This window comes from Triticum dicoccoides, chromosome 6B (assembly GCF_002162155.2).
Source record: "Triticum dicoccoides isolate Atlit2015 ecotype Zavitan chromosome 6B, WEW_v2.0, whole genome shotgun sequence".
In the NCBI taxonomy this organism is placed as follows: Eukaryota; Viridiplantae; Streptophyta; class Magnoliopsida; order Poales; family Poaceae; genus Triticum; species Triticum dicoccoides.
Window position 1 is genome coordinate 4,033,022 of NC_041391.1, and position 72,089 is coordinate 4,105,110.

A 72,089-nucleotide genomic window follows, 5' to 3' on the forward strand; every position below is an offset into this window, starting at 1 on the left:
TCGAGAAGCTATAGTTCAACTCCGGCACTTGTCGCCCCCAGTTAACTGTCGCTCCTTCTACTACTACCCCAGCCGTGACGGGTATGGTAGACCACCCCAGGTTGCCAACGGAGATCACGAGACAGACCCCGCATTGTTGCATCTGGTGCGCTATGTAACTGCACTGGAGGGACTGTTCGACCAGATCACTTAGGATCTGATCGCAGCTCGTGGAGAACTGGTTCGCCTAGCCTCGGCAAGGAGAGGAGATGAGCCCGATGCCGACAATCCAGTCGTGCTGTTCGGACAACCGATCGAGACCTTGAGGTCAGCCCCAACTATCAACCAAGGTGCTTTGATGACCCCAGAAGTGCTTCGTCACCTTTTGGGAACACACTCCAACGGGATTGTGGCCAACAATCCCCATGATGGTCACCATCGCTACCCCAACCCTGCAGTTCCTCAACCCCCTCCGGCTAACCCTGACGGTGAAGCCAATGGAGAAGCCTCGGCGTCCACAAGGCACGCCCGCTTAGATGTGAACGAGGTGGACTAAGTCACTCGAGTAGTACCGAGTCTCGGCTTGTCCACACCCTGTAATTATGTGACCTTGTATTACCACAACGTTGCTTGCCTGTGCGCCCCTATTTTTATGATAGCGGTGCATAAGTGTGTTGATGTATGGTTGCATTTTTAATTCCGGGCGTAGCTACCAAAAACCAACCCCGACGACACCCACAATAACACGTCACTTTGTGAGATGTGTGTATCTGTGGCCTTGACCCCGACCGCCCATGAGGGCCGAACCAGCAAACTAGTGCCCCTCACCGCGGTAGATAACCCAGCCTGGAGGCTATATAAAAGGCCACCCCTTGACCATGCCGAGTACCCCTCAACTTGTGCACAACCCTCACAACCATTTCTTGCCATGCCGAGCCCTAGCATTTATCTGAGAACCCCAGATGCAACCCCGGGTAGTTTTGTTAGAATATTGTGGGACTTTACCTGCAGTACCATGGGTTCTACCCAGCCACCCCAGTACGAGCTGCTCAAATCGAGGATCACCTCTTCCACCTCGAAATATTGGGCAGTAGTGCACATCCCTCTCGTAAACTCAAATCAGGACCCAACAGAAGTCTCCTTCCTGGGGAAATCTATGCCAACTCCGCAGATGGCCATAGAAGTGGCTGCACACGAAGCGATTGTTCGTCTTCGATTCGCGGTGCCCTATGCCAGCGAACGAGGGTATTACTAATTTCCGATCCATGCAACACTTGGGAAGTGACATCTTTTCCCGGTGGACGAATTGAGAGAGACCCAGTACTGGCCAACCTTATCCAGTATGTCATCGCTCAAGAGCGTTTGACCCAGCGAGTAATGGGTTATCTCCAGAGCCTCGCTGATTTAAATCCTCAGATCGCCATCGGCAGACCACTGAGGCCCGACCAGGAGAGACGCGTTCATCGACTGATCAATCCGCATCCCCCGATAGAAGAAGAGTGCGCCCCAGTACCAGAGACGTTTTCTCGGGACCCCGTCCAGTTGCCATTTTCATTCTAGACGTCACTGCTATGTTCTTGTATTCTCGCATTTAGTTAAGTGTTGTAACGCATGCGTGTTATTCTAAACCTTGTGCGATGAGATGAACTTTTGGTCTCAATTGTAATGATTAATTTTTGCTGCTGTAAATTTTGATTAACTAATTTTTTCCTCGTGAGAAATCCTGGAGTGAGATTTCTTTTCCCTGAGTTGCTACAGCATATGTCTCCTCACGACATGGAATTTTATTCACGCAGCACCACGACAGCAGACTCACAACCGCAACCACTCGAACACATACACTACTTGCAACACCACGTAACCGTGTTGCATCTGGCTAATCATCTCCCTAACGCACCACAGTCTCTGAAAGAGAGATTAGTGGATAATCATCCGGATGCGAGTTACCTCCCGCACACCAACAACAGTTAGCACCCGAGACCACACCTACTCCTCGTGATCACCGCCACCGCGGAGAGCCAACACTCGAGCGGCAGCATCACGATGATCATCGAGGATCATCGCACATAGGAGCATAGAGAGCCCCAGCAATGCCGCCAGCCCTCCGCACATCAGGATCACGTACCAATCCGGCATCGCCTCCGCCATTAAAACCTCGTCTCTAGCTTCTATAAACGGAAATGGAGGAGGAAGAAGGAGAAGCGAGGCCAGGTGTGAGGAAGAAGAGAGAAGCACCTCGGCCGTTTTATAGCTCGAGCTCGGTGTACGGTGGGCGAAGTCCACCAGCGTCGCTCGTCACCCGATCGCCAATGTTCGGAGGCGAATCCGCGAGCAGTGCCGATAGCACGCTGGCCCGCGAGGTGAGTGCGCGCTGCACCGGCAGCTAGCACGCCGCGCACTACCGCAGGTACGGCCTAGATGCCCTACGCGCTAGACGTCGCCGGTGGAGAGAGCGCGGGAAAGCGCGCGGGAGAGAGGAAGAAGAGAGAGCCAGAGGAAGAAGAAGAGGCTGACAGTGGGCCCCGTGTCCACCTGTCAGCCAGAGAGAGCACTGTGCTCTCGGGTATGACCAGCGTATTTGAAATTTAGGATTTATTCTAAATTTACTGTATCCAACATAGAAATCTCTCGTTTCCCCCCTAACCGTAGATTTTCCCACGCAACGCGAGTGTTCCACACTATGGTTTTACACCACTTATTGCCCTCTCACTGTAGCCACATTTTATTGCTTATATTTTCTTAAAGCGGCTTTTAGCAAATCTCGAGGACGAGATTTTTCTTAAGGGGGTTAGTGTTGTGACACCCCAAAATTTTATCCTTGTTTTATTAATTAAAAATTTTCCAGGAAATTTAAACTTTTAATTTTCTGGATTTTCTTTTGATTTCAGAGCCATCCTTTTCCTTATTATGGAGTTTTTACCTCATGTGAAAAACTTTCCAAAAAATATTATTGGACTTGTCTAACCTCTCTAGAAAACATTTCTATTATCAGTGGAATTGATTTGCACAATTATTTCTCTGTGAGCTTTATTCCCTAAAATGATTCTTCCTTTAGTTTTGGAGCTCTTTTGAACTACAACCACTTGATAAATTTATTTAAAATTTTCACCAAAAATTGGAGGTGACATGTGATGTTTTTAAATCACTTTTATGGAAAAATATATTTCATTCTTTTAATATTTTCAGCTCTACCCCAAGTTTAAAAATCTTGTCCAGAGAGCAATTTTGCACTACAACCTAATTAAATATTTCTTTAAAACTTCCACCAAAATTGTGGGATATTAGTAGTGGTATGTAATTCAACTTTATGCAAAAACCCAGTGGTGTTCTTTGAAAAATTTGAGTGAATCAACCTCTTTTGCTTTCTGGTTCAGTTTGGCTTTTTCTACTGCAACCCTAGTTAAATTTGCTCTAGTACTCTTGAGCTTTCTCCTGCTTATAGCCCATGCTACAAAACCCTTAAGTCCAGAAGAGTGGACCCTTTAGAGAATTTTTAGTGCATGCAACCATGCCTTTTTCTTTCTGTCCAAAACTGATGTTTTGCAAAACTTGCACTAACAAGTTTCTGATTTTGTCAAACTAACCTCACCACCATCTCTTTCAACTATAGAGACCCTGATCTGGAGAATTTGGCCACCCCAAGAATTGCCTCGATGCCTTTGGCATTTTGTCAAACACCCTATGTGCATGGCCAGATTTGGCATGATTTCAAGTTTACATTGTGAACTTGAGCCCCTGACCAAACCACCATGTCCTTTGATCCCCTTGCTAATCCTAAACTAGTCCAGTTATTTGCCAACCCCTCTCAAGCACTCTAGGATACCCTAGCATTTTGTCGAGCACGTAGCGAGCGTGCTCTGGGCGCGCCCAGAGCGCGCATTTTGCACGTGCTTGCGCTCGGGTCGCCGCGTCACGCCCCGGCCCTTGCTCGCCTGCAGAGCCGCACCCCCCGACCTCATCCGCTCGCAGGAACCAGCCAAGCCCCCCTGGCGCCCAACAGCTCCGCCGTCAGGTCGGCAACGGCGGCTAGCGGGCGGCCACAGTAGCCTCTGCCGTGGACGGTGCCGCCCGAGCCACCAGCGCTCACCAGCTGCCCCCTTGAACAGCTCAGGCTCATCCGCAGCCTTGTCTGCAAGCCCTCGTCGCCGCCACGTCGCCCTACAGCATAGTACGGCGGTCGCCGACGTTCTTATCCTCGGCCATTGTCGGAACCGCCCCCGATCGCTATATAAGGACCCCCCGAGCTCACCAAACCCTCAAGCAACCTCCCACACTCCCTCACCGATCCGCTCGTAGCAGTAGAAAGACCAGAGAGGTCGTCTTCCTCATCTCCGGCAACCACGGCCGCCGCCACTGTCTCGTTCACTCCGGCACCACCAGGGCCTCCCCCCCTCCACTCTCTTCACCAGGGGCCCTCCCTTCGTCTCGTGAGTCCACCCCAAGCTCGATTTTGATCGGGAGCCACCGGAGACAAAGCCCCCAATCATGCCCGAAGCTCCCTCTGCCGTGGAGCTCACCACCGGCGATTCCCTCCGTCCCTGCTGGCCAGTCGACCACCGGGAGGACCGCCTAGGAGTGCCGGATCCATCCCTGGCCCCGGATGCCCTCGAGGAGCCTCCATTCGCCGGCGACGATCGCCGGAATCCCGCCCCCGCTCGGGCAGAGGATAAAGGAGGGAGAGGCGACTGGTCAAACCTGACCAGTGGGCCCCGTGGACCCACTGTCAGTGACCCAGCCCCGCCTCCACGTGTTTTAAGTGAAGACGTAAACTTCATAAGTACGTCTCCTTTGCCCCGGAAGCGTATTTCTATCTGAAACGTTTTCTTTTTCTATTTTAATTTAAAAACAGAATTTGACCAAAACTTTGAATGGCTATAACTTTTTAAATATAAGTCCAAATGAATTGATTCTTTTTCCTACCTCTCTCAAATTTCACCTAGTTTATTTTAAGATTTATTCCAAAAATAATTAGGACAACTTTTTGTACTGTTTTTAAAGTATGTGTTGGTTGCATATTTTCGAAAATAGGATTTTGGAGAGGTGGAAGAGAGCTTTCAAAAAGTATAGGAGTGCACCTCACCTCTCCACACCTTGAAGGCAAGCATTCTGAACCCTGGCATAATGTTTTGTGGGTTGTTTGATACGGTTATAACACCACCTCGACATGAAGCGTTGGTTATTTTTATGTGACGATATGATCATACACCTTGAGTGCACAAATGAAAATTCTTGTTGTTGGAAATGGATAAGCTTGTGATAGCAATCACCCTCATATGCCTCTCATGCCTACCGGGAAGGACCCAGGAAAGTCTCTATCTTGTGTGGACACGAGCTTGTCCCTCGTCGAGGCGGTTATGACCGGTAGGGCAGGGAGAGGTATGATAATTGGTGGTTGTGTCTGATGGCTGTGAAATATAATTCTTGAGCTAACCATGCAGGAAATACTTAAGTCTCCTGAGTCGGCCGTAGATCGAGTCATGTTCCAGTAACCCCCATACTTGTTTCGTGCTGCCACTTGCCCTTGCCGTGGGTTGGGTACGGTTCAGTAAGTTGTCAACCCCTGTCCTAGCACACACCGTACAAAGAGGCCATGGTGGAAGATACCGGTTGTAGCTGGTAGGCATGCCACCTGGTCCGGGGGCATGGGTGTTTCCGGTTGGGACTAAGAGGGGAGGCCACCCCTTAGAGCGCGCGATAAAAATTTGATCCCATGCTACGCGAGGTTGTAGCCTCCCCACTTAGAGTTTTGCTTAACGGGTGTCTGGGTGATTCCAGACACAAGTAAAGTTAAGCTGGTGTGTGCAAGTCAGGCGTGTTTTCGACTAAAAGACTGTAGACGGAATTAGTTCCGATGGACTAAAGAAACCCGTTACTCGTGGGTAAAGAGTACACCCTCTGCAGAGATATTGAACCTATTAGAATAGCCGTGTCCATGGTTAAGGACTACAGTCTGGGATGGGTCAAGCGTCGGTCTTAGTGTCGGTCTTCGGAGGAGAAACTACTAAACTAGAATATTGATTATGACTTGTAATATATGATGGTTATGATTATTATCATTGTGGACTAACCATTTGCATTGTTTGAAATAATGAATATCCCTGGGACGGTACTACCTCCTGGATATTCACTGTGAATATGTTTATATATAAGCCCTTTTTGTGGCGTCGCTCAGACGCCCGACTGTGGCATGTTTGTTATTTCATTTACTTATAAGCCCTTTATGTGGTGTCGCACAGACGCCCGACTGTGGCATGTCCGTTATTTCATTTACTTATAAGCCCTTTATGTGGTGTCGCATAGACGCCCGACTGTGGCATGCCCGTTATTTCATTTACTTATAAGCGCTTTATGTGGTGTCGCACCGACGCCCGATTGTGGCATGCTTGTTATTCCTTTTATATATATAAGCCCTTTCTGTGGTGTCGCTCAGACGCCCGACTGAGGCATGCTTCCTATTGTTATCCTTTCGAGGCGTCGCTTCATACACCCGATCGGTGCATTATATTTTACACCCTGATTGTTTACTCATGATTTATTTAAATGATCTATTTGCGTGCATCATGAACCTTATTTCATAACTGGCGAAGTGATCACAGAATATTTTTAAGCATGATTATCAGTGGCTATATTATACCTGTGTTCTTAATGTTTGCGAGTACATTCAAAGTACTCACTGGCTTGTCCCTGGCTATTGTCTTGGCCAGATTTCTTGCGTGGAAAGGAGCGTTGCGAAGAAAGCCCCGGAACCTACGTAATGGTGATAGCAGCCTCGCGAAGATAGGAGTTATCCTGGTCAGCTGTTCCTGTGGGAAATGGAGTCCCATAGACGCTGATGATCCGCAAACCGCTTCCGCCATCAACCTCTAGAAACAAATTGTTGTACCTATAGGCCAGAATGGTCATGTACATAATATTTTGTATTTTGCTTGGATTTTCTGTAACAAGTTGGTGTCTCATCAGCTAACAGTAATCCTGGGGCTGGTGAGCACAAGGGACGCTTTTGGGAAATTAATATCCCGAAAATCCGGTCCTGACAACTAATCCAAATCTGAAAGGTTGGGATGTCGTTTATGAAGTGCCACCACGTGCTAGACTTTCTCCCCCAAAGGAAGAGGATTATGAACCTCACATTAACCCGTACACATATGAAGGAGAATTCTTCCAAGATATACGTCTTTCGAAAAAGCGTTTCAAGAACCGCTATACTTCACCCCAAAATATTGAAGTAGACAGCGACAATGAATCTGACATCACCCCAGAGGAGGAACAAGAAGAGCCTGAATAAGAAGAGGTTACTGCTGCGGATGACCTGTCAATGCTTGACCGATTACGTCAAGGTGGCCTTGCACATGTTGATGCCAATGAACCCTATGAGCCCATCATTGATTATAGTGATGATGATGATTATGCATTTATTGATGATACTAATCGAGATTATTAGTAGTGTCAGGTATTCAATTTTTTTATGTTGTACTTGATGATGATACACTTAAGTGATATACATATTATTATTCATGTCGGTACTTTTTTTTATGTTGTACTAATTTCGTTTATTATTTGTCATGGCAGGTGTTGAAAGATGGTGGGCGCTGGTCGGGAGCGCACCGAGGCCCCTTCTTCGTCGACGCGTGGTGCGAGGTCTTCCATTCCACACGCACCTCTCTGCCGAGCGTTGCTGGACAGTATGGCGAAACCGTCGGGCCCTTCTTCGTCGACCGCGGTGCCCAGGAGGGGACGAGGTAAGAAGAAGAGAGGAGGTGGAGCACGTGGTCGCGGGAGAGGAGGTAGGGTGACTCTTACGGCGCCTTCCTCACCGCCGCCCCCAGCTATTTCACCCGAGCACGTGACTGCTAGGGTGGACTCGTCTGAGGAGGAGGCTGCACGGACTCCGGTCCACGAGCCTCCGGTCCACGGGTCCTCGGCCCACGAACCTCGGGTCTACGGGCCTTCGGCCCACGAGAGTTGGGCCCACGAGACCCCGGAGGAGCACACGTTTGGATGGGGTACCTGGTCGGGTCAGCCTGAGGAGCCGAGTGGCCATGCTGATGATGGCGGGGAGCCGAGTGGCCATGCTGATGATGGCGGGGAGCCGACTGATTTTGAGGAGGAGGGGGAGGAGGGGGGAAACGTCTACCAGCGTGGTGCTACACGGCTCCCGTCCGTGCCGGCGATCCGCGAGCAGAGGTGGTTGATTTTCCCTGATGGGGAGAGGTAAGTGCATTTAATATTTTTGTACCTTCTGCATTCACGTTTCTTCAAATAACTGATGTGTTGGCCTTGTCATGCTGCATGGGTTGGGACCACCATGAAAGTGTCCGCCGGCCCAACTCCGTCCTTGGAGTTCTAATTCAGCAAAACTTCCCGGGGTTTGTCACGTTGCCTGGTGAGGGTCGGCTTCCAGAGGTTGGATTGAGTTGGGAGCACTACTTGGCTGCCCCGGCCCCGCCGGGTGAGATTATCGACGGTGTCTTGTGCAAGACGAGGGCAGGCGTGGTGATCAGAAAGTTCTGGGTAATTTCTCCTTTACACAATTAAAAATCTTCAACTAGCTAGTTATTAATTGTACTAATCAATATTGTCTCATTTGATTGCAGACATTCTACAGGTGTGAGGAGGGATACGAGGAGGAGGAGGCAGATGTTATCCACAAGGAGTGCAAGCGCCTACTTTAGAACTTACGACATGAGGTTCGGGTGCAGGCTGTTTGAGACTACTACGCCGGGCGTGGTATCAAGAAGCCCAAGCAGGAGTGCCGTGATAAGTTCTTGAGTAAGGAGTAGTACATGAAGGTAATTCTTAACGCCTTGTACTTACTTCCTTCATTTAGTAATTCATAGATGTAGCGCTCAAGTTTCTATTTGCTAACTTAGGCCCCTCCGAGATGGTGTGTGGATCGGATGGATTGTTGGGAGGTGTTGGTCAATGCATGGTGCTCAAAAGAATGGCGGGCCACCCACAAAGAGGCCAAGGACAAACGTGCCCAAATGGAAGGTGTGCCACACCACCAAGGCAGCTCCAACTTATTTTAGTACGAGCGGAACTGGGTATGTGGTTTGCTTCATGATTCATGCAATTCATTCATCATGCTAGCTTTAGCCCTTTAATTACTAATTTACTTTGTTTCTCTCTTTCAAGCACGCTACAATAAGGCGGATAAGGTGCCAGAGGTGTACGACCTGTATGCCATGGCCCACACTGGCCCTTACAAGAAAGTCAAGGCATTCTCTGTGTCTGACCTCGATGATTCAAAGAACTTCACCAACATCTCCGCCCACGACAAGCTCGTGCAATATAGAGATCAGGGGAAGGCGAGGAAAGGGGAGGACTTTAACCCGAGCCAGGGTCCCATTGATACAGAGCTGCTGATGATATCTGGTGGCGGGAGTTCCCATGGATCCATAGCCATGGGAGATGGACTTATTCATTGTCCTAGCACTCTCCCGGAGATCAAGGCGCGCCAGTCGAGCTCCGCTCCTGAGATAAGGCCTCGTGAACGGCCAGTCCAACTCGCCTTCAAGGTTAGTTATACGTACTCAGCTATCTTTCTCCATTACATTGTGTGCGCTTCCATCAGTGATTACAAATGGTCATGTGAGTGGTATTGCAGGCTGCTATACAGAGTGAGAGAGATAGAACGGAGAAACTTCTGGCGGAGGCGGTGGAGAGGCAGCGGGAGTTGGAGGAGAGGACGACAAAGATGTTGGAGGAGGAGAGGGCACGGAATGACATGCAGGCAAGGGCCATGTACGAGCTCCTTGTGGTAAGTTTCTTCAGCAGATTACTTGCTAGTCTTGACATTTACGTCTCATTACTAACTAGTATGACTCTGTTGTGAAAACCAAATGTGCAGTCTGTGTGCGAGAAGTCCGGTCAGACCGCTCCGCCGATGCCAGTGATTGCTCCTGCGAGCACGGTGAGTTTAATTTGAATGGACATTACTTGCTAGTCTTAACATTTGAGTGTCATAATGCTAACGATACATTGGAAATGATCTTTGGTGCAGCTTAACTCCAGAAACGCATCGCACGATCCTTCTCCAGCTACCGGCGCGAGCCAGCCCGCTCCTACACCTCCCTGATCACGGTAAGTTTCTCTAGTGTTTTGCTTAACAAATGCATAAAGACCTAGACTTAGCTTTATTTCCTCCAATATGCTTATCATAATGACCTAGAGTTAGCTTCTTTTCCTCCAAAATGACTTAATAAGCTTACTGACCTCATAAACCATCCATTTTACCTAAGTTAGCTCTAAAACAATATGTACTTAGATTATTTATGTCAAAAATTGCATAATTAGCTTAGTTAGCTCATAAACGATCCATTTTACCTAAGTTAGCTCTAAAATGACTCATTTTACCTTAGTTATCTTACAAGTGATCCAATTTATCCAAGTTAGCTCTAAAATTACCCATTTTACGTAGATTAGCTCCTAAATGATCCATTTTACCTACGGTAGCTTTAAAATGACCCATTTCACCTAGGTTAGCTCCAAAATTACCCATTTCACCTAGGTTAGCTCCAAAATGACCCATTTCACCTAAGTTAGCTAAAAGACGATCCATTTCACCTTAGTTAGCTCAAAAACGTGGCATTTCACCTTAGTTAGCTCATAAACGACCCATTTCAACTAAGTTAGCTCCAAAATGATCAATTTCACCTAGGTTAGCTCATAAACGACCCATTTCACCTAGGTTAGCTCATAAACGACCCATTTCACCTAAGATAGCTCATAAACGATCCATTTCACCTAGGTTAGCTAATAAACGATCCATTTCACCGAAGTTAGCTCATAAACGATCAATTTCAACTAATTTAGCTCATAAATGATCCAGTTCACCTAAGTTAGCTAATAAATGGCATATACTTCTTCTTCTAGTCTTCTTCTTCTTCTTCTTCTATTCTTTTTCTTCTAGTCTAATTCTTCTTCTAGTCTTCTTTTTCTAACTTTCTTATTTGTCATTTTGCAGGTTTCATTCACTTCACGGAAGCCAGCTTCCTATGATGGATTGCTTGTTTTTTCCTTTGATGTACTTCTTGTATTCTGCTCGCTTGCTATGATGAAACAAGATTGCTATGATGAAACTTTGCATATTGTAATATGTATGGATCGATGGAACTATGTGCAACCTACTATGTATGTATGGATGGATATATATGTGCTGGATATTTATTATGTTGGATATATATGTGCTGGATATTTATGTGATGGATATATATGTGCTGTGATATATTTCCTGTGATAATTGTTCAATATAAGAAAAACAGAATAAAATAGAGGCAGTGCAGGCTCTTTGCCGTCCGCGACAGACGACAAAGCTGTCTTTGCCATCGGTGGCAGACGCCAAAGGGGGCACATGGAGCCCACCTGTGCTTCCTAAGGGATGGGCCATTTGGCAAATTTGCCTACCGTGGCGAACGGCAAAGCTAAGCTGATGGCAAAGACTTTGCCTTTGCCGTCCGTCGTGGCAGACGACAAAACACAGCGGGCGCTGACGCATTGCTGACGTCAACTGGCGGACGGCAAAGGCCGCCGTTAGCCGCCTAACGGACTAACACTGGTGGACGTCCAGTTTTTTGCCGTCCCTCCTCTTTGCCATCCGCCGTTGTAGGCAAAGGGCTCTTTGCCGTCCGCCATAAAAAGCAGACGACAAAGGACCTGTTTGCCGACCCTGTCTTTGCCGTCACTGTTTGCCGTCCGCCGCTGACGGCAAAGCTCTTTGCCGTCCGCCGTCCGTGCCTTTGCCGTCCGCCGTGGCAGACGGCAAAATACTGGATTCCTGTAGTGACGTAACCATGCCTTTGCCAAATTAATTGCTCAAATTATTAAATTGAGAGTAAATCATCCTGAACACGGGATAAAAACAATAAGAATGGACAAAGCTGCTGAATTTAGTTCACGCACATTTAATGATTATTGTATGGCTTTAGGAATCCATCTTGAACATTCAGTACCCTATGTGTATACTCAAAATGGAATGGCTGAATCTTTAATCAAAAGAGTAAAATTAATTGCTAGACCACTATTACAGAATTGCAATTTTCCAACATCTTGTTGGGGACATGCGGTTTTACACGCCGCAGATCTGATACAAGTCAGACCAACTGCATATCATGAAACCTCCCCATTTCAAATAGTACGTGGCAATCAGCCAAGTATTTCCCATCTGCAAAAATTCGGTTGCGCTGTATACGTACTGATATCACCACCGTAGCGTACCTCTATGGGACCCCATAGAAAATTAGAAATCTATGTGGGATATAATTCTCCGTCAATTATAAAATATTTAGAACCCCTAACAGGGGACCTGTTCACAGCCCGGTACGCCGACTCAATTTTTGATGAGGACCATTTCCCGACATTAGGGGGAGAAACAAACCACAAAGAATGCTAGGAAATAGATTGGAATGCAACAGGCATTCAGGCCTTAGATCCACGTATTAAAGAATCTGAATCTGAAGTTCAGAAAATCATAGATTTGCAACACTTTGCAAATAACATGCCAGACGCATTTACCGATCACAAAGGTGTCACTAAATCTTATATCCCCGTAGTTAATGCACCACAACGAGTAGAGGTAGCAAATAAAACTACTCAACTTCCAATTACAAATAAAAGGGGGAGAAATCTGGTCACAGCAGAAAAGGCTTCTCTAAATCCTCCGCGGAAACAAAGAAAATCAAAATCTATGACAATAAATGCAAATCAACCTCAAGTTGATGGACACCAAGTTGATGTTCAACATCAAGAACCCAAAATAAATGTGCACATAAATTATAATGTTGGTGTATCGAAACAATCAGACTCCGTTGTTATGGGAAATCATACGGAGCCTGAAGAAATTAATGAAATATCCATAAATTATATTGATTCAGGAGAAACATACAATAGAAGCACTACAGTTGTCGACACAGATTTCTCCTCGAAAATTGCTGAAACCCTTCAACTGGATCTAGAGCCAAAATCTATGAAAGAGTGCCTCAAGCGCTCGGATTGGCCTAAATGGAAGGAAGCAATTGAGGCAGAATTACACTCGCTTAATAAAAGAGAGGTATTTTCTAAAATAATACCTACTCCTCATAAAGTCTTCCCTGTGGGAGCAAAATGGGTTTTCGTTCGAAAAAAGGAACGAAAAAATGAGGTGGTGAGATATAAAGCGAGACTAGTAGCTCAAGGGTTTACGCAGAGACCCGGTATCGACTATGATGATACATATTCTCCTGTAATGAATGGAATTACATTTCGATACTTAATATCTTTGGCAGTACAAATGAATCTACCAATGCAGTTAATGGATGTAGTGACTGCTTATCTATATGGGTCACTCGATGCGGAAATTTATATGAAAGTGCCTGATGGACTTAAAATTCCGAATCCAAATATAAATCGCAACATGTATTGTGTAAAACTACAAAAGTCACTCTATGGCTTGAAGCAGTCGGGTAAAATATGGTATAACCGACTCAGCGAGTTCCTTCTCAGTAAAGGGTACTCGAATAACAATGATTGCCCATGCGTATTTATAAAGAAATCGTCAATGGGATTTTGCATCATCTCAGTATATGTTGACGATCTCAACATCATTGGCAACGCATCAGATATAACTGTAGCACGCAATCATTTAATGACGAAGTTTGAGATGAAAGATTGGGGAAGAACCAAATTCTGCTTAGGTATACAACTTGAGCACTTTTCCTCAGGAATACTCATTTATCAACCCGCTTACATTCAGAAAATTTTGGAAAAATTCAACATGGATAAATCATATCCATCCAAAACACCTATGGTCGTCAGATCCCTTGATATGAACAAGGATCCTTTTAGACCAAGGTATGATAACGAGGAGGTACTGGGACATGAGTTTCCATACCTCAGTGCCATAGGAGCACTAATGTACCTTGCAAATTGTACTAGACCAGACATTGCCTTTGCGATAAATTTATTGGCTCGACATAGTGCAGCTCCAACAAAACGCCATTGGACAGGAGTAAAGAATATCTTCAGATATTTACAAGGTACTAAAGATCTTGGTTTATTCTATCAGAAAAATCAAGATATGAACCTGATTGGTTATTGTGACGCTGGATATCTTTCTGATCCCCATAATGCCAGGTCTTTGTATTTTTATATGGTGGAACCGCTATTTCATGGAATTCGACAAAACAGACTTTAGTAGCTACCTCCACCAATCACTCTGAAATAATTGCATTATTCGAAGCCTCACGAGAATGTGTTTGGCTCCGTAGAGTAATAAGGCATATTAAGACATCATGCGGTATTGGTTCATTACAATCACCAACCATTATCTATGAAGATAATGCTACATGTGTTGCTCAAATGCATATGGGATATATTAAAAGTAATATCACAAAACATATCTCTCCAAAACTATTCTTTCCTCATGAATTACAGAAAGATGGAGAGATTGATATTTTGCAAATAAAATCTTGTGACAATCTTGCGGATTTGTACACTAAGTCTTTAGCAGGAGCAGCATTTCAAAAATGCATTCATGGCATTGGTATGAGACGACTACGAAATTTGCAATGTTCAGGGGGAAAAATTTCCTAGAACTAAACTTATGAGCTTTCCAACGGATTTCTCATGTGTTTTTAATAAGTGATTAAATATACTAATGATATATCAAATTTCTATAGTTTCTCTTATATTTCCTACAGGAACATAAATAGTACGAGATTAAAGATTCTCAAAATTACAAGATCAAGAACTATCAAGAAGACCCAAGGTTTTTGATACTCAAGATATATGAAGATTCTCAAGATATATGAAGATTAAAACGGCGCTGTCCAAGGGGGAATGTTAGGAATCTAATAGTCTTAGTATTAGGCTAATTAGGCGATTAGCATATTCCTTAGAATATTCTAACCGGTGGTTAGAATCCTGGCGTTGTCTGATGCAGTAGATAGCGAACCATCGTCATGTCTTTTCAAACCGGTGTCGTGTCTTTCCGAAACGACACAAACCTTGTAACCGGCATGTAATCACGACTGCTCAAGACATATAAATACCTGCAGTCACTAATTCACTATCAATGAAATCAATCCTTTCACTTCAATCTTTCTTATTTCTCTTCAAGAAGGAACAGGCGTGCTCATCCATGTCGAACGGTCGATGGCCCCGACAGAGCAAATCACGTTGCCAGAGGGCCTAATTAAGCTGCCCTAAGCGTACGGCCCTACTAATCTATGCCTCAAAGCCTATCGCTTGCCTGAAGTATTCGGGGAGACAAGCTAAAATACAGTTCTAACAAGAAGCCGCGATGGGTTCAGTTAATCGACTCCCCCTTCTGGCATGCAGGTCGCGGCTACTAGGTGCCAAGGGGCGGGAGCACGCGTGGACGAATCTGTAGTAGACGGGGCTGGCATGTCATTAACAAACCTAACCGCTTCCGTAGGCCACCTCACCTGCTGCATAATTGTGCGGCTTGTTTATTAACACGGTCGCTAAACATCCCGTCGCAAAATTGCTAAGGCTGGTCACAATGGGCAAGAACATAGTCTAGTAACTTACACACTTTCCTAGACTATGTTACTACCTCCACAGTGGATAGGAACATTTATGTAGTGTCATGCAACAATGTATTTATTAGGTTATAGACTCATTGTTTCTTGGAGTGTGTGATGTTTCGGTAACTTAGCTAGTTACCACAAGCACCTCTCTCTTCATTAAATATATGACACATAAGCAAAGTTGTATTGGAGTGTGTGATGTTACTCCTAAGTTCCTCCCCATTGTGACCAGCCTTGGCAATACAATTATTGCGAGCGTGCATCATATTGGTTGGAAACTCCAGAACCTTTTAGAAAAGAAAAACTGTCACTGACTTGGGGAGATTGGAGTGCAAGTAAAGCAATGTGAGGGGAGTGTCAATCTAGCGATGTCTCTTCGTCATTTTCCCATTGTCTCTGGGTCAGTAGTAGTACCGCCCACACAGTCTTTGACAGCAACATAATGCCCCACTTAATCCTCTTCACGAGAGTTGTTTTCCAAGGAGGAGGAAAACCCAGGATCGACTGATTCATACAATCATATGCTCCCACCAGCTAAAAATATAATCCATGTTAGATTTGTTTTAAGTTAAATTTGGTATAGAGTGACTAAAGTTCATAAAATAAAAATTTAGAATATCAAATGTATAAGACTTAAAGTATATTTCATGATAAATCTAATGGTAATGATTTCATAGTGAGATCTTGACAAACTTTTGTACAAATCTTGTCAGAGCTTACAAAGTTTGACCTAAGACAAAACTAATTATGCACTAAAATTTTGACATAGATGGAATATTATTTATCTGGTAATGTTATGTGGCAAACTTTAGCTAGGAAGGGGGTGGCAAGCGAACGCCTTTTTCTAGCAGTTTTAGTTGCAACACGAGATCAAACAGTGTTAGTTTTAAAAACAAAAGATCTTTCTCTGAAGAAACTATCATGCTGTCCTGAAGAAACTGCCACCCAGCTACAACTAAAACTGTCATCTAAACGTTCGCAAATGTCACCCCCTCCCGGCGGACGTCCGCCAGCTAAAAGGATCCTACTTATCATGTAAAACAATAACAAGCATTGATACCAGACAAATCAGCTTAAGAAAGTAAAGAAAAAAAATGCAGCTATCCACAATTTACCTGCCTCATTGCAACATCTTCATAGCACAAAACCCTTAGCGACTTAGCGTGGACTACAATCCGTCGGTCGAGTGATATATGACCTAACAACAGGTGCATGACTCTAAGACAATGCCTTCAAGAAGAAATCGCCACTTGCATGCTATTGTTGGATGGTCCAAACAGCAAGTTAGACTAGGTGCTATCGCCCCCGAAGCAATTTCATCCCAAGAGAATACAACAAAGATGTTAACCGCTAGTGGTGTGATCCACTTCTCTATCGGTCTACTCACATAGAACTTACCGACCAAAGAAGAAATCATTGGAAGATCTTATCACTACCACACTATATCATCTTGTCAATGATTGTTGTGCATGCCATGCATGGTAGCACATCATAACATCTGCCACCAGATACATCTCCTCGGATGCCATGGCCTGTAAGGGCCGGATAATATCCGGCCTCAACGACATTCCCCGGTGGTGGCGAGGGAGAGGAGCACTGCTTCACCCAAAGGCTCTAGCCTACCCGTGGCATTGAGCTACCGCCAGGCGCACCTCCACACTAGCAGCTGTAGAGCACACCCGATCCCGATCGACGTGTAGGGTGTCGGATCCGCGTGCTCTCATCACCACACCATCAAACAAAAACCACCATCGCTTCCGATGACCGTCCGACCATCGTATCAACAAGAGAGGAAATCCCCGACACCTTCAGTGCATGGCCCACTGTCATAACAATGCTAGCCGGTGGTAGTGGTGAAGAGGGAGAGAGAGAGGAAGAAGGCTAGCTGCGCTAGGGTTCCCCCTTGCATCGCCTCAGAGGAAACACTAGCGCCGTCTCGAAGGAGGGGTCAATTCGAGCTTTGCTCTACACGGGAATGGAGTTACCTTTTTACAAGGCCCCCCTTAGCTGGTGAACCTTCGCCGGGAAGGGTGGCATTTGCGAACGTTTTCATGGCATTTTAGTCGTGTGTGGGATGACCGTTTTTTCAAAACAACATGATGTTTTCTCGGATGAAACCTCAAAACTGTCATCCTGCCAGAAAATGGCATGTTGCTCTCAAGAAACTGTTACCCCCGACACAACTAAAAGTACACAGCAAAATCGTTCGAAATGCCACCCTCTCCCGGCGAACGGCAACCAAATATAATTTCCATTTTTTTTACATAGAGTGGAGTTACCTTGTCGAGTCCATGCTCGTGGGGCCCCGACCACCGACCACGATCTTTTGCCCATGGCGCGCCGCAAAGTCTCTTTTACCGGTGCTGGTAGCTACCGGCTACCCATCCACCGTTCACGTGCTCTACGATGTGTGTCTAAGCGGGACCCATTCATATGTATAATCATGTATTTAGGCAGTTATATTTTTGTATATAGTCAAATCATCGTCAGATGAATAAGGCCCATGTCAGGAATGGCAGTACTTTTTGCAGCGGGATGTATGCATGCATGCAGCATCTCTCCTCTCTTTCAAACAAGTCTATGCATTTTATTTTTGTTTACATTTTTTGATGGCCAATATTTTTTACAGCATTGTTCTATTATTTAAAATTTTCATATATTCAAATTCTGGAACATAAGATGTTTAGAATGAGACCAATCTTGAATATATTTAAACTAGTTTAATTTTTACTATTTCAATCATGTCAAAATATTAATTTCACTCATTTCAAATTACAATTCTCAAAATGATTGAAACCAGTTCTCGAAATGAGTGAAATCGGTTTTCCAAGTGAAATGCATTGTTTCAAATTTGTTAAATAATTATTTTGGAAACTAGTGAAATGAGTGTAATATGTTTTCTAAAAATGAATGTTATGTGTTTCCCGAAACTAGTGAAATTGGTTAAATGTATATTTTGTAAATAAGTGAAATTTAAATGAAATGAAAAACCATTTTCACTCGCTTCATGAAATAGATTTCACTCATTTATTAAAAAAATTTGAAATAATCCGTCTCACATGTTTTAAAATAACTAGTTTCACATTTTCTAAATAACAAGTTAAAAATATTTCACAATGAAATTTGTTACATATGCATGAAAACAGAATGTACTCATTTGAAAATTTTGGTTTCACTCAAATGCTTATTTCATGTATTCCACAAAACATGTTTCACTCATTTGAAATGTTGAAATTAAAAGATGTTTGAATGTATTCAAGGTTAATCTTTTTCTGAAGGTCTTGGCATCAGGAGTTCAAATATATAAAAAGTTTTAAAAATCAAGTTGTAGTTTAAAAAATATGAATGAATGAAATTGCCAAAGAGAAAATAAAGGGCATGAATTAGTTTGACATGTGATGCATCTTCAGTACATGAGAATGAGGAGAGAGAATGGACCATGCATGCGTCAAGTATAACTATATTGCTGACATGGACTCCTTTCATCTGATATTGATTTGACTATTAATAAAGATACAAGAGATAGACTCTTAGTATACACATCTATACATTGTCTGTGGGCCTCCCTATAGCACGAATCACTTCGCATTTGAGTGGCAGATGGTTTGCCGGTAGGTACCGTATCCGGTAGAAAGAGGTTCGCGCTCGCTCCCCCGCGACGCCAAGTCTTCTCCGCGCGCATGGACGCATCGAGCGCGAGCGGCGAGAGTGGAAGCGGAGGCGGTCGCGGGACTGGCAGGAGGTGGAAGGGGAAGGGGGTGACGCCGATACAGGCGCGGCGGCAGCAGCAGCTGGCGCAGGTCTTCGAGGACGCGTCCGCGGCATTGCTGCGCCCGCTCAGGAAGATCGGGAGGAGCCCCGACCGCCTCCACGGGACCACGTCGTCGCTCTCCACTTCCTCGTCGTCCGCACCGGCCTCTCCTCGATCTTTCCGGGCTTCTGACGCCGTTGCGCCTTCCGCGCGGCACATCTTCCCCTTCGCGTATGAGCCCTCGGCGACGACGGCGGGCGAGACCCCGCAGCTTCTCCCGCAGTACCCCGGCATGTCCCAACCAGCGTCGCCGCCGCCGCCGCAGCCGCCTTTGCGGCACCAGCAGATGATCTCGTTCGGCGGGTCGCCTCCCTGCGCGACCCAGTCGTTCTTCATGCCAGCCGAGAGCGCGGCGGCCTGACCGGCATGCCGCCTTCGCTATACCAGCAGCTGATGCGGGCGCCGCCCCCGCCGCAGAAACTGTACCGCGGCATGCGGCAGCGGGACTGGGGTAAGTGGGTGGCGGAGATCCGCCTGCCACGGAATCGCACGCCGCTGTGGCTCGGCACGTTCGACACCGCAGAGAATGCCGCCATGGCGTACGAGTACGACCGCGAGGCCTTCAAGCTCCGTGGCGAGAACGCGCGGCTCAATTTCCCCGATCGGTTCCTCGGGAAGGGCCGCGCAGGAGGGAGCGGCCCCACCAGCGCGGCCAGCTCCGCTGCCACCTCGGCCGCCGCCGGCACCGCTTCCTGCTCGTCGTCATCATCGTCGCCTCCGCAAACTTCTGACGAGGCGCCGGCCAACCGCAGGAAGCTCCGCGGCAGCGGGAACAGCAGCACGCAGAATGGTCCACGCTTGAAAACCAACCACAGCATCCGCCCCCAACGACTATTCCCCAGGACGGCAGCTCCCGTGACGCGGCTACGCCCTACTCGGCCGAAATGTTTCACTCGTCGGCGCCGTCCGGCGGCATGTGGGCTCAGGCCGACGAGTCATGGTTCAACGCATGGGGCCCTGCCAGCTCCTTCTGGGACTACGAGATGGACGACAGTGCTCGCAGCCTCTTCATTCACCACCCTCGCTTCTCCGGTGAGGATGCCGGCATGTCGCATCCTGGCGCACAAGAAACACCACCGGCGACGGCAGCATGAGGGACGTCAGACACAACATGCAATGACGTCCCGGTAACCTCTTCTTCAGCTCCTCCTCCAGAGACACACCAGGCTCCAAACTTCATCTGAAAGGTCTAAACATGCATACACATTCAAAGTTTGAACACCTTGGTGGTCGATCCCGAGTAGGATTAGGACAGAGATGCACGCAGGTTGCAGTTTTTAAGACAACTTCTGCGGCATCACGCACTTACACATCACAGCATCGTTTCGGAAGCCATCTGGCCACACATTTATTTCCCAATACTACTTTTCTTCTGGAAACCACAAGGGAATCCTGTACCTTGGCTGCAAATTTTTGGCCAGCTTGACGTATAGGGTGACCAGTCAATCTCCTCCTCCATTTACACATTTTAGCACATGTTGACATTCATTAGATACTTGTTGTAGTCTTCAAAGTTTGTTTGCTGCAAACCTCATCGTTTCATACTTCTATGTGATTGCCCCATATGATTTGGTATCTATGCATGTTCTATTTATCATTGTACTTTGCTTTGAAACACTCCAGCTATTAATTGTTCAGCTATGCTACTTGTAAGTTGCTTGTTCATTTTCATCCTTCGGTACATTTTCTTGCCTTTCGGGGTCAGTATCAGGCCCTTTGTGTTTGATTGGAGTTCTGAACCTGGTACATTTTCTTGGCTTTCGGGGTCAGTATCGGGGCCAGTTATTAGACTTATTAACAAATCACAAATTACCTTAAAACAACTGGTTTGTAATTGAATCATGCAAATGACTTTTAAAATGACGTTGCCCAGGAACGCAGACAACTCTCGGACACAGAGCTGCAGCTGCGGAGACATCTTAAGCTGCGCGTTCTCGGCCTCGCTGCGATCGACAGGGCCTGCAAGCGGCAGGCGTCGCGGATCACCTGGCTTCGTGCGGGTGACGCCAGGACGGCGTTTTTCCAGGCGAAGATCAACTCCAGGCGACAGAAAAACTTCATTCACGCCCTCCACAGCGGCCGCGCCATCGCCACCTCCCATGAAGACAAGAAACAGATCATCCACGAGCACTTCAGCTCCACCTTAGGGTCGACGAAGCCGTGTAGCTGCACCATCAACTGGGACACTGTCCGCATGCCAACCCTGCCCGCGGCCGGCCTCAACAACCCATTCACCGAAGAGGAGGTGTGGGCGGCGATCTGCAAGTCTCCACAGGAAAAGTCCCCAGGACCAGACGGCTTCAACGGCTCATTCTTCCGCTCCTGCTGGCCCATCATCAAGGACGACGTCATGGAGGCCTTCCATCAGTTCTACAACCTCGTGGGGCGCGACATGTCCATGATCAACAACGCGACGATCATCCTCCTGCCAAAGAAGGACGGGGCGACGGCGATCACTGACTACAGGCCTATCAACGTGATCCATTCAATCGCGAAGCTCATCTCCAAGGTCCTCTCCATCAGGCTCGCCTCCGTCATCGGCTGCATCATCTCGCCTGCGCAGACGGCTTTCCTGAAGACAAAATGCATACATGACAGCTTCCTCTATCTGCAAAACTCCGTCAGGCCCTGCACCGCCGTAGGACACCGTGTCTTCTTATGAAACTAGACATAGCGAAAGCCTTCGACACCGTGTCCTGGGAGTATCTCCTCGAATTGCTTCAGAAGCTAGGGTTTAGCGCGCGCTGGAGGGACTGGGTCGCGCGTCTTCTCGTCACCGCCTCATCCTCGGTCTCCCTCAATGGCACGGCAGGCCCAAGGATCCTACATTTGCGAGGATTGCGTCAGGGCGACCCGCTGTCCCCCTTCCTTTTCATCCTAGCTATTGACCCGCTTCATCGCCTCATCGCCGCGGCTGTGGATCAGCAGCTTCTGCACCGCCTCCCTGGACGTGACCTTGCGCTACGGGTGAGCCTTTATGCTGACGATGCAGTCATCTTCTTAAACCCTAGCCGCGACGAGGTCGACTCCCTGCTACGCATCATAGATGACTTCGGAAAAGCGACCGGTCTACGTATCAACCAAGCCAAGTCTACGGTCTCCCTCATCCGCTGTGAGAACGTAAACATGGAGGAGGTGCTGCAGGGTTTTCAGGGCTCGATCGCCCCCTTCCCCATCAGATACCTTGGTCTCCCGGTCACCACGGGCCGGCTACGCCTCGTCCACCTCCAGTTCATCATCGACAGAATCAAGGCAAGGCTGGCGGGATGGAAGGGCAAACTACTGCCGATGGCGGGACACCGGGCGCTCGTCCGATGCGTCTTGACCGCAATGCCAACCTTCGCGCTCACCGTCCTCCGTGTCCCAAAGAAGATCCTCAGGGAGATCGACAAGTGCAGGCGACGTTTCCTTTGGCGCCAAGATGAAGAAATCACGGGTGCCAGCTGCAAGGTCAATTGGCCGACGGTGTGCGCCCCCACGGAGCATGGAGGCCTAGGCATCCCCGACCTGCAGCGCTTCGGTAGAGCACCCTGTCTTCGTTGGCTATGGATCGCCTGGCACCACCCGGAAAGGCCCTGGGTCGGCTCTGAACTGCCATGCGACAAGGCGGACTGGGCACTCTTCTCGTCCTCGACAAAGGTGACGATCGGAGACGGGACGCGGGCATCCTTCTGGCACTCCCCGTGGCTCGGGCACGCAAACCTCTCCCAGCGCTTCCCCGAGCTCTTCACCCACTCTCGGCGAAAGCACCGATCGGTCCATGATGCACTCAGCGATGACACCTGGATCCGGGATCTTGCCCACGGGCAAAATCAGCACCTGCTTGAGGACGTTCTTGCCTTGCACCGCGAGTTGCAACGATCGGCGCCGCCCCTCCAAGCAGGAGTGCTAGACGACCTTACCTGGAAGCATTCAAGCTCCGGGATGTACTCGGCCAGGTCCGCATACCAAGCTCAGTTTCAGGGCAGGACGGCGACCAACTTCGACCACTTGATCTGGAAAGCCTGGGCGCCGGGGAAGATCAAAATCTTCTCGTGGCTACTGCTGCTTGACAAGCTCTGGTGCAACGACAGATTGCAGAGGCGGGGCTGGCCGAATGGCTGCTTCTGCCAACTCTGCGTCAGAAGCCTCGAATCATCGCACCACCTGTTCTGGAGCTGCCCGGAGTCTAGACAGGTCTGCGATCGGGCAATGGCACGGCTGCTCCGCCCTCTCCCCTGCAGATTGCTGGAGCCGCGGGAACTCCAGTACGATCATCCACAACATTTTGGCGCGCACTGATCCATCACGGCGACATGGTGCGCGGTCAATCCTGCTGCTCACTTGCTGGGAAATCTGGCAAGAGAGAAACAACTGCACTTTTCGAAGCAACCTCCCGAGCGTGCGAGAAACCATCAGGCACATCCGAGACAGCATCGAGCTCTGGAGGATCGCAGGCGCAACGTGCATCGAGAGCCCCTTCAGGGAGCCACCCTGAGAGAAATTTTCCTTCTCCTGTACTAGGGTTTTCGGCCGTATGTGGCTGGCCCTACGCACTTGATCCTCGGATCTTCACCCCCCCCCTTTGTTTTCCCGCTGCTTCCTGCTATAATCAATGAAAAGCCAGCAATTGCTGGATCTTTAAAAAAAAAGACTAAATTATCAAGTCGATTGTGCTACTTCTGGGTTGATCCATCGTTTGCTTATTTCCTAGGTCCTTATCACTGTTTTATAGCCCACGTCATCGAATCCCTACTAGGGCTAGTGATAAGTATTGAGCTGTCCTCGTCTTTTGGTGAGAGCGATAACTCTCGATTTGATGAAGATGGCTTTGAAGACCCTTCTGCAAACATGTGACAAATTATGGGTTTTAGCAATAGTTATTCGAACTCAAGAGGGTTATTGACGGTGTCGGAAGCATGGCGAACCCGACCACGAAGGTCCATTCCTGCATGCAATTGAAGGACAGTAAAAGATAGTCTAAACTAGATTGGGTTTTCGAAGATGCGCGTAATGGTAGGTCTCGCGATAGTCATGCCTACAACTAAGAGTTGCATTAGTTGGAATTTATCCAGACAAAACCTGAATCTCAACCCTAGGGTCGGCGTTGTATATCAAGGATACAAGGCGCGGTCAAGATGGCATCCAAGGTGGAGACCATTATGGATGTTCGAAATATGACCTAAAAGCAATAATAAAGTTATTATAATTTTATGTCTTTGTTCGTGATTAAGTTTATATTCTATGCTAGAATTGCATTAGTTACTGAGTATGAGATTTGGAGGAAAACCTAATTGCATGTGTGGAATAATAAACATCAAAGAGATCCCTAGTCAAGCATCACTCAACTAGCTCATGTATTATTGATGGTCTTGTTTTTCTAATAATGGGCATTGTTAATGTAACAAGGATGCCAACAATAATGACAACACATGGTGTTGAATAGACCCACTTACAAAATACTATGATATCACATCGTCAATATGTTGTCGGTACTTTCTCATAATGTGTGAACGTTTACTTGTCGCCTTAGACAAGGAGAATGCCGGAGACCCGGATACCAGATTGTTGATACATGGTGACCAAACATTACTGTGTAACTGGGTAATTATAAAGGTGACTTTTAGATAAGTTGGAAAGTATGTTGTGGTGCTAGGTAATATCAAAACTGGGATTTGCCCCCTCGGCGAGGGAGAGATACACTCTGGGCCCACTCAGCATGACGGTGTCCAGCATTGCCTGGCCGGCATTGTGGTAAAGGAGTTATCCACGGGGATGCTGGAATACGGAAACAAGAAAAGAGTATAAACAAGTAATGAGGATAACTAGGTATAGTGATCAAGGCGTTGACCTCGGGTTATGTAATGTATCACGAGGCAAGAGGAATTGTATGTGATAATACAAGGTTCACTCGATAAAGATCTTCGATGATAAATGGGAAATATTATGGGTCTCTAGACCCCGTTGGCAATTATTGATTGAAAGGTGCTCGAGACATGTCTATATATGCTCAAACCTATAGGGTCACATGCTTAACGTTAGTGAAATTTAGGAATGCTAAAATTTAATGGAGATCAAGAGAGAAGGGTTTGGAAAGTGTTTCGAAAGATCTCGATAGTGTTTTGGGTGGTTCTGGAGTGTTTTAGTGATGTCCGGAAGTGTTTGAAAGGTACTAGAAGGTTCTATATCATGATGGAAACTTTTGGAAAGGCTCTGAAGGTTCTGGAAGAATCCTATTTCCCCTCGTTGCTTGGGGCAAGGCATCCTTGCGGCCAGGTAGGCTGAACCCCATCTGTCTTTAGGGGCAAGGCAAGCCTTGTGGAGTCCTTGTAGGACTCCTCCCCTGGTCGACTAACCCCTCCTCCCTGGTCACCACTGGGCCTTCGGGCATTCCCAGTCAGCCAAACCCGAGCTATGTAAGCGACCGAACATGGGAGGGTCTGGTCATGAGGGTGTACCTGGGTAGCATGAGTTGTGTTTTAGTCACCTCCCTTAATCTTCTTCACCCAACCCCTTCTAATCTACACAACGGTGCTTTGATTAAAAAAACTAAGCTTTACATAAAAAGATGCACATCGACATTGTGATTCCATTCAGACGATTGGCTAGCACTTTCTTGGGATGTAATCTTCAGTTTGGTGTGCATGTTTGGACGTTTTAAGACGATTTTTGTCAAAATCGACCATTTGAAAATTTGTTTGACTGGTAGTTTCATCTTGTTGTTTCACACAAATTTTGTATTCTACTCCCTCCGTTCCTAAATACTTGTCTTTCTAGAAATTTCAACAAGTGACTACATACAGTGCAAAATGAGTGAATCTACACTTTAAAATATGTCTACATACATCCGTATGTTGAGTCCATTTGAAATGCCTAGAAAGACAAGTATTTGGGAACGGAGGGAGTATATTTCAATAGTCATTCCGAGTATATGACTATGCACTACCATCATATTACATTAGATGGCTAGAACTACAAAAAAAAAACATCCGTGATGATACACATTTGTCATAGTAGGTCATGTTTTGTTTCAGCCATGCATATCTGTGATAATTTTATAAAAAATCAAGATAGTCATACATGTACTGTCGGGGATGTGTTCCATATGACAATAATCACTTTTTCATCATGGAAGTGTCAACTTACATGAAGATAAAATGGCTCGTTAGGGTTCGTCAATGTTGGGGAACGTAATAATTTAAAAAATTTCCTACACACATGCAAGATCATGGTGATGCATAGCAACGAGAGGGGAGAGTGTGTCCACGTACACTCGTAGACCGAAAGCAGAAGCGTTAGAACAACGTGGTTCATGTAGTCGTACGTCTTCACGATCCGACCGATCCAAGTACCGAACGTACGGCACCTCCGAGTTCAGCACACGTTCAGCTCGATGATGTCCCACGAACTCCGATCCAGCAGAGCTTCGAGGGAGAGTTCCGTCAGCACGACGGCGTGATGACGGTGATGATGATGGTACCGACCGATTCGATATGACCGAGGTGGATTATGGTGGAGGGGGGCACCGCACACGGCTAAAAGAGCAATGATCAATTGTTGTGTCTATGGGGTGCCCCCTGGCCAAGTATATAAAGGATGGAGGGAGGAGGAGGCCAGCCCTCATAGGGCGCGCCCAAGTGTGGAGTCCTACTAGGACTCCCAAGTCCCAGTAGGATTCCACCTCCCACATGGAATAGGAAAAAGGGAAGGGAGAAGGAGAAGGAAGGAAGGGGGCGCCCCCTCCATAGTCCAATTCGGACTAGTCCATGGGGAGAGGTGCGGCCACCCTTTAGAGCCTCTCTCTCCTTTCCCGTATGACCCATTAAGGCCCAATACGAATTCCCGTAACTCTTCGGTACTCCAAAAAAATACCTGAATCACTCGGAACCTTTCCGATGTCCGAATATAGTCGTCCAATATATCGATCTTTACGTTTCGACCATTTCGAGACTCCTCGTCATGTCCCCGGTCTCATCCGGGACTCCGAACTACCTTGGGTACATCAAAACACATAAACTCATAATACAAATCATCACCGAACATTAAGCGTGCGGACCCTACGGGTTCGAGAACTATGTAGACATGACCGAGACATGTCTCCGGTCAGTAACCAATAGCGGAACCTGGATGCTCATATTGGCTCCCACATATTCTACGAAGATATTTATCGGTCAAACTGCATAACAACATACGTTGTTCCCATTGTCATCGGTATGTTACTTCCCCGAGATTCGATCGTCGGTATCTCAATACCTAGCTCAATCTCGTTACCGGCAAGCCTCTTTACTCGTTCTGTAATGCATAATCCCGTGACTAACTCATTAGTCACATTGCTTGCAAGACTTATAGTGATGTGCAATACCGAGAGGGCCCAGAGATGCCTCTCCGACAATCGGAGTGACAAATCCTAATCTTGATCTATGCCAACTCAACAAACACCATCGGAGACACCTGTAGAGCACCTTTATAATCACCCAGTTACATTGTGACGTTTGGTAGCACATAAAGTGTTCCTTCGGTATTCGGGAGTTGCATAATCTCATAGTCATAGGAACATGTATAAGTCATGAAGAAAGCAATAACAACATACTAAACGATCAAGTGCTAAGCTAATGGAATGGGTCGAGTCAATCACATCATAATCCTAATGATGTGATCCCGTTTATCAAATGACAACTCATGTCTATGGCTAGGAAACTTAACCCTCTTTAATTCAACGAGCTAGTCAAGTAGAGGCATACTAGTGACACTCTGTTTTGTCTATGTATTCACACATGTATTATGATTCCAGTTAATACAATTCTAGCATGAATAATAAACATTTATCAAGAAATAAGGAAATAAATAATAACTTTATTATTGCCTCCAGGGCATATTTCCTTCAGTCTCCCACTTGCACTAGAGTCAATAATCTAGTTCACATCGCCATGTGATTTATCACCAATAGTTCTCATCACCATGTGATTAGTTCACATCGCCATGTGACTAATATCCAAAGGGTTTTACTAGAGTCAATAATCTAGTTCACATCTCTATGTGATTAACACCCAAAGAGTACTAAGGTGTGATCATGTTTTGCTTGTGAGAGAAGCTTAGTCAACGGGTCTGTCACATTCAGATCCGTATGTATTTTGCAAATTTCTATGTCTACAATGCTCTGCACGGAGCTACTTTAGCTAATTGCTCCTACTTTCAATATGTATACAGATTGAGACTTAGAATCATCTGGATCAATGTCAAAACTTGTATCGATGTAACCCTTTACGACGAACCTTTTGTCACCTCCATAATCGAGAAACATATCCTTATCCCACTAAGGATATTTTTGACCGCTGTTCAGTGATCTACTCCTAGATCACTATTGTACTCCCTTGTCAAACTCGGTGTAGGGTATACAATAGATCTGGTACACAACATGGCATACTTTATAGAATCTATGGCTAAGGCATAGGGAATGACTTTCATTCTCTTTCTATCTTCTGCCGTGGTCGGGCTTTGAGTCTTACTCAATTTTACACCTTGTAACACAAGCAAGAACTCTTTCATTGACTGTTCCATTTTGAACTACTTCAAAATCTTGTCAAGGTATGTACTCATTGAAAAAACTTATGAAGCGTCTTGATCTATCTCTATAGATCTTGATGCTCAATATGTAAGCAGCTTCACCGAGGTCTTTCTTTGAAAAAACTCTTTTCAAAAACTCCTTTATGCTTTCCAAAAAATTCTACATTATTTCCGATCAACAATATTGTCATTCACATATATTTATCAGAAATGCTGTAGTGCTCCCACTCACTTTCTTGTAAATACAGGCTTTACTACAAGTCTGTATAAAACTATATGCTTTGATCCATTCATCAAAGCGTATATTCCAACTCCGAGATGCTTGCACCAGTCCATAGATGGATCGCTGGAGCTTGCACATTTTGTTAGCACCTTTAGGATCGACAAAACCTTTTGGTTGCATCATATATAACTCTTCTTTAAGAAATCCATTAAGGAATTTAGTTTTGACATCCATTTGCCAGATTTCATAAAATGTGGCAATTTGCTAACATGATTCGGACAGACTTAAGCATCGCTACGAGTGAGAAAATCTCATCGTAGTCAACACCTTGAACTTTGTCAAAACCATTTTCGACAAGTCTAGCTTTGTAGATAGTAACACTAATATCAGCGTCCGTCTTCCTCTTGAAGATCCATTTATTTTGTATGGCTTTCCGATCATCGGGCAAGTCAACCAAAGTCCACACTTTGTTCTCATACATGGATCCTATCTCAAATGTCATGGCCTCAAACCATTTCGCAGAATCTGGGCTCATCATCGCTTCGACATAGTTTGCAGGTTCGTCATGGTCTAGTAACATGACTTCCAGAACATGATTATCATACCACTCTGATGCAGATCTTACTCTGGTTGACCTACGAGGTTCGGTAGAAACTTGATCTGAAGTTTCATGATCATCATCATTAACTTCCTCACTAATTCGTGTAGGAGTCACAGGAACAGATTTCTGTGATGAACTACTTTCCAATAAGGGAGCAGGTACAGTTACCTCATCAAGTTCTACTTTCCTCCCACTCACTTCTTTCGAGAGAAACTCCTTCTCTAGAAAGGATCCATTCTTAGCAATGAATGTCTTGCCTTCGGATCTGTGATAGAATGTGTACCCAACTGTCTCCTTTGGGTATCCTATGAGGACACATTTCTCCGATTTGGGTTTGAGCTTATCAGAATGAAACTTTTTCACATAAGCATCGCAACCCCAAACTTTAAGAAACGACAACTTGGGTTTCTTGCCAAACCCCAGTTCATAAGGTGTCGTCTCAACGGTTTAGATGGTGCCCTATTTAACGTGAATGCAGCTGTCTCTAATGCACAACCCCAAAATGATAGTGGTAAATCGGTAAGAGACATCATAGATTGCACCATATCCAATAAAGTACGGTTATGACATTCGGACACACCATTATGCTGTGGTGTTCCAGGTGGCATGAGTTTGTGAAACTATTCCACATTATTTTAATTGAAGGTCAAACTCGTAACTCAAATAATTGCCTCTACGATCAGATCGTAGAAACTTTATTTTCTTGTTACGATGATTCTCTACTTCACTCTGAAAATCTTTGAACTTTTCAAGTGTTTCAGACTTGTGTTTCATCAAGTAGATATACACATATCTGCTCAAATCATCTGTGAAGGTCATAAAACAATGATACCTGCCATGAGCCTCAACACTCATTGGACCGCATACATCGGTATGTATTTATTTCCAATAAGTCAGTGGCTCACTCCATTGTTCCAGAGAACGGAGTCTTAGTTATCTGGCCCATGAGGCATGGTTCGCAAGCATCAAGTGATTCCAAAAGCCCATCAGCATGGAGTTTCTTCATGCGCTTTACACCAATATGACCTAAACGGCAGTGCCACAAATAAGCTGCACTATCATTATTAACTTTGCATCTTTTGGCTTCAATATTATGAATATGTGTATCACTACGATCGAGATCCAACAAACCATTTTCATTGGCTGTATGACCATAGAAGGTTTTATTCATGTAAACAGAATAACAATTATTCTCTAACTTAAATGGATAACCGTATTTCAATAAACATGATCAAATCTTATTCATGCTCAACGCAAACACCAAATAACATTTATTTAGGTTCAACACTAATCCCGAAAGTATAGGGAGTGTCCGATGATGATCATATCAATCTTGGAACTACTTCTAACACACATCATCACTTCACCCTTAACTAGTTTCTGTTCATTCTGCAACTCCCGTTTCGAGTTACTACTTTTAGAAACTGAACTAGTATCAAATACCGAGGGGTTGCTATAAACACAAGTAAAGTACACATCAATAATATGTATATCAAATATACTTTTGTTCACTTTTCCATCCTTCTTATCCGTCAATTACTTGGGGAAGTTCCGCTTCCAGTGACCAGTCCCTTTGCAGTAGAAACACTTAGTTTCAGGCTTAGGTCCACACTTGGGCTTCTTCACTTGAGCAGCAACTTGCTTGACATTCTTCTTGAAGTTCCCTTTCTTCCCTTTGCCCCTTTACTTGAAACTAGTGGTCTTGTTAACCATCAACAATTGATGCTCTTTTTGATTTCTACATTCGTCGATTTCTGCATCACGAAGAGCTTGGGAATTATATTCGTCATCCCTTGCATATTATAGTTCATCACGAAGTTCTAGTAACTTGGTGATAGTGACTAGAGAACTTTATCAATTACTATCTTATCTGGAAGATTAACTCCCACTTGATTCAAGCAATTGTAGTACCCAGACAATCTGAGCACATGCTCATTGGTTGAGCTATTCTCCTCCATCTTGTAGGCAAAGTACTGTCAGAGGTCTCATACCTCTCGACATGGGCATGAGTATGAAATACCAATTTCAACTCTTGGAACATCTTATATGTTCTGTGGCGTTCAGAACATTTTTGAAGTCCCGGTTCTAAGCCGTAAAGCATGGTGCACTAAACTATCAAGTAGTTATCATACCGAGCTTTTGTCAAAACGTTCATAACGTCTGCATCTGCTCCTGCAATAGTTCTATCACCTAGCGGTGCATCAAGGACATAATACTTCTGTGCAACAATGAGGATAATCCTTAGATCATAGATCCAATCCACATCATTGCTACTAACATTTTTCAACATAGTTTTTCTCTAGGAACATATCAAAATAAACGGGGAGCAACATCGCGAGCTATTGATCTACAACATAGATATGCTAATACTACCAGGACTAAGTTCATGATAAATTAAAGTTCAATTAATCATATTACTTAAGTACTCCCACTTAGATAGACATCCCTCTAATCACCTAAGTGATCACGTGATCCATATCAACTAAAACTTGTCCGATCATCACGTGAGATGGAGTAGTGTTCAATGGTGAACATCACTATGTTGATCATACCTACTATATGATTCACGCTCGAACTTTAGGTCTCAGTGTTCCGAGGCCATATCTGCATATGCTAGGCTCGTCAAGTTTAACCCAAGTATTCTGCGTGTGCAAAACTGTCTTACACCCGTTGTAGATGAACGTTGAGCTTATCACACCCGATTATCACGTGGTGTCTCGGCATGACGAACTTTGGCAATGGTGCATACTCAGGGAGAACACTTTTACCTTGAAATTTAGTGAGAGATCATCTTATAAAGCTACTGTCGAACTAAGAAAAATAAGATGTATAAAAGATAAACATCACATGCAATCAAAATATGTGACATGATATGGCCATCATAATCTTGTGCTTTTGATCTCCATCTCCAAAGTACTGTCATGATCTTCATTGTTACCGGCATGACACCATGATCTCCATCATCTTGATCTTTTATCAACGTGTCGTCACATGGCCGTCTCACCAGCTATTGCTTTTGCAACTATTGCTATCGCATAGCAATAAATTAAAGCAATTATTTGGCGCTTGCATCTTATGCAATAAAGAGACAACAATAAGGCTTCTGCCAGTTGCCGATAACTTCAATAAAACATGATCATCTCATACAATAAATATATCATCATGCCTTGACCATATCACATCACAACATGCCCTGCAAAAACAAGATAGACGTCCTCTACTTTGTTGTTGCAAGTTTTACGTGGCTGCTATGGGCTGAGCAAGAACCGTTCTTACCTACGCATCAAAACCACAACGATATTTCGTCAAGTTAGTGCTGTTTTAACCTTCAACAAGGACCGGGCGTAGTCACACTTGGTTCAACTAAAGTTGGAGAAACTGATACCCGCCAACCACCTGTGTGCAAAGCACGTCGGTAGAACCAGTCTCGCGTAAGCGTACGCATAATGTCGGTCCGGTCCGCTTCATCCAACAATACCGCCGAACCAAAGTATGACATGCTGGTAAGTAGTATGACTTGTATCGCCCACAACCCACTTGTGTTCTACTCATGCATATAACATCTACGCATAAACTTGGCTCGGATGCCACTGTTGGGGAACGTAGTAATTTCAAAAATTTCCTATGCACACGCAAGATCATGGTGATGCATAGCAACAAGAGGGGAGAGTGTGTCCACGTACCCTCGTAGACATAAAGCGGAAGCATTAGAACAACGCGGTTGATGTAGTCGCACATCTTCACTATCCGACCGATCCAAGTACCGAACATACGACACCTCCGAGTTCAGCACACGTTCAGCTCAATGGAGTCCCACGAACTCCGATCCGGCAGAGCTTCGAGGGAGAGTTCCGTCAGCACGACGGCGTGATGACGGTGATGATGATGCTACCGACATAGGGCTTCACCTAAGCACCGCTACGATATGACTAAGGTGGAGTATGGTGGAGGGGCGCACCGCACACGGCTGAAAGATCAATGATCAATTGTTGTGTCTATGGGGTGCGTCCTGGCCACGTATATAAAGGATGGAGGGAGGAGGAGGCCGGCCCTCATAGGGCGTGTCCAAGTGTGGAGTCCTACTAGGACTCCCTAGTCCTAGTAGGATTCCACCTCCCACATGGAATAGGAAAAAGGGAAGGGAGAAGGAGAAGGAAGGAAGGGCGCCCCCCTCCCTAGGCCAATTCGGATCAGTCCATGGGGAGGGGTGCAGCCACCCTTTGGGGCCTTTCTCTCCTTTCCCGTGTGGCCCATTAAGTCCCAATATGAATTCCCGTAACTCTCTGGTACTCCGAAAAAATACCCGAATCACTCGAAACCTTTCCGATGTCCGAATATAGTCGTCCAATACATCGATCTTTACGTCTCGACCATTTCGAGACTCCTCGTTATGTCCCCAATCTCATCCAGGACTCCGAACTACCTTCGGTACATCAAAACACATAAAATCATAATACAAATCGTCACCGAACTTTAAGCGTGCGGACCCTACGGGTTCGAGAACTATGTAGACATGACCGAGACACGTCTTCGGTCAATAACCAATAGCGGAACATGGATGCTCATATTGGCTCCCACATATTCTACGAAGATCTTTATCGGTCAAACCGCATAACAACATACATTGTTCCCTTTGTCATCGGTATGTTACTTGCCCGGGATTCGATCGTCGGTATCTCAATACCTAGCTCAATCTTGTTACCGGCAAGTCTCCTTACTCGTTCTGTAATGCATCATCCCGTGACTAACTCATTAGTCACATTGCTTGCAAGGCTTATAGTGATGTGCAATACCGAGAGGGCCCAGAGATACCTCTCCGACAATCGGAGTGAAAAATCCTAATCTCGATCTATGCCAACTCAACAAACACCATCGGAGACACCTGTAGAGCACCTTTATAATCACCCAGTTATGTTGTGACGGTTGGTAGCACACAAAGTGTTCCTCCAGTATTCGGGAGTTGCATAATCTCATAGTCATAGGAACATGTATAAGTCATGAAGAAAGCAATAGCAACATACTAAACGATGAAGTGCTAAGCTAACAAAATGGGTCAGGTCAATCACATCATACTCCTAATGATGTGATCCCGTTTATCAAATGACACTCATGTCTATTGCTAGGAAACTTAACCATCTTTGATTCAACGAGCTAGTCAAGTAGAGGCATACTAGTGACACTCTGTTTTGTCTATGTATTCACACATGTATTATGTTTCCGGTTAATACAATTCTAGCATGAATAATAAACATTTATCATGAAATAAGGAATTACATAATAACTTTATTATTGCCTCTAGGGCATATTTCCTTCAGTCAAGGCTAACCGACATGCAACAACCACACTACTGGGCCGTAATTAAGCTATCGGGGGAAGGTCCCGGATCCGATACTCATTAACAAAGTGAACCAATGATGACTTTCCACATGTTGGCTTCTCAGTCGCCAACGGAGCCATGCGTTAGCTCTACCTTTGACAAGTGTTGCCATCCAGGACTGGGATCAGGTGACATGCCTACAGCATGTTACGCTACAACATGCGTCCTCCCATCTGCCCTCCAATCTCCATCCAACATTCCACAATGATCCAAGGCAAAAAAAATCTCAAGCGATTAGACTACACAGATGAAATGCATCAAACTAATTCTTTTCAGAGTTTGTTCAATAGAATCACCAACTTTTCAGTCATTATACAGTACAAAGAACAGCTATAGTTTTTTACTAAATTTGCATAAATTAAATTTCAACCTTAGCTATACAAAAAAACAAAAAACTTTATGCAAACAACAGTCATATAGCAACAAAAACAGTAGTAATTTAACAATACAAATTAAGTACCACTTGATTGAAATTCAGTACCACTTGCTTGTAATTCAAAAGCTCGATACATTCAAATTCAGTGCCACTTGCTTGTACACTTAGGCTATAAAATAATATAGTTAAGCCCATACTACTATAGTTAACCATGTCCAAAATACTATCTAACAAGTTCCATGCTAGAACAGATAACCATCATCATCACCACCATGTACAAAATATTATCTAAGGAGCTTCCATGCTAGAACAGATTATCATGGTCAGCCGTCAAGAGCCGGGTAAAACTCATAATATTATTGCACTCTTGAAGCACCAAATTTACTTCTTTCCTGTTGTCATACTTCCCCACTTCTACTTGAGGCTGCACGCCATCTTTTTTCTTTTGTTGCACACCATCCTTCTTCGTTTGTGTCTGAGAACAAAAATCATTGTAATTAGTTAACAAATGAGCAATAACAACATATCTTGTACCAATTGCAACATACATTTTCTCCCTGTTTTGTTGGTCCTTTAGTTACTTTGTGATTCCCCTTGAGTAACTTATCAAGCCAATTTTTCTTTCTCCTTAAGTTCTTTGACTGAACCTCTTTTTTCTTCAGCCGTGCAGATCTAAGCAACTCATCTACTTGCTGCACATTTGGGTCAACATTCTCTTTGTCTTTACATAGTTCATTCATGGCACTAGTGGATGCATTGAGTAAATCATGTATATGTGGAGCGACGGAATCAAGTGCATTATCCAAAAGAATACAACATTGTGGAGAGTTGGCTGCTTTTTGTGCCATTTTGTGAAATTTATGAGACAAATCCTTGTATCGAAGTTCAGCTTCCATTTTTGGATTTTCTACCACATTCCTTCCTTGTCTATCTTGTATACTTTCATTGCGAGCTTCCCTCTGCGAAGGGCCTATCCATTTACTTTTATGTTGAGTCACCACCCTCTTATTAAAGAGCACTAGCTAGAGAGCACAGCTGTCATTTGCATTCATCACTATTAATTTATGTTGGGTATGACTATGATTGGATCTCTTTTACCATGAATTACAATGTCTAGTCAGTCCTTGATCTTTAAAGGTGCTTTGCATTTATGTTTTGCAGTCTCGGAAAGGGCTAGCGAGATACCATCTTGTTATATCATATTATGATTGTTTTGAGAAAGTGTTGTCATCCGAGATTTATTATTATGACTTGCTAGTTGATTATGCTATTGATACGAGTAATTGTGAGACCTGAGGATTATTACAAATGTGGTTAGTTATGATCTATGCTAAAAACTTGAATGCTGGCATGACATAGTTACAACAACAAGAGCAAACAGAGTTTGTAAAAGTTTGTCTTTCTTTCTTTCAGTCTGTCAACTGAATTGCTTGAGGACAAGCAAGGGTTTAAGCTTAGGGGAGTTGATACGTCTCCGTCGTATCTACTTTTCCAAACACTTTTGCCCTTGTTTTGGACTCTAACTTGTATGATTTGAATGGAACTAACCTGGACTGATGCTGTTTTCAGCACAATTACCTTGGTGTTGTTTTATGTGCAGAAAGCAAATATTCTCGGAAAGTCCTGAAACTCCACGGAATACCTTAAAAAAAATAAAAAATCCTCGCCAAATATGAAGACCAGGGGGGCCCACACCCTTTCCACGAGGGTGGGGGCGCGCGCCCCTAGGGCGCACCCCCTACCTCGTGGGCCCCCTATTGACCCTCCGACGCCAACTCCAACTCTATATATTTGCTTTCGAAGAAAAAAAAATTAGGGAGAAGAAATCATAGCGTTTTACGCTACGGAGCCGCTGCCAAGCCCTAAAACCTCTCGGGAGAGCCGATCTGGAGTCTGTTCGGGGCTCCGGAGAGGGGGATTCATCGCCGTCGTCATCATCAACCATCCTCCTTCACCAATTTCATGATGCTCACCGCCATGCGTGAGTAATTCCATCGCAGGCTTGCTGGACGGTGATGGGTTGGATGAGATTTATCATGTAATCAAGTTAGTTTTGTTAGGGTTTGATCCCTAGTATCCATTATGTTCTGAGATTGATGTTGCTATGACTTTGCTATGCTTAATGCTTGTCAGTAGGGCCCGAGTGCCATGATATCAGATCTGAACCTATTATGTTTTCATGAATATATGTGAGTTCTAGATCCTATCTTGCATGTCTATAGTCACCTACTATGTGTTATGATCCGGCAACCCCGAAGTGACAATAATCGGGACCACTCCCGGTGATGACCATAGTTTGAGGAGTTTATGTTTTCACTATGTGCTAATGCTTTGTTCCGGTTCTCTATTAAAAGGAGGCCTTAATGTCCCTTAGTTTCCAATAGGACCCCGCTGCCACGGGAGGGTAGGTCAAAAGATGTCATGCAAGTTGTTTTCCATAAGCACGTATGACTATATACGGAATACTTGCCTACATTACATTGATGAATTGGAGCTAGTTCTGTGTCACCCTATGTTATGACTGTTACATGATGAACCACATCCGGCATAATTATCCATCACTGATCCGGTGCCTACGAGTTTTCCATATACTGGTTTACGCTTATTTACTTTCCCGCTGCTACTGTTACAATCACTACAAAATACCAAAAACATTGCTTTTGCTGTCTTTACTTTTGTTGCCGCTACCACCACTATCATATTACTTTGCTACTAAACACTTTGCTACAGATACTAAGTTTCCAGGTGTGGTTGGATTGACAACTCAGCTGCTAATACTTGAGAATATTCTTTGGCTCCCCTTGTGTCGAATCCATAAATTTGGGTTAAATACTCTACCCTCGAAAACTGTTGCGATCCCTTATACTTGTGGGTTATCAAGACCTTTTTCTGGCGCCATTGCCGCGGAGCATAGCTCGATTCTTTGAGTCACTTGGGATTTATATCTGCTAGACACTATGAAGAACTTGAGAGATCCAAAAACCAAGATCAATCCCTCAACTACGAGGGGAGGTAAGGAACTGCCATCTAGCTCTGCACTTGATTCACCTTCTGTTATGAGTAAGTTTGCGACACCTACATCTGCTTCTGCTATTCGTTCTGATATGTCGCATGTTATTGATGATGCCACTTCTACTATGCATGATACTTATGATGAAACTGCTTCTATGCCTGATACTACTGTGCCCCTTAGTGAATTTCTTGAAGAACAAATTGCTAGGGCTAGAGAAAGAGAAATTGATGAAACTGAATACGATGATGATGGCGATGATGAAAATATGCCTGTTATTCCTGAAGGTTATCTTTTTGATAAAGATTCTTCTTTAGCTATTTTAGCCCGCAAAGATAGATATGAGCTTAAAAGGTTATTAATTAAATGGAACAAAGAATCACTTAGAGATAAAATGAAACCCGATCCTGCTTTTGCTACTTCACCTATATGTGTTCCTGATAAAGATTATGAATTCTCTGTTGATCCTGATATAATTACTTTGGTTGAATCTGATCCGTTTTATGGCTATGAATCTGAAACTGTTGTGGCACATTTTACTTAGTTAAATGACATAGCTGCCCTGTTCACTAATAATGAGAGATCATGTTACCTCTATTTACTCAAAATATTTCCGTTCTCATTAAAGGGTGATGCTCAGATATGGTTTAATTCTCTTGATCCTGGTTGTGTGCGTAGCCCCCAGGATATGATTTATTACTTCTCTGCTAAATATTTCCCTGCTCATAAGACACAAGCTGCTTTGAGGGAAATATACAATTTCGTGCAAATTAAAGAAGAGAGTCTCCCACAAGCATGGGGGAGGCTTCTCAAGTTACTTAATGCTTTGCCTGATCAACCTCTTAAGAAACCTGAAATATTTGATATCTTTTATAATGGACTAACCGATGCTTCCAGAGATTACCTGGATAGTTGTGCTGGTTCTCTTTTCAGGGAAAGAACACCGGATGAAGCTGAAATTCTATTGAATAATATGTTGACAAATGAAAATAATTGGGCACCTCCTGAGCCAGCTCCTGAGCCAGCTCCCGCTCCAATTAATGATCCTATTCCTATACCAACTCCGAAGAAGAGAGGTATTCTATTTCTCAGTCCCGAAGATATGCAAGAGGCAAAGAAATCTATGAAAGAAAAAGGTATTAAAGCTGAAGATGTTAAGAATTTACCTCCTATTGAAGAAATACATGGTCTTAATATACCGCCTGTTGACGAAGTATATGATCTTAATCATTTATTCACTGAAGAACCTCCTGATATCCCGACACAGGTAGTAAAGGTAAATTCTCTCTTTAGATTTGATGAAGGTGATATCCCTCACTATAAGTCTGCTAGGCAATGCGTTGATGAGTTTGATAATTTTATTGTCAAACAAGAAAATTTCAATGCTTATTTTGGTAGACAATTGAAATATGATTTCGATATAATTAAATACTTGGGTGATTATATGGCTAATATTAGAGGTGAACTTAAACTTGTTAGCAAACATGCTTATATGGTTACCACTCAAGTAGAACAAGTACTTAAAGCTCAAAAAGAATTGCTCCATGAAATGAATAGTAAGAAAAATGATTATGCTGTTAGAGTGGCTACTAGAACTGGTAGAATGACTCAGGAACCTTTGTATCCTGAAGGCCACCCTAAGAGAATTGAGCAAGATTCTCAGAGAAATAATATTGATGCACCTAGTTCTTCTAAAAAGAAGAAAAAGAAAAATGATAGAACTGTGCAAACTTCTACTGAACCTATTGCTGAACCACCTGATAATCCAAATGATATCTCTATGTCTGATGCTGAAACACAATCTGGTAATGAACATGAACCTAGTAAAAATATTAATGATGATGTTCATGATGATGCTCAACCTAGTAATGATAATGATGTAGAAATTGAACCTGCTGTTGATCTTGATAACCCACAATCAAAGAATCAGTGTTATGATAAAAGAGACTTTGTTGCTAGGAAACATGGGAAAGAAAGAGAACCTTGGGTTCAGAAACCCATGCCTTTTCCTCCGAAACCATCCAAGACGAAGGATGATGAGGATTTTGAGTGCTTTGCTGAAATGATTAGGCCTATCTTTTACGTATGCAATTGACTGATGTGCTCAAAACAAATCCTTATGCTAAATATATGAAGGATATCATTACTAATAAAAGAGAGTTACCGGAAGCTGAAATTTCCACCATGCTTGCTAATTATACTTTTAAGGGTGGAATACCAAAGAAACTTGGAGATCCCGGAGTACCTACTATACCTTGCTCCATTAAAAGAAATTATATTAAAACTGCTTTATGTGATCTTGGAGCTGGTGTTAGTGTTATGCCTCTCTCTTTATATCGTAGACTTGACTTGAATAAGTTGACACCTACTGAAATATCTTTGCAAATGGCTGATAAATCAACTGCTATACCTGTCGGTATTTGTGAGGACGTGCCTGTTGTGGCTGCAAACGTTACCATTTTAACGGACTTCATTATTTTTGATATTCCCGAGGATGATAGTATGTCTATTATTCTTGGAATACCTTTTCTTAATACTTCAGGGGCTGTTATTGATTGCAACAAAGGAAATGTCACTTTTCATGTTAATGGTAATGAGCATATGGTACACTTTCCGAGGAAACAACCTCAAGTTCATAATATCAACTCTATTGGAAAAATTACATCGATTATATTTGGAGGTTTTGAATTTCCTCTACCAACTGTCAAGAAGAAATATGATATTCTTATTATTGGGGATGCGCATATCCCCGTTGAGGTAACTTAGTGTTATTCGAAATTTCTCCGGTTTCATGATTATCGGAATGAGTTTGTTAACAAGACCTGATCAACCTTGTTAGTGGATTCTTTTTGATGAACACGAGATGGATGAAACTAGAAGCACAACCTTCTGTACCCTCTTTATATTTTCTGTTAATTAGTAGAAATAAAGTAAGAATAATATTTTTCTCTCTGTTTCCTGACTTATCTGTGCAATATATAAAAATATCCCGAAAATAAAAGTCCTCAGAATGCCATGCCAATTTAATATGATTTTTTCGGGAATATTTGAGGATTTACTATGCAAAAATTACCCCGGGAGGAGCTGCCACCTGGCCACGAGGGTGGTGGGCGCGCCCCCCCTCTAGGGCGCGCCCCCCCTGCCTCGTGGGCCCATGGTGGCCCTCCTCCACTTATCCCAGCACCCATCTTCTTCCTCTGCCTCACACAAACCCGAAAAACCAACTCAAGCACGAGTTCCAGCCACTTTTGCTGTGATTTTCGATCTCCTTGCTCAAAGCACCTCTCGCAAAACTGCTTGGGGAGATTGTTCCTTGGTATGTGACTCCTTCATTGGTCCAATTAGTTTTTGTTCTAGTGCTCTATTCTTTGCAAATTTGTGCTGCATAGGTGACCATGTTCTTGAGCTTGCATGTCAAATTTATATGGTTCCAAGTAGTTCTAATGCTTGATATAGGCTCTAGGCACTTGTAGGAGTAGTTACTATCAATATTATTGAAGTTGGTTCACTTTTGTTTGAAGTTACTAAAAATTTCAGAATTTTTCAGAAAATGACGAGGAGATTATTGAGGGGCTCATCGAGCCAAAGCTCGAAGGAAAAGCCACCGAAGCCTAAGTATAATTTGTCGCGCACCATGGAGATTCGGGCGTGTGAATGGCCTTCTGATGATTTCTTGAGAGCAGCCAGTATCTATGAAGATTTTCATGAATTGGCTCACAATGCAGGACTCACCGTTTTCCTCCACGACCAATGCGATCAGTATCTCTTACTCACAAATACCTTTGTGCAAAACTTTTATTTTCATCCTAGGAACTCACCACCTACGGTGGAATTTCATTTATATGATGAGCATAAGGAGATGTCACTTTTTGATTTTTGTCGTATTTGTTTAGTCCCTTTTGAGGGCAAGACAGAAGAACCACACCATGATGATGTGGAGGGATTTATTAATAATATCACTGTAGGAGAAACCAGGAAGGTTTCCGATGCACGAATCACTAGCATACATTTTCCTGTTTTACGTTACTTTGCATCATTTGCTAGTCGTTGTTTAATTGGATGCGGAAACTGTGGAAACCTTAGTATCCCTGATATAATTATTCTACTCCAAGGTTTATACAGTGATAACACTTTTAGTATGGGCGGTATTATTGCCAGACGGTTAAATATGAACCGTACTAAGGGCCCATCTTTGGACGCATTTATGCTACACGCCTAGCCGCACATTTTAACATACCTATTAGGCATGCTGAGAAGGAAGAAAAGGTGTTGCCCCGTGTTTATCTAGATCATAAAAGTATGGTAGCACATGATTTTATTGTTAAGAATAGGGCAGGGGAGCTTAGATATCAATTGTTTTTTTAATAAACATCATCCTGACACTATCACCCTGCCTGCTCCTTCTTTGTTTGATTTGACTGCAGGCACATACCTTGTTGTGTTGACGGCTATTCACGCCTACCAGAACCCTGCACCCACTGAGGAGCCAGAACAGGAACCACAAAATGAGCCCCCACGACAACCTGTTTATTCTTGGGATCCAGAGATGACTGTCAGCCAGTGGCAGTCAGAGTCTTCATCTTCAACACAGTATGATCCCAACTATTCCTCCTCATCACAGTACGACCCCAACAACTATTGTTATGGATATCCGCCAGGCCAGCCGTGGCCATAGACCAACTTAGGCCAAAAGCCTAAGCTTGGGGGAGTACGTATTTCTCACCGACATTACATTTATGCTCACACACACTCATTGCTAGATGTCGGTGTTCATACTTTTTCACTGTAATACCCATGCTAGTTTATTTTCTTTTTCCTGCTTTCTTCTTGTGTGTTTAGTAAACCTTAAGAAAAACCAAAAAAAAATAGTAGAAGTTTATTTTTCTGCTGTAATAGTAATAATTAAAAAGAAAACCCAAAAATATTTCCCGTTCTTCTTTTGCTTGTTGGGAGCTTTCCCGTGTAAATAGTTTTATTTCTTTTCTTTTCTTTGGGGGTCAGTAGGAGAAGACCATAATTAAATTGTTGAAGTGGCTCGTATATGCATTATTGTTGATTTAACCAAAGATCCCATATTGCCTTGTCTTCTCCTGTTTATTGAATGCTCGCAGATTCCAGCTTAGTCCAATGCACGTGCACTCTTATTATTATTCACACCTTTCAGTCGTGCTAGTGAAAGGCAATTATGATGATATATGATGGACTAACTGAGATGAGAAAAGCTGGTATGAACTCGACCTCTTTTGTTTTTGTACATATGATGAGTCCCGCGTTCTTGATTCAACTTATTATGAATAAACATGTTTGCAATGACAATTAGAGATCATAGTTGCTTGTGCCATGCTTGATTAGCTATGAGATATAATGATTTACCTTGTATGCCAACATGCTATTGAGATGATTATAATGTGGTATGATGGGGTGGTATCCTCCTTTGAATGATTTAAGTGACATGACTTGGCACATGTTCACGCATGTAGTTGAAACAAAATCAACATAGCCTTCATGATATTTATGTTCATGGTGGATTATATCCTACTCATGCTTGCATCCAATGTTTATTAATTTTAATGCATGTACATGGCTGTTGTCGCTCTCTAGTTGGTCGCTTCCCAGTCTTTTGCTAGCCTTCACCTGTACTAAGCGGGAATACTAGTTGTGCATCCAATCCCTTAAACCCCAAAGTTATTCCAGATGAGTCCATTATACCTTCCTATATGCGGTATTTACCTGCCATTCCAAGTAAATTTGTATGTGCCAAACTCTAAACCTTCAAACAAACATTCTGTTCTGTATGCTCGAATAGCTCATGTGTCAACAAATGCTGTCCTTATCTTCCGTGTTAGGCGGGTTATTCTCAAGAGGAGTGGACTCCGCTCCTCACTCACGAGAAAATGGCTGGTCACCGGATGCCCAGTCCCATGCTTTATACAAACTAAATCAAAATTAATTGCAAACGAAACTCCCCCTGGGACCTGATCTATGTTGGAGGCACTCGTTGTTTCAAGCAAGCCATGGATTGATGCTTGTTGGTGGAGGGGGAGCATAAACTTTACCATTCTGTTTGGGAACCGCCTATAATGTGTTTAGCATGGAAGATATCGCCATGTCTTAGTTGTTATGTTGACAATGAAAGTATACCGCTCAAAATACAATTTATCTCTATTTCAAAACCGAGCTCTGGCACCTCTACAAATCCCTGCTTCCCTCTGCGAAGGGCCTATCCAATTACTTTTATGTTGAGTCATCACCCTCTTATTAAAGAGCACTAGCTGGAGAGCACATCTGTCGTTTGCATTCATCACTATTAATCTATGTTGGGTATGACTATGATTGGATCTCTTTTACCATGAATTACAATGTCTAGTCAGTCCTTGATATTTAAAGGTGCTCTGCATTTATGTTTTGCAGTCTCAGAAAGGGCTAGCGAGATACCATCTTGTTATATCATATTATGATTGTATTGAGAAAGTGTTGTCATCCGAGATTTATTATTATGACTTGCTAGTTTATTATGCTACTGATACGAGTAATTGTGAGACCTGAGGATTATTGCAAATGTGGTTAGTTATGATCTATGCTGAAAACTTGAATGCTGGCTTGACATAGTTACAACAACAAGAGCAAACCGAGTTTGTAAAAGTTTTTTTTTCTTTTTTTCAGTCTGTCAACTAAATTGCTTGAGGACAAGCAAGGGTTTAAGCTTGGGGGAGTTGATACGTTTCCGTCGTATCTACTTTTCCAAACACTTTTGCCCTTGTTTTGGACTCTAACTTGTATGATTTGAATGGAACTAACCTGGACTGACGCTGTTTTCAGCAGAATTACCTTGGTGTTGTTTTATGTGCAGAAAGCAAATATTCTCGGAAAGTCCTGAAACTCCACGGAATACCTTAGAAAAAATAATAATAGAATCCTCGCCAAATATGAAGACCAGGGGTCCCACACCCTTTCCACGAGGGTGGGGGGCGCACCCCCTACCTCGTGGGCCCCTTGTTGACCCTCCGACGCCAACTCCAACTCTATATATTTGCTTTCGGAGAGAAAAAAATCAGGGAGAAGAAATCATCGCGTTTTACGATACGGAGCCGCCGCCAAGCCCTAAAACCTCTCGGGATGGCTGGTCTGGAGTCCGTTCGGGGCTCCGGAGAGGGGGATTCGTCGCCGTCGTCATCATCAACCATCCTCCATCACCAATTTCATGATGATCACCGCCGTGCGTGAGTAATTCCATCGTAGGCTTGCTGGGTGATGGGTTGGATGAGATTTATCATGTAATCGAGTTAGTTTTGTTAGCGTTTGATCCCTAGTATCCATTATGTTCTGAGATTGATGTTGCTATGACTTTGCTATGCTTAATGCTTGTCACTAGGGCCCGAGTGCCATGATTTCAGATCTGAACCTATTATGTTTTCATGAATATATGTGAGTTCTAGATCCTATCTTGCAAGTCTATAGTCACCTACTATGTGTTATGATCCGGCAACCCCAAAGTGACAATAATCGGGACCACTCCCGGTGATGACCATAGTTCGAGGAGTTCATGTATTCACTATGCGCTAATGCTTTGTTCTGGTTCTCTATTAAAAGGAGGCCTTAATATACCTTAGTTTCCATTAGGACCCCGCTGCCATGGGAGGGTAGGACAAAAGATGGCATGCAAGGTCTTTTCCATAAGCACGTATGACTATATACGGAATACATGCCTACATTACATTGATGAATTGGAGCTAGTTCTGTGTCACCCTATGTTATGACTATTACGTGATGAACCGCATCCGGCATAATTATCCATCACTGATCCGGTGCCTATGAGTTTTCCATATACTGGTTTACGCTTATTTACTTTCCCGCTGCTACTGTTACAATCACTACAAAATACCAAAAACATTACTTTTGTTGCCGCTACCACCACTATCATATTACTTTGCTACTAAACACTTTGCTGCAGATACTAAGTTTCCAGGTGTGGTTGAATTGAAAACTCAGCTGCTAATACTTGAGAATATTCTTTGGCTCCCCTTGTGTCGAAGCAATAAATTTGGGTTAAATACTCTACCCTCGAAAACTGTTGTGATCCCCTATACTTGTGGGTTATCACCCAACACGTCTTTTGGCCCATTAACGGGCCATGTTGTGCCTAGGACATTGTTGTCCCGTCGAACCTTTTGGTCCTTTAACAGACTGTGTTGCCTCTTGGTCATTTTTGGCTTCCCGCGTCTTTGGCCCATTAACAGCATGTGTTGTTCCTGGGTCATTTCCGGCCCGTGGTGCATACATCCCATTATCTTTTTCGGGCCATGGGCCCTATGGTTCAGTTTTTGCCCATTGCACCTCCGAGCTGCTGGTCAGTCTCAGCTTGATTCGCTATGAATTCCTCAAAATATTTATTGGTTTTCGTGATTAGTACTTTTGATTGCACTGTTTGCTTTCTCAAGATGTCGAATCCATCTGAGCACAGTTGCACACTCACTTTCTAGGAATAGTGAAACCTTTATAACATCAACACTTGGCAATTCATGATGCGCGATTGGGACGGTGCCACTACTCTGGGATGATCTTACCTCCAGAGCGACCGAAAGTACTCCATGACGGTGGCCCAGGCCGCGCACGCAGTTAACCCGTCATGGACCCTCGGCAAAATCTGCCTAGGTGCACTGATGCCCTTTGAGATCCGGTTTGGATGGCAGAAGGTTGACGTGCCTTTTCCACAAGGAGTGACGCTGAGTTATCGAACCCATGATAGGATATGCACTATGACAAAGACTCTAACAAGTCATTGTTGCTAATTAATTAAATTCTAGACCATAATTTAACAACCTTTTGGGTATGAGTTCTTACTCTCACAACCTTATATATATGCATGGGATATCATCTTGATAATAAACATAGCTTTGGAAGATGGTCCCTATGATGTGCTTGCAACCTGAGGATGTGTGTGTGGAGGGGTGTCCAAAGTGCATTTAGAACCATTTCCCACACGCATCGTCACCTCGTCCTTAGCCCTTGTTTCAAGTTGCAAATATGAGCAACATAACTAGTATCAAATACCCAGGCACAACTACGAGCATTAGTAAGGTACACATCAATAACATGTATATCAAATATACCTTTCACTTTGCCATCCTTCTTATCCGCCAAATACTTGGGGCAGTTCCGCTTCCAGTGACCAGTCCCCTTGAAGTAGAAGCACTCAGTCTAAGGCTTAGGTCCAGACTTGGGCTTGTTCACTTGAGCAACAACTTGCCTGCCGTTCTTATTGAAGTTCCCCTTCTTCCCTTTGCCCTTTTTCTTGAAACTAGTGATCTTGTTAACCATCAACACTTGATGTTCCTTCTTGATTTCTATCTCCGCAGCCTTTAGCATTGCGAAGAGCTCGGGAATTGTCTTATCCATCCCTTGCATATTATAGTTCATCATGAAGCTTTTGTAGCTTGGTGGCAGTGATTGAAGAACTCTGTCAATGACACTATCAACAGAAAGATTAACTCCCAGTTGAGTCAAGTGGTTGTGGTACCCAGACATTATGAGTATATGTTCACTGACATAACTATTCTCCTCCATTTTGCAGCTGTAGAACTTATTAGAGACTTCATATCTCTCAATCCGGGCATTTGCTTGAAATATTAACTTCAACTCCTGGAACATCTCATATGCTCCATGACGTTCAAAACGTCGTTGAAGTCCCGGTTCTAAGCCGTAAAGCATGGCACACTGAACTATCGAGTAGTCATCAGCTTTGCTCTGCTAGACGTTCATAACATCTGGAGTTGCTCCTGCAGCTGGTCTTGCACCTAGCGGTGCTTCCAGGACGTAATTCTTTTGTGCAGCAATGAGGATAATCCTCAAGTTACGGACCCAGTCTGTGTAGTTGCTACCATCATCTTTCAACTTAGCTTTCTCTAGGAACACATTAAAATTCAAAGGAACGGTAGCACGGGCCATTGATCTACAACAACATAGACATGCAAAATACTATCAGGTACTAAGTTCATGATAAATTAAAGTTCAATTAATCATATTACTTAAGAACTCCCACTGAGATAGACATCCCTCTAGTCATCTAAATGATCACATGATCCAAATCAATTAAACCATGTCCGATCATCACGTGAGATGCAGTAACTGTGAATGGTGAACATCACTATGTTGATCATATCTACTATATGATTCACGCTCGACCATTCGGTCTCAGTGTTCCGAGGCCATATCTACATATGCTAGGCTCGTCAAGTTTAACCCGAGTATTCTGTGTGTGCAAAACTGGCTTGCACCCGTTGTATGTGAACATAGAACTTATCACACCCGATCATCACGTGGTGTCTCGGCACGACGAACTCTAGCAACGGTACATACTTAGGGAGAACACTTATACCTTAAAATTTAGTGAGAGATCATCTTATAATGCTACCGCTGTACTAAGCAAAATAAGATGCATAAAGCATAAACATCACATGCAATCAAAATAAGTGATATGATATGGCCATCATCATCTTGTGCCTTTGATCTCCATCTCCAAAGCACCATCATGATCACCATCGTCACCGGCTTGACACCTTGATCTCCACCGAAGCATCGTTGTCGTCTCGCCAACTATTGCTTCTACAACTACCGCTACCGCTTAGCGATAAAGTAAAGCAATTACATGGCGATTGCATTTCATACAATAAAGCAACAACCATATGGCTCCTTCAAGTTGCCGATAACTGTTACAAAACATGATCATCTCATACAACAATTTATATCTCATCACGTCTTGACCATATCACATCACAGCAAGCCCTGCAAAAACAAGTTAGACGTCCTCTACTTTGTTGTTGCAAGTTTTACATGGCTGCTACGGGCTTCTAGTAAGAACCGTTCTTACCTACGCATCAAAACCACAACGATTTTTTGTCAAATGTGATGTTTTAACCTTTAACAAGGATCGGGCGTAGTCAAACTCGATTCAACTAAAGTTGGAGAAATAGACACCAGCTAGCCACCTGTGTGCGAAGCACGTCGGTAGAACCAGTCTCATGAACGCGGTCATGTATGTCGGTCCAAGCCGCTTAATCCAACAATACCGTTGAATAAAAGTAAGACGTTGCTAGTAAGCAGTATGACTATTATCGCCCACAACTCTTTGTGTTCTACTAGTGCATATAACATCTATGCATAGACCTGGCTCTGATACCACTGTTGGGGAACGCAGTGTTTCAAAAAAATTTCCTACGATCATGCAAGATCAATCTAGGAGATGCATAGCAACGAGCGGGGAGAGTGTGTCCACGTACACTTGTAGACCGAAAGTGGAAGCGTTCACTAACGCGGTTGATGTAGTCAAACGTCTTCGCAATCTAACCGATCCAAGTACCGAACGTACGGCACCTCCGTGTTCAGCACACGTTCAGCTCGATGACGTCCCTGGGCTCTTGATCCAGTTGAGGACGAGGGAGAGTTCCATCAGCACGATGGCGTGGCGATGGTGATGATGAAGTTACCGGTGCAGGGCTTCGTCTAAGCAGTACGACAATATGACCGAGGTGTGTAACTGTGGAGGGGGCACCGCACACGGTTAAGAGAAACTTGTGTGTTCTAGGGTGCCCCTTTGCCCTCGTATATAAAGGAGGGGAGGGAGAGGCCGGCCGGCCCTGTAGGGCGCGCCAGGAGAGGGGAGTCCTACTAGGACTCCAAGTCCTAGTAGGATTCCACCTGGAGGAAGGGGGAAGAAGGAAGGGAGAGGGTGAAGGGAAGGAAAGGGGAGCGTCGCCCCCTTCCCCTAGTCCAATTCGGACCCAGGGGGTCATGCGGCCAGCCCCTTATGCCCCTTCCTCTCTCCCCACTAAGGCCCATCAAGGCCCATTAGTTCCCCCAGGGGTTCCGTTAACCCTCCGACACTCCGATAATTATCCGGTACCTCTCGGAACTCATCCGGTGTCCGAATAACATCGTCCAATATATCAATCTTTATGTCTCGACCATTTCGAGACTACTCGTCATGTTCGTGATCTGATCGGGACGCCGACCAAACTTCGGTCATCAAATCACATAACTCATAATACAAATCATCATCGAACGTTAAGCGTGCGGACCCTACGGGTTCGAGAACTATGTAGACATGACCGAGACACATCTCCGGTCAATAACCAATAGCGGAACCTGGATGCTCATATTGGCTCCTACATATTCTACAAAGTTCTTTATCGGTCAAACCGCATAACAACATACGTTGTTCCCTTTGTCATCAATATGATACTTGCCCGAGATTCGATCATCGGTATCACCATACCTAGTTCAATCTCGTTACTGGCAAGTCTCTTTACTCGTTCCATAATGCATCATCCCGTAACCAACTCATTAGTAACATTGCTTGCAAGGCTTATAGTGATGTGCACTACTGAGAGGGCCCAGAGATACCTCTCCGATACACGGAGTGACAAATCCTAATCTCGATCTATGCCAACTCAACAAACACCATCGGAGACACCTATAGAGAATCTTTATAATCACCCAGTTACATTGTGACGTTTGATAGCACACAAAGTGTTCCTCCGGTATTCGGGAGTTGGATAATCTCATAGCCAGAGGAACATGTATAAGTCACGATGAAAGCAATAGCAATAAAACTAAACGATCATTAATGCTAAGCTAACGGATGGGTCTTGTCCATCACATCATTCTCTAATGATGTGATCCCGTTCATCAAATGACAACACATGTCTATGGTTAGGAAACTTAACCATCTTTGATTAACGAGCTAGTCTAGTAGAGGCATACTAGGGACACTCTGTTTGTCTATTTATTCACACATGTACTAAGTTTCTGGTTAATACAATTCTAGCATGAATAATAAACGTTATCATGATATAAGGAAATATAAATAACAACTTTATTATTGTCTCTAGGGCATATTTCCTTCACCACCTTCATAATTATTACAATAAGATTCAACACCCACCAAAATAATGGAACAATTATTACCTAGATTTGACACTCTTCCAAACTCACTTTCATTAATATAACCATCATAAATAGGAGGCATGACTTCATCATAATAAATTTGCTCATCAAAACTTGGGGGACTAAAAATATCATCTTAATCAAACATAGAATCCCTGATATGTCTCCAACGTATCTATAATTTATGAAGTATTCATGCCATGTTCACAACAATTTTATATGGTTTTGGTATGATTTGATTAGAACTAACTCGGACTGACGCTGTTTTAAGCAGAACTACCGTGGTGTCCTTTTTTGTGCAGAAATAAAAGTTCTGGGAATGAGCTGAAAATTTACGGTGATTTTTTATGGACCAAAAGAGAGCACCGAAGCACCGGAGCTAGGCCAGGAAGTGAACATGGAGGCCACAAGCCTGTGGCGGCGCCCACCCCCCTAGGGCACGCCTCCCGAGCTTGTGGGCCCCTCGGGCACTCCCTGAAAATCTTATAAATACAGAAACCCCCCAAAAGAACCCTATATCAGAAGTTCCACTGCCACAAGCCTCTGTAGCCATGAAAAACCTATCAGGAGCCCGTTCGAGCACCCTGCCAGAGTGGGAAACCATCACCGGAGGCCATCTTCATCATCCCGGTGGTCTCCATGACGAGGAGGGAGTAGTTCACTCTCGGGGCTAAGGGTATTTACCAGTAGTTATGTGTTTGATCTCTCTCTCCCTATCGTGTTCTTGATTTGGCATGATCTTGATGTACCGCGAGCTTTGTTACTATAGGTGGATCATATGGTGTTTCTCCCTCTCTATCTTCTTGTGATGAATTGAGTTTTACCTCTGAGGTTTTACTATTATCGGATTCAATACTTTTATGGATTTGAGAACACTTGATGTATGTCTTGCGTGGGATACTTGTGGTGACAATGGGGTGTTCTATTGATTCACTTGATGTATGTTTTGGCACTCAACTTGCGGATTCCCGAGGTGTCATTGGGGTAATCTATGCATAGGGGTTGATGCACGTTTTCATCCTTGTTTCTTCGATAGAGATCTTGGGGCACTCTTTGAGGTTCTTTGTGTTGGATTGAATATCATGAATCTAAAGTTGTTTGATGCATATCGTATAATTGACCCATGGATACTTGTGGTGACATTGGAGTATCTAGGTGACATTAGGGTTGATTGATGTGTATCATATGGTGTTATTTTAGTACGAACTCTAGGATTGTTTATGACACTTATAGGAATAGCTCAAAAGACTGATTAGAAAGAATAACTTTGAGGTGGTATCATACCCTACAAGCAATTTCATCTTATGTTCTCCGCGATAGGAACTTTGGAGCGACTCTTTGTTGCACGCTGAGGGATTGCCATATGATTTAATTATGTTATCATTGTTGAGATACTTTGCACTGGTGAAAGTAAGAACCCTAGGCCTTGTTTTCAAGCATTGCAATACCGTTTTGCACACTTTTGTACTAGTTACCTTGCTATTTTTATATTTTCAGATTACAAAAACCTATATCTACATTTCATATTACATTTGTATCACCGTCTCTTCGCCGAACTAGTGCACCTATACAATTTACCTTTGTATTGGGTGTGTAGGGGACATAAGAGACTCTTTGTTATTTGTTTGCAGGGTTGTTTGAGATAGACCATCTTCATCCTACGCCTCCCACGGATTGATAAACCTGAGGTCATCCACTTGAGGGAAATTTTCTACTGTCCTACAAAACTCTACGCTTGGAGGCCCAAGACGAGTCTACAAGAAGAAAGGTTGCATAGTAGACATCAAGCTCTTTTCTGGCGCCGTTGCAGGGGATGCGAGTGCTTGAAGGTATATCTTTATATCTTGCAATTGAATCTTTTAGTTTCTTGTTTTATTACTAAATTAGTCTATAAAAGAAAACTAAAAAATGGAATTGATGCTGCCTCATATGCTTCATCTTTTTAGTGTCTTTCGTGAAAATGATGGAAAGGAAAGTTGTTCTCAAGAGTTAGAAGAAGAAGTCAATAAAATGTTTGGCACTAAATATTTGAATGATGAGCGTGATTGCAATGTTGTTAGTATGCTTGCTATGAATATCCATGATACTAATGATATGCAAAGCCATAAGCTTGGGGATGCTATATTTGATGAAGATGATATTTTTAGTCCCCCAAGTTTTGATGAGAAAATTTGTTATGATGATAGAATGCCTCCTATTTATGATGATTATATTGATGAAAGTGGGTTTGGAAGAGTGTAAACTCTAGGTAGTAATGATCCCACTATTTTGGAGGGTGTTGAATCTTATTGTAATAATAATGAAACTGGATTTGGAGAGGTCATAACTTTATTTAGTGATGATTCCACTATCTTGGAAGAGGATTCAATTGATTATGAGAACAAAGTTGCTATCTATGATGATTATTGTGATGACATGTATGCTATAAAGAATAATGATAACCATGAAACTTGTCATGAAGATTTTCATGTTCAATTTGATTATGTCAATCAAGTATCCCATGATAGCTATTTTGTTGAATTTGCTCCTCCCATTACTATGAATGAGAATAAATTTGCTTATGTGGAGAGTAATAATTTTTTTATGCATGTGGATCATGAAAATAATGCTTTATGTAATAGCTATATTGTTGAATTCATTCATGATGCTACTGAAAATTACTATGAGAGAGGAACATATGCTTTTACATATTGCAATAATATCAAGTTTCCTCTCTATGTGTTGAAAATTTTCAAGTCATGCTTGTGAAGGAAATATGCCCTAGAGGCAATAATAAAGTTATTATTTGTTTCCTTATATCATGATAAATGTTTATTATTCATGCTAGAATTGTATTAACCGGAAACATAATACATGTGTGAATACATAGACAAACATAGTGTCACTAGTATGCCTCTACTTGACTAGCTCGTGAATCAAAGATGGTTAAGTTTCCTAGCCATAGACATGAGTTGTCATTTGATTAACGGGATCACATCATTAGGAGAATGATGTGATTGACATTACCCATTCCGTTAGCCTAGCACTTGATCGTTTAGTATGTTGCTATTGCTTTCTTCATGACTTATACATGTTCTTGTAACTATGAGATTATGCAACTCCCGTTTACCGGAGGAACACTTTGGGTTCTACCAAACGTCACAACGTAACTGGGTGATTATAAAAGAGTACTACAGGTGTCTCCAAAGGTACATGTTGGGTTGGCTTATTTCGAGATTAGGTTTTGTCACTCCGATTGTCAGAGAGGTATCTTTGGGCCCTCTCGGTAATGCACATCACTATAAGCCTTGCAAGCAATGTAGCTAATAAGTTAGTTACGGAATGATGCATTACATAACGAGTAAAGAGACTTGCAGGTAACGAGATTGAACTAGGTATTGGATACCGACGATCGAATCTCGGGCAAGTAACATACCGATGACAAAGGGAACAACGTATGTTGTTATGCGGTTTGACCGTAAAGATCTTCGTAGAATATGTAGGAGCCAATATGAGCATCCAGGTTCCGCTATTGGTTATTGACCGAGAATAGTTCTAGGTCATGTCTACATTGTTCTCGAACCCGTAGGGTCCGCACGCTTAAGGTTTCGATGACAGTTATATTATGAGTTTACATGTTTTGATGTACCGAAGGAGTTCGGAGTCCCAGATGAGATCGGGGACATGACGAGGAGTCTCGAAATGGTCGAGACATAAAGATTCATATATTGGATGATATGGTTAGGCCAAGGGGTCAAGCCCATGAGGCTTTAGGTCAGTGCAAAAGGAGTTTTGCGGAGGCTAGGGGGCCAAACGCCGGAGACCCTGGCGTCTGGTCCTGGGCCAGACGTCGAGGCCCATGGCGTCTGGGCCAGACGCCAAGGATTGTGGCATTTGGTCCTGGAGTCCGAGTGGGACTCTTGCCTTTCGGGCAAAATCGACTTTGAGGAGGCTTTTGCTCCAAGTTTCGACCCCGGGGCTCAACATATAAATAGAGGGGTAGGGCTAGCACCAAAGACACAACAATTGATCCCTTGGATCTATTAGCCTTGTGCGGTGCCCCCCTCCACCATAGTCCACCTCGATAATATCGTACCGGTGCTTAGGCGAAGCCCTGCGACGGTAGAACATCAAGATCGTCACCACGCCGTCGTGCTGATGGAACTCTCCCTCGACACTCGGCTGGATCGGAGTTCGAGGGACGTCATCGAGCTGAACGTGTGCTAGAACTCGGAGGTGCCGTAGTTTCGGTGCTTGATCAGTCGGGCCGTAAAGACGTATGACTACATCAACCGCGTTGTGCTAACGCGTCCGCTTACGGTCTACAAGGGTATGTAGACAACACTCTCCCCTCTCGTTGCTATGCCATCACCATGATCTTGCGTGTGCGTAGGAAATTTTTGAAATTACTACGTTCCCTAACAGTGGCACCCGAGCCTAGGTTTTATGCGTAGATGTCATATAGTAGAACACAAGTGAGTTGTGGGCGATACAAGTCATACTGCTTACCAGCATGTCATACTTTGGTTCGGCGGTATTGTGAGATGAAGCGGCCCGGACCGACATTACGCGTACGCTTACGCGAGACTGGTTTCACCGTTACGAGCACTCGTGCTTAAAGGTGGCTGGCGGGTGTCTGTCTCTCTCACTTTAGCTGAATCGAGTGTGGCTACGCCCGGTCCTTGCGAAGGTTAAAACAACACTAATTTGACAAACTATCGTCGTGGTTTTGATGCGTAGGTAAGAATGGTTCTTGTCGTGGATTTGTCACGTCAGATGTCCTTAGCGTCAGGACTTAGTCGCGAGGCCAAAGCATCTATGTAGTAGCTTGAGAGGGGTTGAGCGGAATCGAGAGACGCAACACAAGACAGGGATTTAGACAGCTTCGGGCCCCGGGAAACATCATCCGGTAAAAATGTTGGGGAACGTAGCAGAAATTCAAAATTTTCCTACGTGTCACCAAGATCTATCTATGGAGAAACTAGCAACGAGGGGAAGGAGAGTGCATCTACATACCCTTGTAGATCGCTAAGCGGAAGCGTTCAAGAGAACGGGGTTGAAGGAGTCATACTCGTTGTGATTCAAATCACCGGATATCCTAGTGCCGAACGGACGGCACCTCTGCGTTCAACACACGTACAGCCCGGTGACGTCTCCCATGCCTTGATCCAGCAAGGAGAGAGGGAGAGGTTGAGGAAGACTCCATCCAGCAGCAGCACAACGGCGTGGTGGTGGTGGAGGAGCGTGGCAATCCTGCAGGGCTTCGCCAAGCACCTACGGGAGAGGAGGAGGTGTCACGGGAGGGAGGGAGGCGCCAGGGCTTCAGGTGCGGCCACCCCTCCCTCCCATTCCTTTAAATAGGGGCAAGGGAGAGGGGGAAGGCGCAGCCTTGCCCCTTCCTCCAAGCAAGGGGTGCGGCCAAGGGGGGGGGAGGAGTCCATCCTCCCCAAGGCACCTCGAAGGTGCCTTCCCCCTTGAGGACTCTCCCCTTTTTCTTATATCTTGACGCATGGGCCTCTTGGGGCTGGTGCCCTTGGCCCATATAGGCCAAGGCGCACCCCCTACAGCCCATGTGCCCCCCCAGGGCAGGTGGACCCCCCGGTGGACCCCCGGACCCCTTTCGGCACTCCCGGTACAATACCGATAAAGTGCGAAACTTTTCCGGCGACCAAAATAAGACTTCCCATATATAAATCTTTACCTCCGGACCATTCCGGAACTCCTCGTGACGTCCGGGATCTCATCCGGGACTCCGAACAACATTCGGTAACCACATACAAACTTCCTTTATAACCCTAGCGTCATCGAACCTTAAGTGTGTAGACCCTACGGGTTCGGGAACCATGCAGACATGACCGAGACAACTCTCCGGCCAATAACCAACAGCGGGATCTGGATACCCATGTTGGCTCCCACATGTTCCACGATGATCTCATCGGATGAACCACGATGTCAAGGACTCAATCGATCCCGTATACAATTCCCTTTGTCTAACGGTATGGTACTTGCCCGAGATTCGATCGTCGGTATACCGATACCTTGTTCAATCTCGTTACCGGCAAGTCTCTTTACTCGTTTTGTAACACATCATCTCGTGATCAACCCCTTGGTCACATTGTGCACATTAAGATGATGTCCTACCAAGTGGGCCCAGAGATACCTCTCCGTTTACACGGAGTGACAAATCCCAGTCTCGATTCGTGCCAACCCAACAGACACTTTTGGAGATACCTGTAGTGCACCTTTATAGCCACCCAGTTACGTTGTGACGTTTGGTACACCCAAAGAATTCCTACAGTATCCGGGAGTTGTACAATCTCATGGTCTAAGGAAAAGATACTTGACATTAGAAAAGCTTCAGCATACGAACTACACGATCTCTATGCGAGGCTTAGGATTGGGTCTTGTCCATCACATCATTCTCCTAATGATGTGATCCCATTATCAATGACATCCAATGTCCATGGTCAGGAAACCGTAACCATCTGTTGATCAACGAGCTAGTCAACTAGAGGCTTACTAGGGACATGGTGTTGTCTATGTATCCACACATGTATCTGAGTTTCCTATCAATACAATTATAGCATGGATAATAAACGATTATCATGAACAAGGAAATATAATAATAACTTATTTATTACTGCCTCTAGGGCATATTTCCAACAGTCTCCCACTTGCACTAGAGTCAATAATCTAGTTCACATCGCCATGTGATTAACACTCACAGGTCATATCGCCATGTGACCAACATCCAAAGAGTTTACTAGTTTCATTAAACTAGTTCACATCATCATATGATTAAGACTCAATGAGTTCTGGGGTTTGATCATGTTTTGCTTGTAAGAGAGGTTTTAGTCAACGGGCCTGCAACATTCAGATCCGTATGTACTTCGCAATTCTCTATGTCATATTGTAAATGCTGCTTCCACGCTCCACTTGGAGCTATTCCAAATGGTTGTTCCACTATACGTATCCGGTTTGCTACTCAGAGTCATTCGGATACGTGTTAAATCTTGCATCGACGTAACCCTTTACGCCAAACTCTTTATCACCTCCATAATCGAGAAACATGTCCTTATTACTCCAAGGACAATTTTGACCGCTATCTGGTGATCTACTCCTTGATCACCTTTGTACTCTCTTGCCAGATATGTAGCAAGGCACACAATCGGTGCGGTACTTAGCATAGCATACTGTAGAGCCTACGTCTAAAGCATAGGGGACGACCTTCGTCCTTTCTCTCTTTTTTGCTGTGGTCGAGCTTTAAGTCTTAACTTCGTACCTTACTACTCAGGCAAGAACTCCTTCTTTGACTGATCCATCTTGAACACCTTCAAGATCATGTCAAGGTATGTGCTCAATTTGAAAGTACCATTAAGCGGTTTTGATCTATCCTCATAGATCTTGATGCTCAATGTTCAAGTAGCTTAATTCAGATTTTCTATTGAAAAACACCTTTCAAATAACCCTATATGCTTTCCAGAAATTCTACATCATTTCTGATCAACAATATGTCAACAACATATACTCATCAGAAATTCTATAGTGCTCCCACTCACTTCTTTGGAAATACAAGTTTCTCATAAACTTTGTATAAACCTAAAATCTTTGATCATCTTATCAAAGTGTATATTCCAACTCCGAGATGCTTACTCCAGTCCTTAGAAGGATCGCTGGAGCCAGCATACCTTTTAGCATCCTTAGGATCGACAAAACTTTCCTTACAAAAACTGGCAAGGAAACTTGTCTTGACATCCATCTGCCAGATTTCATAAATGCAGCTTATGCTAACATGATTCCGACGGACTTAAGCATCGCTACGGATGAGAAAATCTCATCGTAGTCAACTCCTTGAACTTGTGAAAAAACTCTTCTCCACAAGTCGAGCTTCATAGATGGTGACATTACCATCCACGTCCGTCTTCTTCTTAAAGATCCATTTATCTCAATGGCTTGCTGATCATCGGGCAAGTCCACCAAAGTCCATGCTTTGTTCTGATACATGGATCCTATCTCGGATTTCATGGCTTCTAACCATTTGTCGGAATTTGGGCCCACCATCGCTTCTCCATACCTTGTAGGTTCATTGTTGTCTAGCAACATGACTTTCAAGACAGGATTACCGTACCACTCTGAAGTAGTACGCGTCCTTGTCGTCCTACGAGGTACGGTAGTGACTTGATCCGAAGCTTCATGATCACTATCATAAGCTTCCACTTCAATTGGTGTAGGTGCCACAGGAACAACTTCCTGTGCCCTGCTACACACTGTTTGAAGTGGTGGTTCAATAACCTCATCAAGTCTCCACTATCCTCCCACTCAATTCTCGAGACAAACCTTTCCTCGAGAAAGGACCCGATTCAAGAAACAATCCCTATTGCTTTCGGATCTGAATTAGGAGGTATACCCAACTGTTTTGGGTGTCCTATGAAGATGCATTTTATCCGCTTTGGGTTCGAGCTTATCAACCTGAAACTTTTTCACATAAGCGTCGCAGCCCCAAACTTTTTAAGAAACGACAACTTAGGTTTCTCCAAACGGTGTCGTCTCAACGGAATTACGTGGTACCCTATTAAAGTGAGTGCGGTTGTCTCTAATGCCTAACCCATGAACGATAGTGGTAATTTGATAAGAGACATCAAGGTACGCACCATATCCAATAGGGTGCTACTATGATGTTCGGACACACCATCACACTATGGTGTTCCAGGCGGTATTAATTGTGAAACAATTTCCACAATGTCTTAATTGTGTGCCAAAACTCGTAACTCAGATATTCATCTCTATGATCATATCATAGACATTCTATCCTCTTGTCATGAAGATCTTAAACTTCACTCTGAAATTACTTGAACCATTCAATAATTCAGACTTGTGTTTCATCAAGTAAATATACTCAACATCTACTTGAATCATCTGTGAAGTAGGAACATAACGATATTCACTGCATGCCTCAGCACTCATTGGACTGCACACATCAAAATGTGTTACTTCCAACAAGTTGCTATCTAGTTCCATCTTACTGAAACCGAGGCTTTTCAGTCATCTTGTCCATGTGGTATGATTTGCATATATCAAGTGATTCAAAATCAAGTGAGTCTAAACGATCCATCTGCATGGAGTTTCTTCATGCGTATGCACCAATAGACATGGTTCGCATGTCTCAAACTTTTCAAAAATGAGTGAGTCCAAAGATCCATCAACATGGAGCTTCTTCATGCGTTTTTTACCAATATGACTTACGTGCCAGTGCCACAAGTAAGTGGTACTATCATTACTATCTTATAATTTTTGGCATGAAAATGTGTATCACTACGATCGAGATTCAATAAACCATTCCTTTAGGTGCAAGACCATTGAAGGTATTATTCAAATAAATAGAGTAACCATTATTCTCCTTAAATGAATAACTGTATTGCGATAGACATAATCCAATCATGTCTATGCTCAACGCAAACACCAAAAGACAATTATTCAGGTTTAATACTAATCTTGATGGTAGAGGGAGCGTGCGATGTTTGATCACATCAAGCTTGGAAACATTTCGAACACATATCATCAGCCCACCTTTAGCTAGTCTCCGTTTATTCCGTAGCTCTTTTATTTCGAGTTACTAACACTTAGCAACCGAACCGGTATCTAATAACCTGGTGCTACTAGGAGTACTAGTGAAGTACACATTAACATAATGTATATCCAATATACTTCTATCGACCTTGCCAGCCTTCTCATCTACCAAGTATCTAGGGTAATGCTGCTCCAGTGGCTGTTCCCCTTAATACAGAAGCACTTAGTCTCGGGTTTGGGTTCAACCTTGGGTTTCTTCACTAGAGCAGCAACTGATTTGCCGTTTCATGAAGTATCCCTTCTTGCCCTTGCCCTTCTTGAAACTAGTGGTTTCACCAACCATCAACAATTGATGCTCCTTCTTGATTTCTAGTTTCGTGGTGTCAAACATCGTGAATACAACAAGGATCATCATATCTATCCCTGATATGTTATAGTTCATCACGAAGCTCTAGCAGCTTGGTGGCAATGACTTTGGAGAAACATCACTATCTCATCTGGAAGATCAACTCCCACTTGATTCAAGTGATTGTTGCACTCAGACAATCTGAGCACAAGCTCAACGATTGAGCTTTTCTCCCTTAGTTTGCCGGCTAAGAAAATCGTCGGAGGTCTTATACCTCTTGACGTGGGCACAAACCTGAAATCCCAATTTCAGCCCTCGAAACATCTCATATGTTCCGCAACGTTTCGAAAATGTCTTTGGTGCCTCAACTCTAAACCGTTTAACTGAACTATCACCTAGTTATCAAAACGGGTATGTCCGATGTTCGCAACATCCACAGACGACGTTTAGGGTTCAGCACACTGAGCGGTGCATTAAGGACATAAGCTTTCTACAGTCCGCATAATCGCTACTATCAACTTTCAACTATATTTTCTCTAGGAACATATCTAAACAGTGGAACTAAAGCCTGAGCTTACGACATAATTTGGAAAGGTCTTTTGACTATGTTCAGGATAATTAAGTTCATCTTATGAACTCCCACTCAGATAGACATCCCTCTAGTCATCTAAGTGATTACATGATCCGAGTCAACTAGGCCGTGTCCGATCATCACGTGAGACGGACTAGTCACCATCGGTGAACATCTTCATGTTGATCGTATCTACTATACGACACATGCTCGACCTTTCGGTCTCTGTGTTCCGAGGCCATGTATGTACATGCTAGGCTCGTCAATTTAACCTAAGTCTTTCGCGTGTGTAAATCTGTCTTACACCCGTTGTATGTGAACGTAAGGATCCATCACACCCGATCATCACGTGGTGCCTAGAAACGACGAACTTTCGCAACGGTGCACAGTTAGGGGAGAACACTTCTTGAAATTGTTGTAAGGGATCATCTTATTTACTACCGTCGTTCTAAGTAAACAAGATGCATAAACATGATAAACATCACATGCAATCAAATAGTGACATGATATGGCCAATATCATTTTTGCTCCTTTTGATCTCCATCTTCGGGGCTCCATGATCATCATCGTCACCGGCATGACACCATGATCTCCATCATCATGATCTCCATCATCGGTCTTCATGAAGTTGTCTCACCAACTATTACTTCTACTACTATGGCTACCGGTTAGCAATAAAGTAAAGTAATTACATGGCGTTGTTCAATGACACGCAGGTCATACAATAAATAAAGACAACTCCTATAGCTCCTGCCGGTTGTCATACTCATCGACATGCAAGTCGTGATTCCTATTACAACAACATGATCAATCTCATACATCACATATCATTCATCACATTCTTCTTGACCATATCACATCACATAGCATACCCTGCAAAAATGTCAGGACCCCGACTCGATGTCACATCGATCTAGCTGGTAACACCTCATATCACTTTGCGGCCTCACGCACGGTATCCCCACGGGTGTCGTCTTACCTTTTCCCGGGACCGTTTGCGCCTTTTGGCTCACGTATATGATAGTGTCGCTAGCATCCATATGATAAAGAGCCCGGGCTGACATGACTAGTTGTAAACCCAAAGTGGCACAGACTTACAGGGACAGGCATCCATGACCCAGCTTCGAACGTGTCGGTCATCAGCAAGTGGGTCCGGGCTGTAGCACTGGGCTAGCAGGACTCCGGTAAACCGGGCTGTAGCGGGCTAACAGGACTCCGGTACTCAAAGCGTGACATTTCCCCGAAGGGACAGACACAGGAACGAAGAAGGACACATGCCGGCCAGCCTAAGTGTTCCAGAGCAGTAGCAAGCTACCATGGCTCAGCGGTAACACTAGGAGACATTTCCCGGTAAGAGAGGCTACTAAAGATAAACAACTAGATAGTCAGATCCCACACATACCAAGCATTTCAATCATACACACAATATGCTCGATATGTGCAAATACAACGAAGCATCACAACATGACTCTATGACACAAGTACTTTATTTAAGGCTCAGTGAGCCATACATAACATACACCAAGGTACGGGTCTCACGACCCCACATACAAGTCATACAGTCATACAAACCAGCAGCGGAAATAACTTGTCTGGGTACAGACAACTAGTAAAATAAAAGAGGCTTGGAAAGCCTAGCTATACTACGTGGTCCTTCACAAGCTCAGGGTCACCACCTGGGTCTTTAGCCTACTCGTTGATGTCAACGTCTACATAGAACCCATCAGAAGGGGTTGCAGCGTCTTCTGTAAAAATGTAGATTATAGCAACCTGAGTACAAAGGTACTCAGCAAGACTTACATCAGATCCTACATACATGCATAGTATCAAGAAGGGTTGGTGGAGTTATTGCAGCAAGCCAGCTCTGACTCTTGGCTAGGCTATCCTACGATACTCCAACTTGAAATGGTTTTGCGCACACGAGTCCACTACTCACCACTTCAATACACTACCGAGGATCCACCTCCGTCTTCCTACGGAAGAGCCATCCTCGGCACTCACACTTATCTTGAGGCTTTTAACAGTTTCCATTTACTTGTCTATGAACTGTATAGGCAACCAAGTAGTCCTTTACCACGGACGCGGCTATTCGAATAGATTATGATAACCCTGCAGGGGTGTACTTCTTCATACATGTTTCCACCACTTAGCGTCTGCACACGACATGTGCTCGGCAGACTTCAAGCGCTAGCCGACGTGGGTGTAGACCACGACCTACCTAAACACTTAAGCCTCTAGTCCAGGTTTATCACCTATTCAGGTTCCATCCGCAGGGAGTCCGGCCGGGGTTTCCCATACGGCCCCGAACGATGTGAACAGGGTTCCCGAGATACCTAACGGGTATTCGGTACACCCGGCCACGTACCTACCGCATCACAGCCCACCCCTACGGTCAGCGCTGTCCACGGCCTCCAGTAGGCTACAAACACCAGAAACTACTTGCAACTCCTGGACAGAGAGCTAGGGTGAATAAGAAGTCGAGCGGGGTCATATTTCAGGGCCCAATGCATGGTAGTAGCTGTATCTTAAATCACGCATACAGATCTCAGTGCTTAAGGTCGGCTTCAATGAAACAACCCACCATGTACTCCTACATGGCCTCTCATCGATACCTTTACCAAATCGTGTTCACCACACCACTCTCATTACCGACATAGTCATTTCACTCTAGCCCATCACCCAGATGAACCAGACCTGACACGACTCTAAGCATAGCAGGCATAGCAAGGTAGGAACAACACATACATATGGCTCAATCAACTCCTACACATGCTAGCGAGTTTTATCTAGTTACTGTGGCAATGACAGGTCATGCAGAGGAAATGGGTTCAACTACCATAACACACAGCAGTTTGAATCGCGTTGTCTTAATGCAGTAAAAGAGAGCAGGAGCGAGAACATGGGATTGTATCGATATGATCAAATGGTTGGTTGCTTGCCTGATGGTTCGATGCACTGATACGGTTCTTCGTTAGGGTAATCACGGTACTCCTCGGGGACAGAACCTGTCGCAAGGGCATCGATACACAAGCGTCACCAAACAATGTGCAACAATATGATGCATGCATGAAACATGGCAAAATGAGTGTATTGGGCTAATGCAACTAAGGCCAGAAGGGTTTGAACAAATTTGAATCAAGGATTCAAATTTCAAATTCAAATATGGCCTTTTAAAGTGCTTTTCCTTGTTCTGCTTAAAACATCAATTTAACTTGTTTGATCATGCATGAAAATAGTACAGATGGATAGATTGGATTTTTCTGATCATTTTTCATATATAATTTGTCCAATTTGGAGTTACAGAATAAAAGTTATGAATTTTTGAAGTTTAAATAATATTCTGGAATTTCCTGATTTAAATTAAATCCAGAAAATCAATTACTGCGTCAGCCTGACGTCAGTGTGACGTCAGCAGGTCAACGGAACTGGTCCAGGTCAAACCTGACAGTGGGTCCCGCATGTCAGGGTGATTATTTTAATTAAAACTTAATTAAAACTAATCCTGTTTAATTAACAGGGCTGGGCCCCACCTGTCATTGACTCAGGGGAGTCAACCAAGGCCCACCCGTGGTCAAAGTTAATGTCGGCTGCCGGCGTTTAGTCGCCGGCGAGCCCGGCGCGGCGGCGGAAGTGGTTTTGGTCATTTCGGCCACCAAACGGACCGCGGAGACCACCGGAGTGGAGCTGAGGCCAACCCGCAGCTCTTGGCGGAGCCCGTTGGGGTCGGGGTGGCCGGAGTCGACGGCGGCGAGCTCGGCTGCGGCCGCCGGGGTTCGGTCGTGCACGGGAACGGTGCTGGAGCTCGAAGTCGAGCAAAGCGAGGCGCTAGGGATGCTCTACGGGGTCTTGCGAACTCGTTGGACTCGCCGGGGTGACCAAATGGTCACCGGAGCTGCGTCGACGGCGAGCTCGGCGACGGCGGAGGTTCGGCCGTGGTGGGGAGGTGGCTACGGTGAGGGAACGAGGGGAAGGAGAGGGGGAAACGGTGGCGTAGCTCACCGCGGTTGCAGTGGGCGTCGAAGCGGGCTCGGGGACGCGCTGGAGACGGCGAATTCGACGGCGACGGTGGTCGGAGCCCGAAGAGGGGAACGGCGACGTGGCGGCGATGCAGGGCTTCCGGGGAGCTGTGGAGCGGTGGGGAGGAAGAGGGAGTCGAGGCGGAGCTCCTGAGCTAGTCAGGGGAGCGAGGGGTGGCCGGAGATGGCTGCTATGGCGAACGGCGGCGACGGTGGTGTTCGGCCGTGTGAGAGAGAGAGCGAGGGAGAGGAGAGGAGAGCCGGGGGAGAGTGAGAGAGAGCAGGGGAGGAGGCGTGGCGTTGTCCAGGGCATCGAGCGAGGAGGGGAGGGCAGGCAAGCAGGCGAGCAGGTGGCGTGGCGCGGTGGCGCGCGCGCGCGCCGGCCACACTCCCCTCCCTCTGTCGGGACGAAGACGACAGAGGAGGGAGGTGGGCTGGGCCGGCTGCCGGCTGGGCCAGCCAGCTGGCTGGGCCGCACAGTGGAGGAGCCCAGGTAAGCTCCTCCTGTTATATATTTTTCTGTTTTTTAAATTTCTGACATTTGTTTTGATTTAAATAATATATTAAATCATTTATTTAACTTATGCCAATTTTTGCAGGAGCTATTTATATTATTTCAGAGCTCTTTTATAATTGGCATAATATTTGGGCATATATTAATATATATAATTAATATATTTCCAATGCAAATATTTATGCATTAATTTCAAATGCCCAAAATAAATGTCCATGAGCCACTAAAATATTGGTTTGATTTTTATCTCTGTCCAATATTTTCAGAGAGCAACATGAGCATTTTCTGGGACCCTTTTGGAGAAATTTTTATTTGGGTCATTTTCAAAATGGTTCTGAGGGTTTCACAGATCCCCATTTCAAGTTTCTGATGAAAGAGTAAACATGATGCAACACTCTAATGCATGACTAGCTAGGTTGTGACAACTCACCCCCACTCAAAAGAATCTCGTCCCGAGATTTGGGTTCCTCCGAGAAGAAGGCGGGGTACTCGAGTCGAAGACGATCCTCCCTTTCCCAAGTTGCTTCATCCTCAGAATGGTGCGACCATTGAACCTTGAGAAACTTGATATTATGACGCCGGGTGGTACGCTCGGCCTGATCGAGGATACGAATGGGGTACTCTCGATATGTAAGATTATCCTGGAGATCAAGCGTTTCGTGGTCCACTCCACGGATAGGATCCGAGAAGCAACGCCTGAGTTGAGAAACGTGGAAGACATCGTGGACTCTGGAGAGGTGCGGAGGTAGTTCCAACTGGTAGGCAACTTCTCCTCGTTTGGCAAGAATGCGAAAAGGTCCAATGTAACGAGGAGCCAATTTGCCTTTGATACCGAAGCGATGGGTTCCCTTCAGAGGGGTGACCCGAAGATAAGCCTTCTCGTCAACCTCGAAAGTCACAGCCTTATGTTTTCGGTCATATTGACTCTTTTGACGAGATTGGGCTGTTTTCAACTTTTCACGAACGATGCGAACTTGTTCTTCTGCTTCCTGAATCATATCCGGGCCAAAGAATTGTCTTTCCCCGGTCTCTGACCAGTTAAGGGGTGTTCGACATCGTCGTCCATAGAGAACTTCAAAAGGGGCTTTACCCAAGCTAGATTGATAGCTGTTGTTGTAAGCGAATTCGGCAAATGGAAGGCACTTCTCCCAGTCCATTCCGAACGAGATAACAGAGGCTCGGAGCATGTCTTCTAGAATTTGGTTGACGCGTTCCACTTGACCACTCGACTGAGGGTGGAAAGCGGTGCTAAAGGAGAGACGGGTTCCCATAGCATTTTGGAAACTTTCCCAAAATCGAGAGGTGAAAAGACTTCCTCGATCCGAGTTAATTTCCAAAGGAACACCATGAAGGAACACTATTCGGGAGATGTATAAGTCTGCCAGTTGACTAGTGGTTATACTCTCTCGAACAGGTAGGAAATGGGCTAGTTTGGAAAGACGATCGACCACGACGAAAATAGCATTATTCCCTCTCTTGGTCCTGGGAAAACCGGTAATGAAATCCATACCAATTTTATCCCATTTCCATTCAGGAATAGCTAGGGGTTGAAGGGTGCCAGCAGGCCGTTGATGCTCTGCTTTTACACGACGACAGACGTCGCAATTAGCAATATACTGAGCAATTTCTCTCTTTATCCTAGTCCACCAGAACCTCTGGCGTAGGTCCTGATACATCTTAGTACTACCGGGATGAATAGTGAGAGGAGATTCATGAGCCTCCTTAAGGATCAACTGCCGTAGATGCTGGTTCTTGGGAACCACTAGACGGTTCTCAAAGTACACAACACTATGATCATTTGTGGAGAAACAACTAGCACCTCCGCTAGCAATGTTCTCCTTGATCTTAGCTATTCCCTTATCTCGCTTCTGGGCAGCAATGATTTGATCCGTAAGAGTAGGTTTCGCCACCAAGGTGGAAAGAAATCCTTGAGGAACAATGTGAAGGTTAAGCTTCCGAAATTCCTCATGGAGAAGCGGTTGACTTTGTTGTAACATCAGATTGTTACAATAGGATTTACGACTTAGCGCATCAGCCATGACGTTGGCTTTCCCTGGGGTGTAGGTTATTCCTAAGTCGAAGTCGGTGATCAATTCGACCCAACGTCTTTGCCTGAGGTTCAGATCCGGTTGGGTGAAGATGTACTTCAGACTTTGGTGATCAGTGAATATTTCGCAACGATTACCGAGGAGGTAATGTCGCCAGGTCTTAAGTGCATAGACTACGGCTGCAAGCTCTAGATCATGAGTGGGATAATTCTCCTCATGTGGGTGCAATTGCCGTGAAGCGTAGGCAATTACGTGTCGATCTTGCATGAGAATGCAACCTAGTCCTTGTCGCGAGGCGTCGCAGTAGATAACAAAGTCCTTGGAGAAGTCTGGCGGTACCAGTACGGGAGCAGAAGTCAGGCGTCTTTTCAGTTCCTGAAAGCTGTGCTCACATTGTGGAGTCCACTCGAACTTCTTATCTTTCTTGAGGAGTTCGGTTAGAGGTTTAGCAACCTTGGAGAAGTTCTCGACAAAGCGACGACAATAGCTCGCTAAGCCCAGAAAGCTCCGAACTTGCTTGACCGATTCAGGTGGAGTCCAGTTAAGGACGGCTTGAACTCGCTCGGGGTTGACAGCAATACCTTTACCAGATATTACATGACCCAGATAGGTCACTTCTGACAACCAGAATTCACATTTAGAAAATTTGGCATAAAGGCGATGCTCTCGAAGTTTCTGCAACACTAGCCTTAGATGTTCGGCATGTTCTTCCTCGTTCTTGGAGTAGATGAGTATATCATCGAGGTAAACCACGACGAATTTATCCAAATACTCCATGAAGATTGAGTTCATTAACCGAGAAAAGGTGGCTGGAGCGTTGGTTAATCCGAAGGACATGACGGTGTACTCGTATTGGCCATAACGAGTGACAAAGGCCGTTTTAGGAATGTCCCCATTCCTGATTTTGATTTGATGGTAGCCCAACCTCAAATCCATTTTGGAGAAGACTGAGGATCCAGCGAGCTGATCGTACAGGTCATTGATCCTGGGAAGTGGATATTTGTTCTTGATTGTGACCAAATTAACAGGTCGGTAATCTACAACCATCCGGTCCGTACCATCCTTCTTCTTGACGAATAGGACGGGGCAAGCCCATGGAGATGAGCTAGGTCGGATGAAACCCTTTTTCAAGGACTCATCGAGTTGTTTCTTAAGCTCGGCTAGTTCTAGGGGTGCCATCTTATAAGGTCTTCTAGCAATCGGAACGGTTCGTGGAATGAGATCTATTACAAACTCAACATCCCTGTCAGGTGGAACACCTGGAAATTCCTCTGGAAAGACATCCGGGAAGTCACGGACTACCGGAACGTCCTCAAGGTCTGGCAAAGGGCTGGCGTTAAGAGAATATAATTGTCGCTTGGATATTCGGGTCAAGACATTAACTATCTTTCCCGAAGGATGGGTGAGTTGAACAGTCCTAGAGAAGCAATGGATTTGGGCATGATGAGCCGACATCCAGTCCATACCCAGAATGATATTAATATCTGAAGATTTAAGGGCTATCAAAGACGCAAGGAAAACAAGTCTGTCGACTTGAATTTCATTTCCATAACTTACCCTAGAGGTCTGCCATCTAGACCCAGGGGTAGAGATTTCCATAGTGGATGGCATGTCACAGAATGCAACGTTATGCAAACGAGCATAACTTTCTGATATAAAAGAATGAGAGGCTCCTGTATCGAAAAGAACAGATGCCGGGTGGCAGTTAACAAGAAGCGTACCGAGAACGACGTTGGGATCCTCTTGAGCTTCTTCGACAGAGACACAGTTGACATGGCCACGTGAAGCGGTGACCGGTTTAGCATGAAACACTTTCCCTGTCGGCTTGCCACGGCCAACAGCTTTAGCAGATTGATTTGGGTTGGTCTGGGGGCATTCACGCATATAGTGGCCAGATTCCCCACACTTGAAACAAGTCACGGAACTGGTACGTGGAGGAGCATTGTTAGTTGAACCCCCATAGGGCTTGGCTGGAGGAGACTGTTGAACAGGGCGAGGCGCCTGGAAGGATGGCCTCGGTGTGAACCTGGGTGGCAGGGCGGTGTTGGGTACCCACACGCGGCGCTTCTGAGGACCAGCACCGGATGAGGAACCCATGTCATGGCCATGCTTGCGTGTTGCGTCATAGTCAGTCTGACCAGTTTCAGCACTGATGGCTTTGTTGACAAGTTTCGAAAAAGATGTGCACTCATGCAGACGGAGGTCGCGGCGAAGCTCAGGACTAAGGCCCTTACGGAACCTTGCTTGCTTCTTGGCGTCAGTAGAAACTTCCTCAGTTGCATATCGGGCGAGATTACCAAACTCCCTGCTATAGGCATCCACAGAAAGTCGGCCTTGGGTGAAACTGCAAAATTCTTCACGTTTACGGTCCATGAGACCCTCCGGAATGTGATGTTCACGGAAAGCCTCGCTGAATTCAGCCCAAGTAGTGACATGGCCCTCTGGGCGCATAGCTCCATAATTCTCCCACCATAGACTGGCGGGGCCTTCAAGATGATATGCAGCAAAGGTGACCTTGTCAGCCTCCGCTACCAGCGCGGAACGCAGTTTATGAGAGATACTGCGAAGCCAGTCATCAGCGTCGAGAGGCTCGACGGAGTGGTGGAACGTGGGTGGATGCAATTTGATAAAATCACTGAGTGACACCACGTTAGCCCTCTGATGGTGTGCTGTATTCTGTTCAATACGCTCCAACAAACGGTTTGTCTCCCGCTTGTTTCTCTCAGCTTCCATCATAACCTCGGCTAGTGAAGGAGGATGAGGCAGATTTACATCCCTGGCTTCACTGCCTTCGGCCTGCTCTTGAGAAGCAGGGTTAGCGCGCGTGTTGACCATCCTAGGTAAACAAGACAATGATTTAGTCAGGATGGTGAAATTCCGACATAGGATTCATAATGTAAGAAATAACTCGGAATGCAAGATGATCATCCGTATGACATGGTAGATACAGAAACTGCTTCTTTTATTCCATCGTCATACACACCATACAGGGTTTAGTACAAGACCAAACAAAGTACTATTACGGTGAAAAGAGGATTACATCTCATCGGAGGCATTCCAAGCTCCTATACATTATTTTTCTACACCTCCGGAAGGAGTACAAACTAGGTCATATCCCACGAGTCACGCGGGACGATAGACGACACAGCTAGTGCGAACTAGTGATACTACCACTAACTCAGACCGATCCGTAGTAGTCCTCGTAGAAGTCACCTCCATAGCCCGGAAGTTCAACATGATCATCCGGAAACAGACGGTCTCGCGGAGCTTGTGGACCATAGGGGCTAGGATGAGGCCTTGGACCAACAAACGGTGGCCTGCGGGGACCGCGAGGTGGGGTGATGCCTCCTACATCACGCCAAACCATCACGTCTGGCAGAGCAGATCTCACAGGATAGAGATCGCGCATATCTGAATATCCAGCTTGCACCGCCGGTGCGAACCGAGTCAAAGTGGCCCAGTGGTCAGCACGGGTGTTGAAGAGCTCTAGCCTTAAGGCCCGATTTTCTCGGTCCTTATCCTCGAGCATCTCAGCAGTGGTGCGAGTCCGTGAATCCTCCTGAGTGGGGTCAGCATAGATAGCCTGGAGATACCCTTGCGCTCCCGGAAGTGATCCTGGCCTATACCGGAAATCAGAGTCCCGAAATATACCAGATCTG

At 44.6% G+C, this 72,089-nt stretch overlaps 1 pseudogene; it reads left to right on the plus strand.

Annotated features, from left to right (window-relative positions):
* Positions 1-19,186: 19,186 nt before the first annotated feature.
* On the plus strand, positions 19,187-20,501 carry LOC119322209 (annotated as a pseudogene).
* Positions 20,502-72,089: the final 51,588 nt, after the last annotated feature.